Below are 54,671 nucleotides of genomic sequence, written 5' to 3'. Positions count from 1 at the left end.
TCACTTTAAATATATCGTGCCACTCCCTTCTGGCTTGTAGAGTTTCTGCTGAGAAATCAGCTGTTAACCTTATGGGAGTTCCCTTGTATGTTATTTGTCATTTTTCCCTTGTTGCTTTTAATGATTTTTCTTTGTCTTTAATTTTTGCAATCTGATTACTGTGTGTTTCAGCCTGTTTCTCCTTGGGTTTATCCTGGCTGGGACTCTTTGTGCTTCCTGGACTTGGGTGGCTATTTCCTTTCCCATGTTAGGGAAGTTTTCGACTATAATCTCTTCAAATATTTTCTCGGGTCTTTTCTCTCTCTCTTCTCCTTCTGGGACCCCTATCTCGGGTCCTTTCTCTCTCTCTTCTCCTTCTGGGACCCCTATAATATGAATGTTGTTGCGTTTAGTGTTGTCCCAGAGGTCTCTTAGGCTATCTTCATTTCTTTTCATTCTTTTTTCTTTATTCTGTTCTGTGGCAGTGAGTTCCACCATGTCTTCCAGGTCACTTATCTATTCTTCTGCCTCAGTTATTCTGCTATTGATTCATTCTAGTGTATTTTTCATTTCAGTTATTCTGTTGTTCATCTCTGTTTGTTTGTTCTTTAATTCTTCTAGGTGCTTGTTCTTTAATTCTTCTAGGTCTTTGTTAAACACTTCTTGCATCTTCTCAATCTTTGCCTCCATTCTTTTTCCGAGGTCCTGGATAATCTTCACTATCATTATTCTGAACTCTCTTTCTGGAAGGTTGCCTATCTCCACTTCATTTAGTTGTTTTTCTGGGGTTTTATCTTGTTCCTTTGTCTGGAACATGTTTCTCAGCCATCTCATTTTGTCTTTCTGTTTTTAAGACATTCATCATTTTGTGATATGCAGCAGAAGTGCTTTATGCATACTTCCTATTTTTGACACAGCATTTTTAAAAGATATGTTCTCAATGGTCAAGCTTTAATATAATTAATAATTTTTATTTCCTAATCAAGAACACTTTTAAGTGAAACTGAACTCCCTCCAAGTGTATGGCAGTGAGAAATACAAATGACCACTAGTACAGTTTGGTACTACTGCCTTGTTTCCTGTCAAGGTGTAAAGAGTTTACCCACCATTACTTCGGTACAAATGTCAACATGATGGTGAAAAAAGGCAAACAAAGGCTTAATATTATTATGAAACTCATTTTGGTCTCAAAGTTACCTTGAAAGCTTCTTGGGGGATCTTCAGGGGTTTATGTATGGATCACATGTTGAAAACCTCTCATTTAATGCCGCTCCCAAAGTCATGCATATAGTAAGGAGTGGACCACTTCTTGAAACTAGGGCCTATTGACTCCCCATCTAATAGTTTCTCCATTATATCACAGAATGCCAAAATGAGTGATACAGATATGAAGTATAATGTGCACTCATATTAAAACCAAATAATTAAATACATGCACCGAATGTTTATAGCAGCACTGTTTACAATAGCCAAGATATGGAAGCAATCAAAATGCCCATCAACAGATAATGGACAAAGAAGATATAGCATATATATATACAAAGGAATATTACTCAGACATAAAAAAGAATGAAATTCTGCCATTTGCAGTTACATGGATGTACCTAGAGAATATTATGCTTAGTGAAATAAGTCAGAGAAATACAAACACTGTATGATATCACTTATGTGTAATCTAAAAAATAATACTAATGAATTGTTAGAAACAGACTCACAGGTATAGAAAACAAACTAGTAGTTAGCAAAGGAGAAAGGGAAGGGGAGAGTGGAAAATTAGGGGTATGGGGTTAAGAGACACTAACTACTATGTATAAAATAGATAAACAACAAGGATATATTGTGTAGCACAGGGAATTACAGCAATTATCTTATAATAATTTTTTAAATAAATTGATTTATTTTTATTTATTTTTGGCTGCGTTGGGACTTTGCTGCTCCACACGGGCTTTTTCTAGTTGCAGCAAGCGGGGGCTACTCTTCATTGTGGTGCGCAGGCTTCTCATTGAGTTTGTCTTCTTTTGTTGTGGAGCATGGGCTGTAGGTGCGCGGGCTTCAGTAGTTGTGGCATGCGGGCTTAGTTGCTCCGCAGCATGAGAGATCTTCCCGGACCAGGGCTTGAACCTGTGTCCCCTGCATTGGCAGGTGGACTCTCAACCACAGCGCCACCAGGAAGCCCTATAATAACTTTTAATGGAGTATAATCTGTAAAAATACTGAATCACTATGCTGTACCCCTGAAACTAATGTAAGATTGTAAATCAACCATACTTCAATAAAACATCATCATCATCATCATAAATTTCTACCAGAGCCCTAGTTAGAAATGCAATTAGTGGTTAACAACCAGATATGATCATTTTAAGCTCATCTAGTCCAGGTCATAAAAATAGCTTAAATAGATGTGCTTGAAACCATGAAGAGATGGGATATAGGTAGATAATCATCAAAGAGACAAGGTGGACATCCATTCCACAGACTGAAAATAACAAAATTTAACCTCTGTCACCTTTGGAAAGGGCTTTCATGTACTCGAAATCGTAGAGTCTTAAAACTAAGTGGAACCTAAGAGGTAATCTCATCCATTACTGCACCCCATACAGAACCCTCCTCACAGCATCTCCAGAGTTTGGACGAATCTGGTGAGGAGTGGCTTACCCCTCTCAAGACCTTGTAACAGCTGTCCTTGGGTCTCATTTTTCTTATGGGGTCCTCATACATATGCAATTAAATTTGATTTTCTCCTGTTAATCTGTCTCATGTCAATTTAATTCTTAGACAAACAGAAGAACCTAGAAAGGGAAGAGGAAAAAGTTTTTCCTTCCTCCACGTTACCCTTTCTTTCTCCACTGATGGAGCCCTTCTTGTGTCCCAGGCACTATTCCATTTAATTCCCAGAATAACCCTATGAAGTAGATACCATCAACAGCCACCCCTCCTTTTTTTAAGGCATTATGGGTTGAGGATTTTTGGTAATCGTATATAGCTGTGTAACTACCACCCCAATAGTGATATAGAACAGTTCCCTCACACTAAATTTTCCCTCATGCCCTTTTGCAGTCACATATGTAATTTTTAAAAATAATTTTGTACAAAATAATAATAATAATAATAATTTTGTACATACTATTTTTTAATCTGAATGTTTCTCTTAACAAGATGTATTAAACATCTTTTGATGGTAATTAATATAGTTTTACAAGATAATCTTAATGTCTGCACAGCAGTCCATTAAATGAATGTTTCATAATTTATTTAACCAGTGTCCTTTTTTCAGATATCTATTTTTTACAATGTCCTACTCCCTCTTCCTGGAAATAACTTGTTACTTGTCTTATATTAGTCTAGTTTGCTTGTTTTTTTCATATCTCATACTCAGTCTAGGTTTTGCTAGTTTTGCTAACTCTGTGTCCTCTTTAAGGAGGACACAGTTAAGTGTTGGTACGTCCCAAGATTCTGTTGCTGAATCTTCTTACTCTGTAATCCTTTCCCAGGTGATCAATTTTCTCCCTAATTTTGAAACCGTGCACCTCATATTGGGACTTGAACCCATGTTCCGGGACTCAAACCCAGCCAAAACCCACAATCTTCCGACTGAGATCACACACCTGGTTTCAGGAGTTAAGGAAGCTCAGGTTCTTGATATCTCATCACAGAAAGAATTCAGTGAGAGACAGAGTGATAGGTAAGAAGTGGATTTATTTAGAGAGAAACACACTCCACAGACAGAGTGTGGGCCATCTCAGAAGGTGAGAAAGGCACCAGGGTACCGGGGTTGTCAGTTTTTATAGGGGTGGGTAATTTCGTAGGCTAATGAGTGGGAGGAGTGTTCCAACTATTTGGGGGGGAAGGGGCGGGGATTTCCAGAAATTGGGCCACCGCCCACTTTTTGATCCTTATGGATCTTTGGAACTGTCAGGGCGCCTGCGGGTGTGTCATTTAGCTTGTTGAGGTGTTACAATGAGTGTATACTGAGGCTCAAGGTTTAGTGGAAGTCTACTTGTCCGCCATCTTGGACCCATTTGGTTTAAATCAGTTTATGTCACGTCCTCAGGCTATGTTATTCTTTCAAAGGTTGTGCCCTGCCCCCTTCCCTCCTGTTTCAGTTTCACTATAAACCCTTTGGATCTCATCTTTATTTCTCTTCTAAACACCAAGATTCTTATTCCCTACCATCTACTAGGTATTTTTTCCACATGGGTATTCTTCTTGTAACTTAAACTCCACATGTTAAAAATTGAACTCCTATTCCCATTCCAAAATCTGCTTCTCTCTATTTTTAATAAACTATTTCAGTTAGTGCAGGTGCTTCCCTTCTAGTCACACAGGAGCGAAACCTCAAAGTCATTTCTGACTCCTCTCCCCGCTCATCTCACATATCCAATCAATTAAGTGCTACTGATTTGACTCCAAAATACCTCTCAACCCGTGCCCTTCCTTTCCATTTGACGGTTACTATCCTAGTTTTCAGGTCTCATGACCTCCTAACTGATCTTCCAGCCATAACCACGTCCTTCTTTGATCTGCTCCTTATGTTAACTTTCTGAAACATCAGAGTTAACTTTCTGAAAGACGGAGATTATTTTCCTCTCCCGCTTCACAGTAACTGACGGCTCCCTAGCGCTCACAAAAGCAAGTCTAAACTCTCCAGGCAGGCTTTCAAGGCTTCTCTCCACGTTGCGCTCCCACTCACCCACTCCTCCTGCAGGCTCCTCTTACCTCAGCCCTGGCCGCTCTGAACACGTTCCTGCTTCCGCTCTACCCTGTGACTATCCAGTCTTTAGTCTGTTTTGCTGATTCTTTGCTCGCTGCCTCTTACATGACAGGTGTTCGCTCTATTGCAGATGAGAATAAAAGTTAGCTCTGCCTACTGGCCTGTCGTGGTCAGCAAGGTCTCGCACTGCCTCGAAATCAGTCATGGATTAAGAAACCATATTGATAATCCTGAGTTAGGGAGGGGCTGGCAGTGAGGGAGGAGAAAGTCCCTCTACATTTTTTCGCAGCAGAGAAGCACTGGATTCTGTGTGGGGAAGGAAAGCACAGTGTTCTCCATTCCTATGTAAAACTCTCCTAGAATTCTATAGTGCAGATGTCTTCCCAGGGGAATGCTATTTCAGTATTTTCCCCATTCCGGTGAATGGCAAACTGAGGTCTAGGAGAGGCTGAACTCTGAGTCAGGCTCCCCTCCCCAAAAAGGGCGGCAGCCGTCCTGTGATTCAAAGAGAGAGAGGCTATAAGGATAGCACCTCCTGATTGGCGCAGACCGAGTCAGACAAGCTTAGGGGCTGCTGATTGGCTCCGGGTTGATCAGGCGCTGTTGGGCTGTTGTAAATGTAAATAGCTCTGTGACCGGCAGTAACCCCGATGAGAGCGGGTGGAGAGGGAGGCTCTTCCTCTCCATTCACGTCTGCGCCCTGACAGGCCCAGACAGGCAGGCCCTCTAGCAGGGGGGCTGGGCAGGACACGGCTAGGGCTTGTATCTTCGGAGATCTTAAGCTTGAGCTGAGAGTTAAAACACTCGCCTGCTGGTCTGAGCCAGGGCTGGCAGCTTCCATACAGAGCTGCTTCCTTTCTGCTCTCAGCTTTGACTGTTTAAGACAGGTTAATGGAATGTTCTGTGTGGGGACGAAGGTGTTGGAGGGCGCTAGGAGGGTTGTTTTATGGGGTAGCATAAATGGCTGTGGTGGTGTGCCACAGGGAGATGGAAGCCTGCCCTCCTCTCTTTCCTGGTCACAGAATACTGTTTGTTGAAAAGGCCAGAGCAGAGGCAGAGCATAAGGCCAGAGGGGATCCTGCTACCCAGGTTTGTGCGTTGATCGTCTTTCTACTAGAGGTGCAGCTTCTCCCACCCTCTACTCCGGGGGAAAGGGAAGTCTGTTGGGACTGGCTTTCTTGGAAGTAGGGAGCAGGAAAGAAACAAATGTGTACATGTTAAGAATAAAGGGTGAGGACTGCCCTGGTGGCGTCGTGGTTAAGAATCCACCTGCCAATGCAGGGGACACGGGTTCGAGCCCTGGTCCGGGAAGATCCTACATGCCGCGGAGCAACTAAGCTCGCGTGCCACAACTACTGAGCCCGCGTGCCACAACTACCGAATCCCGCGCACCTAGAACCCGTGCTCCGCAACAAGAGAAGCCACTGCAATGAGAAGCCCACGCACCGCAACGAAGAGTAGCCCCCGCTCACTGCAATTAGAGAAAGCCCGCACGCAGCAACAAAGACTCAACGCGGCCAAAATAAAATAAATAAATTTATTTTTAAAAAAATTTTTTTTAAAGAATAAAGGGTGACCGTCACACATTGCTGGTGGGGAATGCTGCAGCCACTGTGGAAAACAGTTTGGTGGTTCCACAAAGAGTTAAACGTGGAATTGCCGTATAACCTAGCAACTTCACTCTTAGGTATAAACCCAAATGAATTGAAAACAGGTACTCAATTACTTATACACAAGTGTTCATAGCAACACTATTCACAATAGTCAAAAGGTGGAAGCAACTCAAATATTCATCAACGATGAGTAGAGAAACCAATTGTAATATATTTATGCAATGGTCTATTATTTGGCAATAAAAAGAAATGAAGTAGTGATACATGCTACAGGGTGGATGACCCTCGAAAGCATTATGCTGAGAGGAGGAAGCCAGACACAGAAGGTCACGTATTGCAGGATTCCATTTATATGAAATGTCCTGAATAGGTAGATCCATAGAGACAGAAAGCAGACTGGTGGTTGCCAGGGCCTGGCGGGAGCAGGGAGTTGGCGAGTGGCTGTGGAACAAGTACAAAGTCTTCTTTTGGGGTGACAGAAAGTTTTCGGAACTGGATAGAGGTGGCGATTGCACAGCGTTGTAAATGGACTAAAATGTCACCGGATTGTTCACTTTAAAATGGCTAATTTTATGGTATGTGAATTTTACTTAAAACATATGTATATGAAACAAACAAATACAAAGACCGAAGGGTGAGTCCTTACTGCTGTTCAGAATTCTCTGAGGATCCCGACTGTGGTGAGGAGCAATCTGCCCTTTCACTTTCCCTTTCCTCTGGTTGGTCACAAAGTTCTAAAGCCTGGCCTGACCCTGGCTGATCCCTGCTCCTACGGGAGAGGGCCAGCAGGAGAGGGCCCCTCTGGCCCCTCGAGACAATCCTAGCTTGGAAGCAGAAGCGCCGCGTGAGTCAGCACAGCAGACACTTGGGCTTTGTGAGCTCTCTGTGGCCTGGGTGCAGCAGGCAGGGCAGGCCTGGGTTGGGGGAGGGGCAGGCCCGGGTCCCGAAAAGGGGAAGGCTGTGCCTCTAGCAACCCCAGTATAGAATCTCAGCGGCTTGGAACCTGCAATTAAGGCCTGTGGCATTTGCCCCAGAGTCAGCATGCAAGAATCAGCACTGTGCCCGCGGCTTAGTAAGTTACTATAGGTCACGGAATGCAACCCCACTCCCTGTGACACTTCACACAGTTTGTTGCAGAGACAGAATTCACAAGACACGAGATCTTTCAATAATTTTATCAAGCACTGATTGTTCAGGTGCAGGAGACATTTCTAAGAGAAGATGCCCTTAAGGATCTCAAAACGTGACAGCAGGGTGGAGTATGGTTTGCATAAGTATAGAGGAAATGTCAGCTATGCTTCGATGGTCTGAGAGCTTAAAACTCAGGGGTGGTTGAATGTTAAAACAGGTCACGAGGGGAGTGAGTGGGTTCTTCTGGACCAGAGGACGTGTCTGCAATTTGACTGAATAAATTAAGCTCCCTGCCATTGCAGCCAGGCTTTGCCTCTGAGTATAAGTGAATATCACTGGGCATCTACTTGCATATATGACATTTATGCACTCTGGGTTTATCTAATTTGTCATCTACTTCACACCCATACGGAGAGCAGTTAATGAGCAAAGTTCTGGAGCTGGATCACAGCATCGTTGCTCACTCCCTCACAGTGTATTTTCTCTCCCAGTGAATTCAGTTCCCTCATCAGTAAAACTGGGGTAATAATAGCACCTGCTTTCCATACCGTGAGATAATGCACTGTCCAGCACTCACTACAGTGCCTGGCTATCGTGAATGTTATCACTGCGTCCACGCGTCTGGTGGACTCAGAAGTTGGATTTCCTGCATCAGAAGGTTGTGGGGGTTCTGTTGATGCCTGGCCTCAATCCCTCTATCTAATGTAGAACACGGTACATATATGGATTTTTCCAAGCAATCTGGTATCGCAAGTGTATCATCTAGACTTGCTATGGTTTACAGCAGCTGTCCTTTCTCATGTGGCTGGTGTCTTTGTCTCCAAAGACAAGGGAGACTTGGAAAGAACAGTGCAATTATAGAACAACAGAAAAAATGGTCCAACCTGAACATTTTAAACAAGATAGAGGGAAAGGGGTGGAAGGTCAGATATTAAGCAAGTGCCACCGTCAGCTTATTAAGGTCTGGCAAGGCCTCAATGAATATAGACTTGATGTTGGATGCTCAGAATCACTCTGAGAGAATCTTGCTTCTTGTCCAAGGTGAGGGTAACCTTACATTAGAAAGTGAGGGGGGCTGGTTCTGTGGAATGCTTAGAAGCCCAGGCATTGTCCAGGTGGCTTCTGTTGGAAAATGGACCTTCTTCAAACTGTAAAAAGTCCTTCGCTTTTCCACATGAAGATTCTCAGATAAGGTAGTAAAAGCTAAAGCCTTTTCCACCTAATGATCATGAAGCCTTCTCTACCCCAAGAATTTACAAGCCTTCCCTGGGATTGTTTTTCCTGTCTTCCTGCTGTTGTTAATCAGCATTTTCAGGAAGCGACTCTATTAGCGGGAGGGACTACATTTCAGAGGAATGACCTGGATGGCCCAGCCTGGGTTGCCAGGTACAGGACTGCTTTCCAGAGTGTCTCCTGCTGCTCCCTTCCTCTCTTAGTATCTCTGTTTGGGGTCCATGTGACCATGGGACACACAGGAGTCCTGACATTTCCCCAGGCCCAAAGTGCCAGCTGGTGTTAATGTGTTTGATCTAATGGCAGCAGACTACTGGCTTCCTGTTGCCAAGGCTGAGTTTAACCTAAAGTTACCCCTAGGAAGAGCAGGAGGGCAGGGCGGGTTACTGGGGTATGAGTCAACCATTGTGGCTTCTTTTTTTTTTTTTTTTCTTCATTGTGGCTTCTTGTACTTCTTTTTTACGCTTAAAGATATAGGAACAGGACATAAACAGGGTGGTGAATAAGTCCCAAGAGACTGAATCACAGCCAAAAAAACTCTCAAACACAGGGTAATCAGATTCACTTCACTTTTATTAGGAACAAACACAATCCCAGATCAGTACAACTAGCTTCAGAGTTGATATTAATAGAAATTATTCCAAAATTATTCTTAGGTCACAAATAACTACTATCCCACATAAAAAGGGAAAAATCCCACCCAATCAAGGAAAAGGTATCCTGTGTATGTTTCCATGGCAATGAGTTTATGCATTCTCAGATTTTGTCTGGCTAGTTATCCACCACTTATCTAATGGGTTTATTCAATCTCTCAGAGAGAACCATATAGATCCATGATAGCATCCAGGACACGTGGTTCATGGTGGACACAGTTCACGGTGGATACTGCTACTATAAAAATACTCAGGACTTAAGAGAATTCCTCTGCTGAAGGATCCCAAAATGCTTTATAAAAAGCATTAGTCACGCCTCAAAACTGCCCTTTGAGGTAGGTCAGTATTATTATCTCATTTTAACAGAAGGAAAACCGAGGCACATTATAGTTAAATGACTTGCCCAGGGTCACACAGCAAGTCTGTGGCACAGTGGTAGGAGAGGCCCTGGCCTTAACCACCCGTGTAACCTTGACATCGTGCTTTCTTTAACTTTTCACGCTGACCCATTTGAGCTACACTTACAGAGAATACACTCAGGATACTAGCTAACTAGGAGAAAAAGTTTCCATTTTAGATGCTACAGCCATCTTTTAATATTAAAAAAAAATTATAAGTCAAATACATTCAAATTCCTTCCACCCTCCATCATATGTGGGCAATTAATAAAAACAGCCCAAAGGAAAGTTTCCAAAACAAAGCCCAGAAGGGAATCCTGCAAACAGCTATACTGATAATTCTCCAGCCAGGCCCCCTTTTCTACTAGCCACTTCTGCAGGCTCTCAGGTGCAAAAGAACTCCACAGAGGGAGCAGGGAGGAAGCAGAGCAGGCTCAGATGCAACACTGATTAAAAAAGATGTAAGGCACCCAGATAAGTTGTCAGCACGCCCACAAAGCAAGGACTGTTAGAAACTGGACCCCATCCAGCCTTGTGTAGGGTCATGGTATAGATCAGATCCATCGAACACAATTAGAATAGAAAGATAAAAGTTGGTTTTGATCATCAGGTGTAAAGCAGGCCTCTGATGACCTGTGGAATTAAAACTACCCCACAGGCATTTCCAAGGGGTAGGTACTTGGGTCAGTGGATCTAAACTACAGTGATCTTCCATTAGATTTTTTTCTACTGAGAGGAAGAGCTCAAAAGACAAGGATGCCTTTAGTCCAGCCCAACCCCTGTGGCCTCCACCTATTCAATTAATACAGAAAGAAATGCTCTCCTCCCTCCCATCCTTGGGGCTCAACAGTAGACAGAGCATTTGGTACTGTACATTTCCAATCTTAATAGAGTAAAGCCAGGCTTCTGCATTGATGACTGAGGTTACAGGGACAGGAGTGGCCCAAGGTTCTCAGACACTAATGTTTCTTCAGAACTCCTCTATACTATTGTCTGCCCTAGGCTGTGCTGTGGGGAATGCTGGTTAGTTTGCTGAACAGAGATGCTGTTCAACAAAGTTCATGGCATCTCACATCCCAAGTCTCAGCCAAAGCTTTGCTGTATACCCTGGCTCCAGGAGCCAGGGCCTCCTTTGGAGTGAGGCACTTTGGAACTTGCCCTTGCTTCTTGTGCTTCCCAGTGAAGACTTGGCTCCTCCTACTTCTGCAAGCATTGTACTGTCAGCTGGGAGCACTGACTCAGGCTGGGCAGGCTTACTGAGTAAGCAGGAGGCATCCAGCATCCTCTCTGGTTCTGACCAGACACTGGAGACTAAAAACAAACCCTCTTTTGCTCCATGGCTGGCTCACTGGCACAACATGAGCATTTGGCTTGGCTGTGCCTCATGAGAGAGAATGCCTGTTCCCAGGATGTCTCCAGCGGGGTTTGCTAGCCTTGTCTTGAGTCATCAGTGTGGTGAGGAAGCATAGGGGGGTAGGTGGAGACTCTGGAGGCCAAGTGAAAGTGGCAGCTCGCTCAACTTTTTAAAGAGAAACAGTGGTTCAGCTACCCTGAGCATACTGTCTGTAGGAGAGGGAGCTGCCTGGACCACAGTAGCCATCACTGCCTCTGAATACACACAAAGGAGGCTTGCCTATCCAGAGAAAGAAGAAAACATTGGGGAGGACATAGAACTGGCAGGAGAAAATGGACAGACAGGGCAGAGCCAGGAATCCATAGTCAGGGTAGTTAAGAGATTCCTACCCCACCCCCCAGGCAGTGCTATACTTTAGGCTAGAAGTTAACAGAGAAGGAATGAGTGAAAGGGTTCAACACTGTGGGGAGAAGCCTTCTAGTTCTTTCTCAGTCCAAGGAGAAATTGAAATTAATGAAATGAACCCAACATCTAACTTGTTTGTATAACCAGCTTCCATATTACGACACCCAATAACTACTCAGTGACCTTCCAAATCCCCCAGCAATGTGTTCTCAGAGCCCTTCTTTTGTAATGTTCCCTCTTAGGAACTGCCTACAGACCCTGCCCCTCAACCTCTCCATCTCCTGTCCAGCAGCGAGAGGAAAGGAGACAACCCGCCTAATTCTTCCTCTTCTTCAAGCCCCACTCTCCTTCAGAGGGAAATACTCTAAAAGGATTATTTTAATATTCCAAGCAAAGTACCCATGGACATATAGCTCTATGTTTGACCCAACTCCACCTCCTAAAATCCTTTCTTTTTTGGGAGGCAGCTATGCTCACCACTGTACCACCAACACATCTTTTTTGGATGTCTCAAAATGCTGAAGCCACCTTATTACTATGAGGGGAGCTGACCAATATACCAAAGATGGCACAGCAGAAAGATGAAAGAATTTTGACGATTCCATGAGCTGCTGGAATCACCAATTCTGGAAACAACCGACCTCAATATTTCTTGTTACCTGGAATAAGAAATCTTCCTGTTACGAAAGAAAGAAAAAAAATCCTTCCCCAGCGGAGACCACTTTTACCATAAACTAAATGCTTCTTCTTTATCCTCAGCCTAAAGTATATTGGGACATTGAGATTTGCTTTTGAGTTCTAGCATTGCCAACCTCCACGGCCATTCCCCAGTCAGAGTAAGGAGAGAAAGGAAGCATGCTGGGTGGTGGGCAGGCAGCTGGGTGTCCGATCACAGCAGGAGCTTCCTGCCTTGTTTCCCACTTCACAACTCATCCTTATTTATCAATCATATCATGCATGCTAACTCTCTCCCCTGAAAATTTACCTGCTTTCAAAGCTTTGTGCCAATAAAGTTATTTTTCCATTTCATATAGCAAAAGCCTAAGCTGAAGCTAACTGAGGGCCTTCCCAGAAGATTTTGTCATATCTCTAGCTTGAGCCACCCACCTTAAAGCTCAGGACAGCTCAAGGAAAGGGTTATCTGGGGCAAAGACCACTAGTTTTGGACTCTAGAAAGGTTGTCTAGGCTTTGGAAGCTGGAAACCCACCAATGACTGACCAGCTGCTTGCCTGGGGGGCATTGAGGGGGAAGAGAAAGGAAGGTGATAGGAACAAAACAAAGGGAAGGATAATGGGACTAGAAGAGAAAGAAGAAAAGAAAAGAAATAACATGAGCTTAGCATCATAAAGGCAGAGTTGTTGGCTTTCAATTTTAAAAGAAAATGTAAAAGAATACTGTACTGGAATGGGTTAACGTCATCATCTTTAGCATCCTGGTAGCATTATTCAGTAGTTAATAAACAGAACATTAAACCTCTGCCCAGCTGGCTTTTGGAAAAGGAAACCGAGGGACCCCAAATTCAGCCACTCTTGTAGCTTTCATCTCCAGTTCTTTTAATCCTGGCCAAGACGGCAGCCTTGGATACTTTCTTTCGGTCATAAGCCAGACCGATGGCAGCCATGCAATCGATGAAGAATGTGGTAAAGTTGATGTGCCAGCGGTATTCACTGGCAGAGTAGTCATAGGGAAAGGAGTGGTGGTAGTTGTGGAAGCCCTCACCTGGAACAAAGCAGAGAAAAGTTATGGAGCTACACTGGATTGCTGGCTTCTTGATCTCGGCACTCTGGTTACCTAGCGGAGTACCTCAAACCTAGTAGAAACCTGCCGCTGTTGAATGAATGGATGAATGAATCCAGTCTTTTAAACTCTGAACCAAACAGATTCCCTCAGAGGCATCTTAAGAAATGACTAGGGAGACCCTGGTCACCATGGCTCTCTGGAAGCCTTTGTGGGAGGAGGACGGGCAGTTTCTGAGAGGATAAGATGATTTAAGAGAAACTTCTATCACTGGGAGTGGATTTTAGACTGGAAAATTCCAGAGCTTCACTAAATATTGGTATGAGACCCGAAAGGCTCTGTGTGTATGTGCATGTGTTAGGGTGGGGAGAGGAGAGAGTCCAGAATGAAGAACCTTTGCTGTGTTTCTTACAAAGGTGAGCAAAGGAGTACACCTTTCCCCACTGCATGGGTACTCTCTCCAAGGGTGGAAGGTACCCACAGAATTGGGCAGCAACAGTCAAGTCAGAAGAAAGAAGGCCCAGCCCATGGGCCCAAGTTCCTCAGCCTCCACTGGTTCAGAGTAGACTGCTCTAGCTTCTAATTCTTTGAGCTTTGACCCTGGCGTGGGGGGTGAAGCTGATAAAACAGAAGCTCTCTGAGGGAATAAGAATCAAAAGGCTTAGGTAGTCCCTCTAAGCTCTAAGATTCTGAGATGAGCAGCTCACTTTGCTGGATAGAGGAAAATCAAAGAGATACTGGATTCACGATAATTTCTGTAATGCATCAAGCTGTGGAAACTCCACAGACAGAGAGTTATCTAATCCGCGGCAGGATCTTCTTTCTGAACCTCATTCAACAATAACAATACCGACCCTTATGAGGCTGGGGTAAAGCTGGGTAAAGTAGAGCTAATAGGGACTTCCCTGGTGACGCAGTGGTTAAGAATCTGCCTGCCAATGCAGGGGATATGGGTTCGAGCCCTGGTCCGGGAAGATCCCACATGCCACGGAGCAACTAAGCCCGTGCGCCACAACTACTGAGCCTGCGAGCCACAATTACTGAAGCCCAGTCGCCTAGAGCCCGCACTCCTCCGCAACAAGAGAAGCCACCACAATGAGAAGCCCGTGCACTGCAACAAAGAGTGGCCCCTGCTCGCTGCAATTAGAGAAAGCCTGTGTGCACTGACGAAGACCCAACACAGCCAAAAAAAAAAAAAAGGATAGCTAGTAAAAGAGTGTGCTGAGCCCTTTGAAGATGAAAGAGCCCCAGTAGAGTAATAATGGCATTAATAACTGAAAAGGAAGGAAGTCCGGCGATGGGAAAGACACCATCCAGGGCATCATTTCAAGGTACATCCTTTCTCTGACTCTCCACAGTGTGGATCATCAGTTTATCCAGTGTGAACTGAGTAGGAGGGTAGGAAAACACCAAGACTAAAGGTACTGATGGAGGATTACTAATTTCCATAAACGACTTTGCAGCTAGGCTCTGTATAAGCACTAGCCAGGCCCACACTTATCAGATTTAAACTGAATCAGACACACACACATTGCCAAGGGAGGAAAAAAAGAGGAGGAAGGTCAGTGGGCGAAAGAAGGACGAGACTTTGCAACTGGGGCAGCAAGATACAGCCCAAGAGAGGCTCGAGGGGTGAGGCCAGCTTTAGCAGAGAGAAGATGAGCATGTGACTGCGGGGGAGGTAATTCAAGAAGAAAAAGATTAGAACGGCAGGGCAGCAGGCTACTGGAGAACAAAGGGTGAGGTGATAAGCGGGGAGAGCAGGTATGGAGGCATGATAACCGAGACAAAGTAAGCTACTGGCAGCCACTTTGAATGGATGGTCATAAAGAGGCTGGGGCTGGGGAAGACAGATCTGTTTGCAGGACAGGACCGATCTCATTCCAGAAACTTCCATAATGTTCATTAATTTTCTATGAAAATAGCCTGTATGATTGATTTCAAACATGGTTCAGAGTAAGAACATGGACAACAGTACAAGGTGTCTGAAAGGAGGGGGAAGGTGCATGAAAGTTAAAAAGAGATGAAAAAATGTCTTTAGTGCAGATAGTAAAAAAAGATGGTCAGGGTTGAGAATGTAAAGGAAGGTTTTAAAGAGAACAAAGCGAAGGCTAGGCCGTGTTGTACGTAAATGTGTGGAGCAGGGAGGTTGCCTTGATATCCTGAATGACCAACAGCACTGATGACCGGTGCGGAAGAGGCCGTGGGGTCTGCTTAAGGAAATCTAATTCCAGGCCTTAGTCAAGGTCTATAGTTAGTTGAAAAGAGTGACGGACAAAAAAAAAAATGGAGACAGATTGTAGAACCCTGTTGTCTTAGACTCTGGCTACTGGAACTGGAATGGTATAAATAAATTCTTGAATAGTCAGCATTAGATCAGTGAGTAGGTACTTGTGATCAAACTAACTGCTTTACTGGGAGTTCCCTAAGCCACGTTGAGGGGAGGGAGTGTTCCCAGCACAGAAGAGGAGCAGAAGAGAGAAAAATAAAGGACAAGAGATGAGAATGGTAGGTGGTGATAAAGGGCCACCAACAGTTGCTTTGATGTCCTTCATACTGGCATCACCAAGCAATAAGGCATGAAATACACTTCAAGTATGGCCTCTCTGAAAATAGCAAGGTGACAAAAGAGAAGCTTATTGAATTAAATGACAACTATTTGTTCTACATGTTATATAGCACGTCTAAATATAAAACACTAGGCTTACCAGCCACCCAGATCAGAGATGACTGGAAAAAGTGCAACCCAAAGGGAATCATCATACATAGCATTTGGGGATTGTGCTGGAACCTGGAATCAAAGGCATTGTTATTTTTCACCCTTTTCTCATTTATTTATTTATTTTTGGCTGTGTTGGGTCTTCGTTGCTGTGTGCGGGCTTTCTCTAGTTGCGGCAAGCGGGGGCTACTCTTTGTTGCAGTGCACAGGCTTCTCATTGCAGTGGCTTCTCTTGTTGCAGAGCACAGGCTCTAGAGTGTAGGCTCAGTAGTTGTGGCGCATGGGCTTAGTTGCTCTGTGGCCTGTGGGATCTTCCCCGACCAGGGCTCTCACCCGTGTCCTCTGCATTGGCAGGCGGGTTCTTAACCACTGTGCCACCAGGGAAGTCCCTCACCCTGTTCTCTTTACATAGGACTTACTGCTTAATTCTCAAGGATTTTTAATATTGCCCCTCAGTTTTATAGTGTAAAGACAGAGAGGGGTCATAAAACAGGTGAATCTGGTTTTTCTGGCTCCTAGCCTAATACCCTAAGCTGCAGACCACTAGATGTGACTTACCTACTGCTCCCAGTGAGACCAGGAGATTCTCTCGGGGGTTAATGGTCTTGTCATAAGGGCGATATCCGTACAGGTGGGCAGCACTGTTCACCAGCCAGGTGGCATTGAGCACAACGGCGTAACGCAAGAAGGTGGCGACTAACAGGCTATGTGGAAAAGTTTCACCCCAGCAGTACCAGGGCACAAATGTGGGCAGGATAAAGCACATCAGCAGGACAGCGGGTTTGTAGTACCTACATTGAGAGATCACACGCCGGTCAGTGGAGAGATGACTCTGAGACCTACCTCATTTTCTATTCTCACACAGTTGGGCTGTCTCTTTCTTTCTACAGTGTGAGCACAATGTGGCAGGAAACAGAGCAAGAGAGAATGGGGTGGGAAATCTTCTGAGAATGTAGTGTTATTATCATACTTCTTAGATGAGGTAATGAGGGGTTAAATGACTTTTCTAGGGTCACACCACCAGGAACCGGTGCAGCAAGGATTGGAATGCTTTTTCTCCTGACTCTAAATCCATTCCTCTCTTTCACTACAGCATAATACCACTTTGGTAAAATAGGTGGGATCCAAATTACAGACTGAGTTCTCCTTCCCGGGTTTTTCCATTCTGCCTTTGGGCTTCCTTTGTCTTTATCAGTGCTCTTGGCAGAATCTATGTTTAGTATCTTGCCTCCATCTCCTGCTAGCCAGGAATCCTTCTCATCCTTCCTCTTCTTTTCCCTCAGAGAGGCACTCCGAATGTCCTAGCTGCCTGCAGGTCTGTCCCTCTGGAGGCCCCGTCCCATTCTTCATTCTCCCAAATGCACAGCAGGCCACTGACATTCTGAGGGAGCTGATTTCCTACACCCCTTCAGCAGTCAAGTCCGATCCTCTTGTATCATTAGTAACCCCTGCTTCCTACTCCTCTCCACTCCTACCACCACTTCCCTGCATGGATCCCCACTACCTCCCCACCTGTGGCCCTACTTCCCACCTCTTTAGCTCACCTATCCCGAGTGAGCTTTCTAAAGCACACCTCCAACCTGCCACATTCCGGCTCAAAAGCCTTTTCATGGTTTCCTATTGCCTGGGTTAAAGTAAACCTCATCTGCTTTTAAGACTCCACAAGAATGGCATCGGTTTCCCTTTCTAGCCTTATTTCCTACCACACCCTGTACTTCAAAGGACTCTGTTGCTGGAACACACTTCAGCTCATTCTTTCTGTTTGCACTGTCCCGGCCCTCCCCACCTGTGAAAATCTCTACCCATCAGTGGATTCCAAAGCTACTTTCTTCATAAGCCCTTCCCTGATGTTCCCCAATCTGCAACCTCCCTCCCCTTTGTGCCTCTCCTGGGTATGGAAAATATTTTGCCACGTATCATAGGTATTTGGACACTTGGCTTATCCCTCCACTCCCCAATAAGCTATGAACTCCTTGAAGGTAAGGACCACGACACATTCAGCTTTGTATCCATGACCGTCCTAGGTCAACAAACATTTGTTGAATTTAATTGGTTTAGATAGCTCAGAGAGAAAGAAACAACAACAGTCTATGGCTATGGGCCTGTGGGCTATTAAAAATTAGGGATTTAAATTATAATCTGGGATATGGAAACCCAGGAAATTTCTCAGCTCATGTTGACAAGTCCTAGGAGAAAAAAGTGGGTCACCAAATGCCAGGTCCCCAGCTCCATCAGCATGTCACTCACCTCCTCTGGAACACCAACAGCTTCTCAGCTTTTAGGTCAGATAAGTTTAGCAAACCACCCTTCTCTTTGACGTCTGGGTGTTTGCGCACAAGCAGCCAACCCACGTGAGAGAAGAAAAAGCCACGTCGGGAATTGTGGGGGTCAGCATGTGTTTCCGAAAACTTGTGGTGCGCACGGTGATCTCGGGCCCATTCGTAAACGTCATTCTGGAGGAACAGAGAAGAGGAATGAAGGCCCGAGGAGAGACACCCTCTCAGGGGAGTTCCAATGGCTGGGGAGTCTGCACAATCTCTTCCTTCTTTTGCCCCACAGGGACAACGTGGGGAGCCTTCAAGGCATTAAGTGCTACGGCAGAGATGATTATGTAACCGTGGGATATTGCCATGGAGAAGGGGATTAATTTGGTTTCCTTGTTTTTTCCTCTTACTCCAAGCTAAGCCTTGTACTACATGCTATCCTTTACCCACTGCTACTGCTTAATAACTATGAGTTCCCTTTCTCCAATTCCCTTCATTCTATCTCTGCTCTAAACTTCCTGCTTCAACAAACCTCAACCCTTGACTTAGGCAGCCTGGTAGCCCAACATAGGACCATAGCGTTGGTCTACCTAAACCCTCAGTGACACAATTTCCCCATCTGTGAAATGGGGATAACAATAGCAGCTACCTCCTAAGATCGTTGTGAGGGTTTAATGAGGTAATCTATGACAAGTGCTTAGAATAGTGCCAGGCATATTGTTAGCACTATAAAAGTGTTTGATCTTCTTACCTGAAAACAACAGAGTTCATGAATCTGCGAAACATTAACTTCAGCCCCATTGTGGTGGAATCCTAAGACATTAATGTAGTGAATGTCTTGTTCAATGTCTGCCAGGGAAACCAGGGTCAGTTCCTGCCTTCAGTTCCTGCCTTATGCACTTATGAAGGACCACAATGGCCAGACTTTGTGATAACAGAGGATCAAAAATGATCCTATACACTGAGAGTATTTCCTCTTTATCTCCTACTTCCGTTTTCCAGTCACTCAGAAGTAAACTTATGTTTTATGGACTTCAGGACTGAACTTGAACTTGACTATAAGGAGAAAGTGAAGTGGCTGTCCAGGTGCTGCTCCTCTCCAGGCACTGATCGCCTCCATTCTGCCCCCAGATCGTCAATAAAGAGTGAGGAAAAAAGAGGTGAGCACAGTTGGCTTCTCACCTGGAATGCCATCGTGTTGGCAATGATCAGGAAGACCCGCAGGGGCAGCCGAGCTTTGTAACTTCGGTGACTCCACAGGCGATGGGCTCCTGCTGTGACACCCAGGGCACTAATCAGATAGTAGAAAAACGCTGCCAGGAGAAGACAGGGCAGGGAGTCATTAATCTGGGAAAGCATTCACATGATGTTCTCCTCAGGTCAGAGTCTGTGTGTTCTTTAGCCTCCCATTGAGGATCTGCTTTTTCCTGAACTCCAGGGATACCTTGATCTCTTAGGCTCCTTTGATTTTATCACTTGAAAAATACCATCACCTCTCATCCTCTCAACCTAGGAGCTGGAATAAGCTTAGGAGTCCCAGGAACTTCAGAAAGGCAGGACAGAGAGGAGGGCTCTCACTCCCCAGCCACTTGGCATTCTCATTCGTGAAGGACACTCTCCCAGATCGCATCTCCTCTGACCTTCTGCTAACCTTCTCCAAGGTTTGAAGGAGCACAGACTACTCCTGCAGCGCTTAAGACACATAAGCAAGGATGGTATTAAAATATTTAACAGACAGTATGGTCTGGGCACTGACCAATTCAAGGGTCCCTGGGTTCTAGGGGACATTAAGGGGGCTCAGAACTAGGGCTATTTACCAGCTGGTACAAAAGCATTTCAATCTTTTAGCAGGTGGTGTGGCCATAGGAAGGGAAAATTCGCCCTGCATGTTAAGTCATAGCTGCACAGCGTCTTAAGCTTCGCCAAGGATTTTATATTCTCCGATTCACTGGATACCTTGAATGGGGTTTAATATCCTCACTTTGCAGTTGAAGAAATAGAAGCTCAGGGAAGTTAAGTGTTTATCTATCGTCACATGGCAATTAAGAAATGGAGCCAAGATTTGAAACTAGATTTTCTGTCAATAAGCAGTTTATGTTCGGAAGTCTGGCACAAGGATGTGTACCATCCACCTCCCCAAGATAGGCACAGGGTTCCTGTGTCTCGCCTTTGCCATGTCCCTCTGCCAGCCCACACTCCCTCTGGCAAGGCTAATTCTAGATAATAGCGGCATGGACTCAAAGCTGTGGGTGGAGCACCCCAATGCTGTCCTGCCTCACCTTCCTGGAGGCCTGCAGGCTCCGGGGGCGCCAGACAGAGTCTCTAACTGGGAGGCGGGTTGCTTGGCATACCTACCTTCCTCTGTTCAGTAACTCTAGGAGGCAGGGGCTGAGGCCTTGGTAGAGCAGTGACTGTTGACAATGTTTCATTCCTGGGGAAGCAGCTAGAAACAATGGATCCTCAGTGGCCACTGAACTTAGTTGCAGTTGGAGACACCACACATTGTAACAAATTGTCCTGTGTTCTTCTTCAGCCATAGATACCAGTTTCCTAAACAAGCTCCCACCCCACCCATCTTCCTCTACCCTATCCTAGTCCTCCTACAGGACGGGGCGGAGAGCCATGGAGCTAGAGTCTGTCCCAGTGAGAGTTCTACCCACAGTCCCTCTGGGCTGAATTAGGGCCCCCTATGATTTGCTGGTCTCCGGCCACGTGGTAATATCCTCCCAGATGCAGTATCTTGCCTGCACCTGCACCTGCATAAATGACAGTTGAGCCACACCCCGCCAATCACTAAGGGTGAAGAAAAATGTCTTTGGGCACAAAAGAAGAAGCACTCAGCTCAGAAGCAAGGAAGTTACTGGGGTTGTTTCATGCCCCCGAAGACCCTGGCAAGTTGACTCAGAAAGCACATAAGATCCTTGCATTAACAAAGGAATTGGGAAAAGCACCCAAGCCCTCTGGTGCCTTTTTCTCTAAGGCTTATCTAATAGAAGGCCTTGCGTCAGTTGGAAATTCATTCTCTATTAAAGTCCAAATTGATGGTTAAGCAAAACCTCATAGCTTTAGTCCTAAGAAAGAGACTGGAGAAGTTTTGCCCCATGGCCTCTCAGTGTAGCCAGAGATATCTCTTCAGCCCTTCCCTCAGGGCTCTTCTGAGACACGCTCAAAATTGCTCAGTCATGAGAAATGCTGGAATCACAACCATCTGCTAATTTAACACTGTCCTTAGGGATAAAACAAGAAAAGGTGAAGCCAAGCTCCTGAACTCCGAAGGACCCTCTGACCCTCCCCCCCAACCCCCTTTTGTTCCTTAAGAGTTCTGATATCCCCATACCAAATCGGTCATTCCGTCAGCTAAGCCATCCACCACAGGGCCCACGGACAGGAATAAAAAAGTCACAACTTATCCAGTCTTCGTGTGACACATTTCTCTGTCCAAAGGCACAGCACACACCCAGGGGCAGGGCACCAAAAAGGTAGCGGGCACAGCCCTGGTTTGGGGATAGCCTTCTGCCCCCTGCACCAGCGGCCAAGGAAGAGGAGTGAGCAGCAGTGGTCTGGCCAAACTCCGGACTTCACGAGAAGCTTATAGGGAGACCTGAGGCTGGGAGGGGCTTGCAAGGGACTAAACACCTGGTGAAGACTCCTCTACTGGGGAGAAGGGGTAGAAAGAGGGGTCCACCATCTCCCTGGGGAATCCTTGTCCCTGCTCTTGATTCCTCACGCTGAACTAAAGTTCTGCTGGGTTCTCAGAAGGGCTAGAGAACAGATGTCCCCCTCCCCTCACAAATATAAGAGCCCTTCCTGGTCTGCAGATGAACAGATTTCATCTGCATGTGGCCGGCCCCAGCAATGACACACGTGTAACTTAAGGCGCACTACCTTTCTAATCTCAAAAAAAGTACTGTTGTCCCCAGTATGTATCCGGAAAAATTGAGAGAGGGGATCTACCCAGTTGCATTTCTCTGTCTGTGGCACCAAGAGGATTCCCCAAGACAAAGCTCCGTGGACCTCTTTAGTCTAAATGCACCTTTAGACTAAAGAAGTCCTGGAGGACTCGGCTGAGACCTGCCCACTGTCCCTACATAACTCCCCTCCAAGAGTGCAGCTGTCTGCAAGTGCCCCACACCCCGGACTGCTCTGGAAATTCTACAGTTGCTTCCTGGAGAGGGAGTTCTGGCCCACCCCCCTCAGAGAGTGGCGATGTGGGTCCCCTGGGTCTTTAGGCTTCCCTGCTCTCCCCTTCCGAAGTCAGAATTACGGTGGCAGAGGTGGAAATGCCCTCAGAGCGCATGTGTGTGTGCAGGGGGCAGGGCCCTGCTCTCCGCCCAAGCCCATGGATTCCTGAAAGAGCTGAGCTAAGGGCAGGAAAGGGATGCACTGGGGACTGTCTCCCTCACTGCAGCAGCCTGAAGGCCAGGGCTGCCCAGGCTCAGGGGGCTGGAGCAGGATGAGTGGGGAATGGGACATGAAACACTTCTTTAACCTTATCTCATTCTAAGAACATTTTGTTGAGTGGCACGTGCAGTCCCCTGGAGACCTACATGGAGTCACAGAGCAGCAAATCTGTGTAACTTGGGTTACGCAGGAGACTTCTTCACCTGTCTATGTAACTAAGGAGGCTGACAGGGCCAAGGGTCGGGGCAAAATAATTTAGTGGATGACCACCGCTCTGTTCCTCCCTCTTCTACTAACTCTTCCTGAGTAGCTTCTCTCGCTATCCCATGACTGTGCTCAGCATATACCCTGTAAAGCCACTAGTCTAGTCCCATGTCCCCATGCCTCCCAGGTAGGGACCTTGACTCTTTCGTGGCTGGCAGGGCTGGGACAAGCAGTCAAGCAAAAGACTTGAAACAGAAAACCTCTTTCCGGGAAAGCTGACTGTCTGGCACTGTTTTGCTCACTTCAAAACCTGCGGCCCATGGTCTTAGGGGCCCCTCCCCAACACCCAAATTAAAGGACCCCCAGAACTGACACTCCTGCATCCCAAACCCCCTAGGCTCTGTTCCCAGCCCACCCAGCCTCTCAGGACACCAAAGAGAAATGGCTGGGAAAACCTCGGCCTGGAAGGGCTGGTGTTTCTGCTCTACGTAAGAACCTACTTTATTAAGAGGGGAGAGAACCTGGGGTACGGGGTCAGGAGGACAGGGGGAACTCTTACCCCAGAGCAAGGTGTACATTTTGCAGGTGGGGATCCATGTGATCCCATACAGGGCTCCCAAGTGTAGCAGAGACATGAGGATGATGTTTCTCCAAACGTACTCAAGCTTGGGATTTGGGCCCTCCTTATCCTGGTAGCTTGGGTCATAGATGTCATCTCTTATTTCAGGGCGGATGTCTTCTTCCAAGTATAGGGGAGTCTTCTCCAGCTTGCCCCCTCCATTCTGCAGGAGCCTGGAGGGAGGCGCTGTGATGGTGGTGGTGGTTGTGTAGGAGCTAGAGATCTGGAAGGGAGAGGAAGTGGAGGGTCAGGAGAGAGGAGAGGACACGTGGACGTAGTAGGGGCCACTTCACTCGCTAATCAAGCTGGGGGAAGGGCAGGGTATAGGCACAGACCTGGCCCCAATACCCATGTTACCTGAGGGCAAGGTCTATCCCAGATGGAAGAGAGGGAAGTCCCTAGGAACGGTGCAGAGAGATTGGGGAGGGGGGTGAAACCTCAAGGTGAAAGGGAAATAGGAAAGAGGAGTAAAACACTCGCACCCCAACGAACACACAAAGGCAAGTCCGCACGCCTACATACATAAGAGTACCGGCACGACCAGATTTTTCTTTAAAGCTTAAGAAACAAAAGTTGGGGACCTAAGTTCCCAAATTACAATCCCCATTCCCAACAAATTGAAGGCAGTAAAACTCGCAAAAGATGGCTGTGTGCAGAGATCTCAACTCTCTTCCCCCACTGAGTCACTTAGAAGCCCGACCAGCGCCGGCGAACCCGCGGTCTGGGGGCCATTACTTGGAAGCTCACCTCCTCCTGCAGCAAGTGGGCCGGCATCTGGGCTCTCGGACGCTGGGATCACTTTCCCAGGGCTGAGACTGCGGAGCGGAGTTCGGGGCAGCCCGAACTGAGGGTAGATTAGTTCCCGAGGCCGCTTTTGCGCGGCGCTGCGCGGCGCTGCGCTCGGAACCCTTTGCTGCACGGTGCGCGCTGGATCGCTGTCCGGACCCGACCTGCTGTGCGTGGATCTCCCCAGGCTGGTGATTTAAAGGCTAAAGCTGGCAGTGGGTGACCGGGTCCCGTATTTCCTCAGACCCTTTTATTCGTTGCCAACAAGGGGCAAAGTAAGCAGAGTTGACTCACCGTGGGAGATCCGCATGGGCGGGAGAGGGGAGGAGACGCAAAAATTGGATGCTGCAGACACACCGCGGCTTGGCCGCCGCAGTCCCTGCCTCTGGCCCTGCCCCTGGGGAAATTCTAATGGGCTTCTGTAGACTCTGGCGCGTCATTGGCCGAAGGGAATTTGGTGCCACCTCGTCCTGCCGTTGCCATTGGCTCGGCGCAATCTGCTGTTTCCTCTGCCGCGAGCTCCTCACTCCCCCTCCCTTCCCTTTCTCCTTCTAGGCTTCTCTTCCACCGGCCGCTGGGCCTCTGCCCGGCACCCCGTCGCCTCGGAGGCGCTCGGAAGGGTCCTCTCTGGAAGAGGGAGAGGATCCGATCGGGGAACTGGGGAACGGGGGGTGGGTGCCAGCCCAGGACTGGCCCCGGGCACTTCGCGAATGGATGGGCACTGGGGAAGTTTCCCGGGAAGGAGTGGGGAAGCCACACGAGCGACCACTACACACAACTGCACCCCCGCCTTCCCGCTCGCCGAGACGCGTAGGAGGGGAGACTTGCTTTCAAACCCGGGGTCGCGGGCCGCGGGCCCAGCGAAGCCCCGCCTTTCTCCGTGGCGAGCGCGCAGGGGGTGGGGGTGGGGGTCGGTCCGCGGCGGAACAATGGCTCTGCCCCGCCTACCAGCGGCGCGGCGCTAACCCCGTACTGCTGAACTCGCGGGTCTCCAGCCTCGCGCACGCATAGATGCACTGATGTGTAAACCTGCACGTGCGCACGATGTTCAGCCACTGGGCACGCCCAGCAGGGGCCGTTCACCGCCAGGCACCAGTGAGCTGTCCCATCCCTGTGCCCACGCCTCCAGAACGTGTGCGGGATGTTTTGGAGATTCTTCAGATTGCCGGGTTGTAGTTTTGGAATTGCCTTCATGGGGAAAGGCAGGAAGCGCCAGACGTGTGCTTTCACTCAGAAGCAAGAGAAAGTACTTGTAAGTGGAACAAGAATAGCTAACGTGTAGTGAATTATTACTGCAAGACAATCCACAAGAATCATTTCATTTAATCCTTATTTGTGACCCTGTGAGGTGGGTAGTCCTTTATTCCCTTTTAAAGATGAGAAAACTGAGCTATGGAGAGATTAAATAACTTGTCTAAGGTCACAGCAGCCAGTAAGTGATGGAGCTAGGAGTTGAGCCCAGAAATGTAATGATGGAGCCCAAGGTCGGAATCCCTGCTTAGAATCCTTGGCCCCTGAGATGTTCTGACTTCATCTGTCCCTCATGGCCCTGTCTTTTCTGGGCCTGTGGGAGCCTTACCATGGGAGTAAGCTGGGAACCAGGCAGGCTGTGCCTTCTCCCAGCCTCTGCCACACCCCTGCCTCCCCAAATACTATCCCAGGATCCTTCCTCTGGGAAGAGGAGAAAGTGAGGAGTTTTGTGCCCACCACTAGCTTCTCAGGAAGAGAGGCACCCGAGTGCCTGGGAGGAGGACTAAGGAGCTCCCTAGCGGGCCACTGGTCTTGGGGTCAGGCCAGCTCCCTGGCCCGTCACCATCCACCTCTATTCCAGTCCTGGCTCCCTGTCTAGTACAAAAGTTTTGAATGAGATTAGATGTCTTCAGGTATGGACAGCTATCTCGTCACGGCGCAGAAGCCCTCAGCAGGTGTGTGGGAGAGAAGTCTATGCATATGATGCTCCTCTCCAGGCTCTCCCTGCGGTGTCTGGTTTGCTTAATTCCTCTGCCATCTACAGGGTTATTCCTCAAGGGAGAAGATCCAGGGTTTCTTTGGGGGTGTACCCTCTATTGTGGCCAAAGGTGGCTCTACCATTGAGAGCAGCTTTCTTTCTCTTTAACTGCCTGTTTCCTCCAGACCCTGGACTTCAGCAGAGCACAAGCTGAAAAATCAGAGTGGCCTGGAAACTGCCCTCCTCCTCACTTAGACTCAGGTAGGTGTTACTGCTGTTATCACTTAATGCTGGCATTATTTTGTAAGCCAGGTGGTAGGTCATTCATTTTTCTGCCAGAGAAAGGAGGGGGAGGCCTGCCAAGACAAAAATGGAGAACAGGAATATTTTATTCCTCTCTGAAGACAAGATACTACCCTTGTCCCAAAGAGGGAACCTTTGGGAGTCTAGGGAAGGTCCGGATAAGGAGCAAGTTTGGGGGAGCCCATCTCACTGTTGATAACTATGATAGACAGGTGAATGGTTCCCTAGCTTGGGCTTCCTCCCTGAAGTTCATCTGGGGCATATCACGTGGCTATGAGTGTGTCATCCATTACTTTAAAGCCCTCAGTAGCTTGCTGCAGCCCATGAAACATGGCTGTGTGGTAGGAGAAATATTATGGGGAAAGCATGAGCTTTAACTTTTTTTTTTTTTTTTTAATATTTTGGCCACTCCGCGTGGCATGTGGGATCTTAGTTCCCTGACCAGGGATTGAACCCGCACCCCCTGTACTGGAAACTCAGAGTCTTAACCAGTGGACCACCAGGGAAGTCCCAGCATGAGCTTTTATATCAAGAAGTATTAGGTCAGGGGCTTCCCTGGTGGCGCAGTGGTTGAGAGTCCGCCTGCCGATGCAGGGGACACGGGTTCGTGCCCCGGTCCGGGAAGATCCCACATGCCGCGGAGCGGCTGGGCCCGTGAGCCATGGCCGCTGAGCCTGCGCGTCCGGAGCCTGTGCTCCGCAACGGGAGAGGCCACAACAGTGAGAGGCCCGCGTACCGCAAAAAAAAAAAAAAAAAAAAAGAAGTATTAGGTCAATGGCAAATTAGAAGTTATAAATAAGTATGTGATCAATATCCGTATCCAGTTGCATTTATACATTGATTAAGATGATAGCTATTTTAGCATATAATAGGAAAGTATAAAGTATGCTTGGGAGATGGAAATTGGACCTATAAATCTTGCTCTACGAAGAGGGGCACAGGGTACCATGGCAGTTTCTGAACTTTGTTTTGATTCTTCAACTCAAGGGATGAAGAAGAAACAGACCCTGTTTAGCTCTCTTAGGTAAATAAGATGTCATTAGCTAGAGGTCACAGATAAAAGTCTCTCTCTTCTTCAGCCCTTCTCAAGTGCTCCTGGATCTGGTCTTATAAGCCAAGAACATCTACAAAAAGGCTGCAGCTAATATTATACTTAATGGTGAAATATTTAAAAATTATTCCCCTAAAATAGGGGAACAGGCAAGCATATAATCTCTTACCACTTCTATTCAACATTGTACTAGAAATCCTACCTAGCATAATGGGCAAGAAAAAGAAATAAAAGGCATAAAGATAGGAAAAATAAAGTAAAACTAGGGGCTTCCCTGGTGGCGCAGTGGTTGCGCGTCCGCCTGCCGATGCAGGGGAACCGGGTTCGCGCCCCGGTCCGGGAGGATCCCACATGCCGCGGAGCGGCTGGGCCCGTGAGCCCATGAGCCATGGCCGCTGAGCCTGCGCGTCCGGAGCTTGTGCTCCGCAAGGGGAGAAGCCACAACAGTGAGAGGCCGCGTACCGCAAAAAAAAAAAAAAAAAAAAGTAAAACTGTTATTATTTGCAGAAGACGTAACTTGTGTGTGAAAAATGTACGGAATACACACACACACAAAGCCCAAATCGGTAAGTGACTTTAGAAAGGTCAAGGATAGAAAGTCAATATAAAAAATTATTCCATCCTATATTCTATTTTAAAACAATTGGAGAATGAAAATTGAAATATACTGTTTACAATAGCATCAAAAATATCACATACAAAGGATAAATCTAACTAAATATTTGTGGGATAGCTACACTGAAAATGACAAAACGTTGCTGAGAGAAACTTAAAAATTCTTAAAGAAATGGAGACAAAATAGAAATTGAGACATAGTGTGTTCATAGATGGTTAGACTCAATGTTGATCTATAGATTAATTTAATCCCTATAAAAATCCAACAGATTTCTTTGAGGAAATAGACAAGCTGATTCTAAAATTTAAGTGGAAATGCAAAAAGGGTCTAGAGTAGCCAAAAACAATCTTGGAGGAATTAAATTGGAGGAATTAAACTATTTTAATTAGGACTTACTATAAGGCTAGAGTATTCAAGGGAGTGTGGAGTTAGAAAAAGTAAAGACAAATAGATCAATGAAATAAATTAGAAAATTTGAAATCCACCAACACGTATATGGTTAACTGACTTTTTACAATGGTCCCAGGTCAATACAGTGTGGAGGGGAAAGTCTCTTTACAAGTATTGCTGGGACAACTGGATATCCATATAAAATAAACGAACCTCAACCTCTAGCTCACTCCACACACAAAAATTAATTTGAGAGGGGTCATAGAGCTAAATGTAAAACCCACAACCATAAAGTTTCTATTGGGTTGGCCAGAGAGTTCCTGCGGCTTTTAAGTAAAAATAAAGGACACATTTTTCATTTTCACCAAGAATTTTATCAAACAACGTATTCATCGTTTTGTTCCACTACCTTCTGCCATTTTCCAGGCAACTTCATAATTCCATCTTCCTAAAACTTTTTGTCTTTTTGAGCAAAGAACTGTTCCAGGTGCCTTTTACAGTCTTGAAGGGAATTGAAATTTTTTCCATTAAGAGAATTTTGTAAAGACTGAAATAAATGGAAATCCAAAGGTGCAATGTCTGGTGAATACGGCAGATGAATCAGAACTTCCCAGCCAAGCTGTAACAGTTTTTGCCTGGTCATCAAAGAAACGTGCGGTCTTGCATTATCCTGATGCAAGATTATGTGTTTTCTCTTGACTAACTCTGGATGCTTTTCATCGAGGGCCACTTTCAGTTGGTCTAACTGGGAGTAGTACTTGTTGGAATTAATCATTTGGTTTTCCGGAAGGAGCTCATAATAGAGGACTCCCTTCCAATCCCACCATATACACAACATCACCTTCTTTGGATGAAGACCGGCCTTTGGTGTGGTTGGTGGTGGTTCATTTCGCTTGCCCCATGATCTCTTCCTTTCCACATTATTGTACAGTATACACTTTTCATTGCCCGTCACAATTTGTTTTAAGAACAGAACGTTTTCATTATGTTTCAGTAGAGAATCGCATGCAGAAATACTGTCAAGAAGGTTTTTTTCTGCTTAACTTATGTGGAACCTAAACATCAAAGCGATTAACATAACCAAGCTGTGCAAATGATTTTCAACACTTGATTTGGATATTTTGAGTTTGTCGGCTATCTCCTGCTTGGTATAACGTTGATTGTTCACGATTAATGTCTCAATTTGATCGCTATCAACTGGTCTACCTGACCGTGGAGCATTGTCCAGAGAGAAATACCGAGACGAAACTTCACAAACCACTTTGACATGTTCGATCAGTCACTGCACCTTCTCCATACACTGCACAAATCTTTTTTTTTGCGTTTCAGTTGCGTTTTTTCTGCCTTTTTCACCTCCCGTGGTTGTGAGTGCTTGGCTACAACATCAGCTGCCATGTCTGTCAAGACGGTCCCTCTGCATGCTCCACATGGCGCGGAGCGGCTGGGCCCGTGAGCCATGGCCGCTGAGCCTGCGCCTCCGGAGCCTGTGCTCCGCAGGGGGAGAGGCCACAGCAGTGAGAGGCCCGTGTACCACCAAAAAAAAAAAAAAGATAAACAACTCAAAAATGGCAAAAGATTTAAGCATAACATTTCACAAAAGAAGGCATAAAAATGGCCAATAAGCACATGAAAAATTACTGAACAGCACTAGTCTTAGATATGACACCCAAAGCATAGGCAACAAAGGAAAAAATAGATAAGTGGGGCTTCATCAAAATTAAACCTTTTGTGCTTCAGAGGATATTATCAAGAAAGTGAAAAGACAACTCACAGAATGGGAGAAAATGTTTGCATATCATACATTGGGTAAGGAACTCATATCTAGAACATACAAATAACTCTTACAACTCGATAATAAAAAGACAACTAACCCAATGAAAAATTGAATAGATATTTCTTCAAAGAAGATTCACAAATGACCTATAAGCACATGAAAAGATGCTCAATATTGTTAGCCATCAGGGAAATGCAAGTCAAAACCAAAATGAGATACTTCATACCCATTAGGATGGCTATATTCAATACGACAAATAAAAAGTATTGGTGTGGATTTGGAGAAATTGAAATCCTGCTGCTGGGAATGGAAAATGGTGCAGCCTCTTTTGAAAACAGTTTGGCAGCTCCTCAGAAGTTTAAACACGGAGCTGCCATCTGATCCAGCAATTTCACTCCCAGGTATATCCCCAAGAGAAATGAAAACATATGTCCACACAAAAACTGGTACACAAATATTCATAGCAGCTTTATTCATAACAGCCCCAAAGTGGAAGCAACCTAAAATGTTCATGAACTGACTAATGGATAAATTAGATGTGGAATATTTTTACAGAGGAATGTTATTCAGCAGTAAAAAAGAATTCTGTACTGGTACATACCACAACATGAATGAACCTTGACAATATCATGCTAAGTGAAAGAACCCACTCAACAAAGAACCATATATGTATGACCCCACTTACATTAACTGTCCAGAATAACGAAATCTATAAAAACAGAAAGTAGGTTAGTGGTTGCCTAAGGCTTGGAGGGGGCAATGGGGAGGTTGTGTGTGTTGGGGTGGGGGTGATGGCTAAGGAGTGCAGGGTTTCTTTTCGGGGTAACAAACATGTTCTGAAATTGATTGTGGTATTGGACGTACAACTTTGTGAATATACTAAAAGCCACTGAGTTGTACAATTTAAATGGATAAATCGTATGGAATGTAAACTGTCTCTCAATAAAGCTATTTTTTAAAACTATAATGAGATACCACTAACACTAGAATGGCTAAGTGATAAGGACTGAGAACACTAAATGTTGGTGACCATGGGGAATCACTGAAACCCTCAAACATTGTTGGTGGAGGCATGAAACTTTACAACTACTTTGGAAACAGTTTGGCAGTTTCTTAAAATGTTGAACATTCATCCATCCTAAGATCCAGTAATTCCACTCCTAGGACTGTCCTCAAGTGAAATGAAAACATATGTCCACCAAAAGACTTGTACAAGGAAATTCATTATTAGCTTCATTCATTATAGCCTCAAATGGGAAACAACCCCAAAGTTTGGCAAGAGGAGAATGGATAAACAATTTGTGGAAAGAATGAACTACAAACACATGCAACCATGTGGATGATTCTAAAAAACATGCTAACCAAAAGCTAGACACTGAAAGTATATACTGACCGATTTCCTTTATATGAAATCTAGTAACAGGAAAAACTAATGTGTAGTATGAGAAGTTAGAGTGTGGTTGCCCAGGATAGGGGGATTTGACTTGGAAAGGGGCCCAAGGGAAGATTTTGATGATTGAAGTGTTCTATATCTTGTTTGCGGAGCTGGTTACCTGATTATATACAATCGTCAATATTCATCAAACAGAATACTTATGATCTGCATAGTTTATTATATGGTAATTTTATCTCAACTGAAGTAGGAAGGGTTGGGAACAAGCGTAGAGCCCAGGAAAGGGAGTCCGAAAATTTGCTTCATTCATTCTTTTATTCATTCATTTAAAATGCAATAATAAACAAACAAACAAAAATAATAAAATGCAATAAATATTCATTGAGCCTCTACTCTAGAGCAGGCACTGTTCTGGGAGATAGGGACACTGGTGAAAAAGCTCCATGTTCTTGTCTTCATGGAGTTTATATTCTGGTGGGAGAGATAATTTAAAAAATAAACATATATAACGTTGAATGCAGGAAAAAAGAAAGAATAAAGGAATTTAGAGTACATGGTTCTATGAAATGCAGGAACTTTGGAGATTCTGGGCATGGTCTGTGCTCAAGAGGAACCCAAAGCTCACATCTTTTTTCTTTTTTTTTAAATTGCTGTCCGCTGGCCCTAATAGTCTCTTGCTTCAAATTTGTGCCTATTTCTGGGCTGAGTTCCCACTTAGCTATGACTTTTCTGGCTCCTCTTTGGGACACAAATATGTACTCAGACTTGCTGTCCTGGATGTTCCTGGGCTGGACCCAGAGTAGACAGAATCTCCATCGGTGAGGCTGATTTCTAGGCTGCAGGTAGTTGCAGGGAACAGCCTGCAGGCAGAGCTTGCCAGAGAGACTGAGTCTCTTCACCTGGCCTCTCATCCCTTCCTGACCTCTGTTAGGGGTGAGGAGGTTTCTGAGGATTTCTGTGCCCTAGCTCTTATTTCATTTTGTTTCCCATCAGAGTCCGGCAGGTGAAATATCCCCAGTACTTGTGCTGTTGCATATACCTGACCTCTGGCTCACAGGGACACCTGAGAAAAGGGAGGTCAATTCAGAGGACTTTTCTACCTCTTCCCACTGCTGGGAGGGCAAAGATGTTGATTGTTCTGTCAAAATTTCCTCCCACCCACAAAGAAAGGACATGACCCCAAGCAGGCAAGCAGGTCACTGTCAAGAGAGAGAGAGAGAGAGCTGCCTCTGGGATATAGAGGCGCTTATCAGCATGGCATCAGCCCCCCCCCCACCCCGCCCCGTGTGAAGGCCTCTCTTTAATGACCTTGCTGCTCCAAGCATGGCTTTGGGTGTCCCACTCTAAGCAGCCCAGCGAAAGTGCAGTAGGCTTCCCTGGGAAGCCATGATCTGCCTGGAAGAGGAGTCCTCCGGGTGTGTGGGTAGGGAGGGTGGCCCACTCCCGGAGATTTCCCGGGCTTTCAGGAAGAAGCAGACTTGTGAGGCAAGGTTGCTTCTCCCTTTTTCACCTCCCGTGGTTGTGAGTGCTTGGCTACAACATCAGCTGCCATGTCTGTCAAGACAGTCCCTCTGTTGTCTCTGACATGGCTGGGGCAAGGGTTTTGAAATGTAGGGGCACACTCTGCATGCTGGTCATTCTGACGGTTTACTAGTGTCTGTCTGCTTCCTGGACTCAGGTTGAAGCCTCCAGAGTCCCTGTTCTGAAGACCCTGGCAGCCCAGGCATCATGATACTGGCTCTGCATTGCTTTGTGGCCAACCACATCATACCCTTGTAGGTTTCAGTTTCTTTGCCTGTGCGCAGTAGGCAAGGGGATGACACAGTAGATGACTGCTGGGCAAATAAGCTGACACTTAGGAGTATGGAAAAAAGCAAGATTCCAGAACCTGTTCCTTTCTCTTCCAACTCTAGTCCCAGCTTCATCTCTGACATTCTCTTTTAATGCTGTCCCTCAGTTTCTTGTCTGTGAAATGGGAACAAGCAGACTTAAATTATCATATACTTCCCTCGTAGGTGGGAGGTCAATAAATATCTAGCTCTGGTCTCCCAGGGGTTTGGGGAAAGGATGAGGGCCCCTGTGATAGGCTTTCTGCACATGTGTGACCTTTATCCCAAGAAATCTCGTGATTCTCATGAATACCTGCTTATGACATGGATAGGCCCCAGCACTGGACACAGTTTGGGCCTCCCTTTTCCCTTTCCTTGTTTAGGGAGAGGGAGCTTGGGGACACATGCCTGGGATCATGGCACATTAGGCTGCAGAAGGAAAGAGGAAGATGGAGTTGCAGCTTAGTGGTGGGGACTGGTGCCTGGGTAACACTTCCCTTGAGGATCTGTGACTGTCCCGAGTCAGATGTCAAACGGGACTGGAGGAGGAGTATGTTCACAGATCTTCATGCAACCTGGACAGCCCACTTGACAGTCCCTTCCTTTTGCCCTCTGGAATCCCTGTAAGGAGAGACCAGCAACATCCATAAGGTCTGAGCCTGGGGAGGTCAGGCTTTTAGAAGGACCAGCTGTGAGCCTCATAGGTGCTGAGGGACATCAGGCCTGTCTCCTACCCCAACTCCCCCCTGGTCTGTCCTTCCTTACCTCCTCCTTCCTCGCTCTTTTACGCAGATCTAAGCCAAACCTTAGATGTACATAAGTAAAGATAATACATTCCCTTCACCTAAGGTCCTACTCAGTGATGCCACAAACTTGGCCCATCTCTTCCCCCATGACTAACGAGTGCCCAAGCTTTCTCCCAGCTACTGTTGCTTCAGCCCCTCAGATCCTGAGGGCATCTCAGGACAAACAAGCACACTGAGACAAGGTATGACCCAACTAACCCCACAGTGCCATCCACACTGCCCATGGCATTGTGACATCAGGGCAAGAGGCCAGAGCTGTATAAACAGTCCTCACAACAGTGACTTCAGGCTTTCCCGTGGGATCTGGCAATGTGGGGGAGGGATGGAAGCCAATGCCCACATCTGGCCCAGGGTTTGCCCCAACCTGTCCTCTGTGCAGAGAGAAGGGGCAGGAGCCTCCTGGGCTGTGGGCTTTTCCCTGTCTCATGGTCCAAGCTGAGTCACAGGCAGCAGACAGCCAGGAGAGCTAGCATCAGTGGACTCCCTTCCTCCTGCCCGGAGGAGTGTGGACCAGGCTGCTCTGTCTTCTGGGTACCCGCTGGCTTCTGGGGGAGATCAAGTGAAACAAGGGATGGGGCCCCCACACCCACATAAATATATTGGTTCCCTCATTCAGTGAATGTGGAGCGCCACGCGGTCCCAGGCACAGTGGTAAGTGCTGAGGTCATAAGGAGGTCCTGCCCTTGGGCAGTTCACCATAGTGGAGGAGATCCTTGTAACTGGCTGATGGAGTTTAGCACAGGGTGCTATGGACTCCAGAGGAGAGGCACACGCCAGACAGCATGGGAGAATCAGGGAAGACTTCCTAGAGGAGATGGCAGTGCTAAGCCTCAAGGGGCCACTGGGATGGATGATGTGGAGAAGGGCAGTTCTAGGACAAGTTTAGAGGCTCAGAAGAGGGAGAGAGACTCAAAACTGACACTCTGCTGACTAGGACCTGGAACATGCTCCTCCAGGGCCCCAGGCCAGAGAGATGGTGCAAGGTCTTGTGCTCTGTGACCCTGGTTGTGGAAAGGACGGTGCACTTGTCCAGCCAACTCCCTGTATGACCACACGTCTGTGTATCTATACCATCCCTGGAGCTGTGACCTACCTCTCTGCAGCCCTTCTCCCCCAGATTCTGCCCGTCAGGCACAGAACAGCAGTGTTTGTGTGTGTGTGTGTGTGTGTGTGTGTGTGTGTGTGTACACGTGCATGTGCGTGGGCGCGCATGCCTGCGTGGGCACGCATGCCTGCGTGTACGCACATAGTTGCATGTGCTGCTGTGAGTGCTGGGGGAGGGGCCTCTACCAAGTAATTACTACCTGTCTCTGGGAACTGGGGCTATGTCTGCAGATCAGAGTGAGTGCTACTGGGAACAGTTCATGTCTCTGGGCAAGGTGTGACCCAGGGACTGACAGTCTGGGCAGGCGAGACCTGGGGACCAAGGTCTTAGGACCAGGGTCCAGGACCAGAGATTTCACTGACAACCCAGGTAGGTGAGGCCGGGGGACAGAGATCACGGGACCACGGCCAGGCCTGGCGATTTCTGTGGTGACCTGACCTTCTGCAGGGGATCTTCCCCCAGCCCGGGAAGGCATCCCACACCTGAGCATTTCATCTATGGTGGGCAGCAGAGAGGACAGGCACATACAGGCCCAGGGCCTCCAATAACAAATACGTGAGCTGAAAGGAAAGTCTTTCTTGCCCTGACTCTGTTCTGAGCTGAATGGGGAGGAGGTGGTTTGCCCCAGACTTGCTTTTGTGGTCAGAGAGAGGTGTACCCCCATTTGCTTCGTACAGTGGCTAAGTGCCCTAAAGGGAGTCTCACTGTCTTCCAGAATTCTGAACCAGTGTTCCCTCTCTCCTACAGGTGGAAGGTTTGGGGCCTTAGCCATTCCATGCCCTTTGCCCCCTCTCTTTGGCTTCTCTCCTCCCTCTCCCTCCCTCTTTGCTGCTCCCTGCAGGTCCCTGTCTGTACTCACCCCCCACAAGGCACCCTTTCCCCCGCCAGCTGATCCAGCCTGTAGCCTCATGCACCCAGGGAGCACAGACAGCCTGCTCTCCCCTGCCCTTCCCTTTGCCTGACAGTAACCTCTTCCACAGCTGATGTCACCCTGCTTTGCACTGACACAGCAGCTGAGCTGGGCACAGCAGGGCTGCAAGGTCCAGAGGGCAGCTGGCTGTATCCAGAGCCAAGCTTCCCTCTGTGCCCCCCTACCCCCAGCCTTTCCCAGCCAAGAGTCTGCTGCTCTCCCTCTGGACCAATTCCATCCTCGGAGCCAGTGTATCCACCTGGGGATTGTGTGTTGACTGAGGCTTCGCAGTGCCCAGTGGAAGGTCAATTCTCTGTTCGGAAGGGGACAGGAGTGGAGAATGGAGCCAGAGTTCTGGTCCTGCCCCTGGGGAGCTCGCAGCTTTCCAAGAGAAACAGGACAAAGCACAAGAGGTAACCAGGCAGGATCGTATCTGTTGACGGCAGGGTGTAAACATACCATACATATTAAGTGGCGTATGGGTTCAGGAAAGGGAGAGGGGCCCTTCCTAACCAAAGTGCCCCTAGAATCGATTAGAAGAAGAGGATGGGCCTGAGACAAACACATTTAGCATTTTTTTAAGTGTCTACTCCTGTGCACTGGCCTAGGTGCTCTGACAAACTACTAATATTTATTGACATATTTAACCTTCTTTTACAAGGCTCAGAAAAGCTGTGCCAGTCTGGGGCTATCGGGGTGGAGGATGATGTGGTGGGAATGTATCACCTACATCTGCTGGGTGTGTGGTAGATACTTCATAGATTTGTCTAGTAAGTAGTGCTTTGCCCAGCACAGAACAATCGTGCTAAGCAGAGAGTGGGAATGCGTTGTGCTGGTCCTGCTTCTCCCGACTGCTACCTGAAAAGGGAAAACCCCACGCTTGCCCCCAGCTTTACCTTTGATGTCTAGGTGTAAATAATGTAATCAGGGTGGATTTCCAGGCTATTTCTCTGCTGCTCCCATGCCAGGGGTTGGCTGGATGCCCTTTTAAAGCCCAGAGTTATTTCCTTCTATTTCCCTAAGGGACTCTGGGTTTGCAAAGTCATCTGGCCCAGACATGCTTTTGCAGAATCCTTGGTTTTCCCATGTGCTCCTTTCAGGCAGCAGCCCAGAGAGTCAGCTGTATTCATCCCATCCCTGCCAGGCCTATCTTTCAGCTGAGGACCAGCCAGGGGGAGGGAGGCGCCAAACCCAGAGTTCCACGCACAGCAGTCCCCTCAGCCCCAAGAGCACTCAGGGCGCCCGCAGAGGCTATTGACTCAGTCAGTCCCTGTCATGCCAAGCACCCAGCAGTCTTCTTTCCTAACACCCTTCTTACCAAACTTCTGCTTTCCATGGGCAAATGCCAACTTCTTCCTGACCCCCAAGAGCTACCTGGGCCTCTTGACCACGTGACAAAGCTATGGCTGCCCTGTTATATACTTGGCCTTGGCTGAGGCCAGAACCATACTGCCAACTCTGGGGACAGAGGAGGGTCACCCGGGACAGCAGGACCCCAGGAAAGGGATGGGGCCTGGTGCCGGCCAACCGCTTCCTGCCAGGGCAGGCTGGTACCTGGGCCTGTGAGTCAGGGCTGAAGCCAACACCCAGCTAATCCCATTACCTCCTTTACTTTTCAGGGCTTATAAGCAAGAAGGTGCCAAAGGCAGGGCCTGGAAAAAGTAGGGCTTTCTTGGGAGGGTGCATGTGCTTGGATCCATCCAGGAGAGCAGAGAGTCAGATGCAGGGAATGGGAGGAGTCTGTTCTCCGGTCTCTGGGGGTGGGGTTGGAAGGTGGGGAGAAAAGTCAGCACAGAGGTGTGAGGTGGGGATTGAATTGCCCCCCTCAGAGGTGGGGAATACAGCTGGCCCTTGGTGGAGACTCCTGAGGGCTGAGGCTACTCATTCTCCAAAGGAAGGTGTGGAGGCCATGAGAACAGGCCCTACAGACCTTCACTACTGGTGGAGTAGTTGACCAGGAGCCTCCACCTGGGCCACTTCTAGGTGTGCAGCCTGGGAACTTCCAATTCCTAGGAGCAGCCCAGCCAATAATTGAGCTTAGCAGGGATATTAAGGCAGCCCCTTTCCTGGGAGACACAGAATTCTCCTGGTGGTTTATTTGGGCTCCCTGAAGGTCTTGGCAAACCTTTCTTAGACTAATTATACTGCAGGAATCCACCCAACTTTCCTACCCTCTCTCCTTTATTCGGGGTCAGACTTACATTCTGGTCTGACAACTCTCCCAGCCTTCCTAGGCTCACTCCCTGTTTTCACTCACAGGTGTTTCCCCCACTAAAAACCTTTGCACCTTTATCCAGTCGTGGCTACTGCTTCTCAAAAGACCCAGATTAACTCAGAAATCTACTGTGTCTCCAGAATGATAAATCCCTGTGGGTTAGGACCGGTTAGCAGGGCCAGAACCTTTAGAGTTACCCAGAAGAAAAGAATAAGTAACAGGAAGGATCAGGGGAGAGAAACAGTCCCTAGGTTGGAGACCCTCTGAGCGCATAGCCTTCCAAACTGGTTTTGTCTGCACTTAAACTAACGAGAGACAGGGTGAGGGTCCTGCTGCCACCTGGTGGACATTTTAGTCAAAGCACCATTGCACCTTTCCACTGTTCTGTGATTCTGCTCAAGAGGGTGGGAGTGGAGAATTTATTCTGGGGTTTGGGTCCTCTCTCCCTCATTTACAGCATAAATTAGAGGAACTGAATTCCAAACTTTGCACTCAAACGTTTATCCTTTAAAATCAGCACCACAGTTGTACATGTCTGTGTAGATGCTAAAATTAATCGGCTGTACACTTTAAATGGGTGAACTGTATCGTCTGTGAATTATATCTCAATAAAGCTGTTTTTAAAATTCAGCACCATAAGAGGGGTTGGAATGAACTGAAACTTTTATTTTTTTTTAATTTTATTTTATATTGGAGTATAGTTGATCTACAATGTTGTATTAGTTGCAGGTGTATGAACTGAAGCTTTTCGAACATGAAGATGAGGATGGTGGGTTTCGGTTTCTTGGGACATCCCCAAACAGATATGCAAGAAGGTCACACAGCAGGTACTCAGTAAATACTTAGTAAATTACGTGTGCGGTTAAATGGAGCCACTTCTTTCATTGCCTTACCACCAGCCCTTTAACCTCTACACCCCGACTCCTCCAAATCAGGCGTCTCTAGCCTCCTCACTTTTCAAGGTCTCCTGAGAGATTCTAGTCTAAACATCCAAAAGCTTTTACCGGAACCCATGACCTTTTAGCACCATTTGATACTGTCCGTCAGCACCCCCTTCTTAAAACACCTCTCCTCTGGCTTGTGTGTCTTGAATATCCCTGTCCCTCCTACTGTCTCTAATGACTCTCTCTCCCTTTTGGCCCCTCTTCTTTCCTCCAGCTCCTTAAGCCCTTTTCTCTCTTTGTTCGATGCAATCCTTTTGCAATCTTGACTGTTCCTGTGGCTCCAATAAACACTTCTAGCCACACGATTCCCACATCGCTCTCCCCAGTCTTTTTTTTTTTTTTTATAAATTTATTTATTTATTTATTTGGCTGTGTTGGGTCTTCATTTCTGTGCGCGGGCTTTCTCTAGTTGCGGCGAGCGGGGGCCACTCTTCATTGCTGTGTGCGGGCCTCTCACTGTCGCGGCCTCTCTTGTTGCGGAGCACAGGCTCCAGTCGCGCAGGCTCAGTAGTTGTGGCTCACGGGCCCAGTTGCTCCGCGGCATGTGGGATCTTCCCAGACCAGGGCTCGAACCCGTGTCCCCTGCATCGGCAGGCAGATTCTCAACCACTGCGCCACCAGGGAAGCCCTCTCCCCAGTCTTTATTACCCTCTCAAACTCTAACCCAAATTGTTCAATGGCCTCTGAGATTTCATCATCTTAACACTTCAGACTCAAATATACCTAAAGCTGAATTCATCACCTTCCTACTGACACCCGCTGCTTTTGATCCTTCTCCTCACCCCCCTTTTAATAGCATCACCACCCTTCCAGTTGTCCAGGTTTCAGACCTTAGATGTACTTTTGATTTCTCTCCTCGCACCCCACATCCAACCAGGTGCGTTATAATCCCAACAGGTTCTGCCTATGAGATTTGTCATATATCTTTCCATTCCTTTCTATTCTTGTTTCACCGAAGGAAATTCAGGCTTTCGTTATCTGTCCCTGAACTAGCACAGCAACCTTCCAACTGATTTTCTTGCTTCCGATTTCTCCCCAAACCAACCCATCCTGTTGTCACACTATTTTTCATAAAATATAGCTTTAATTTCATTACTCTGTTCAGGTGCTTCCTTTGTCTTTCTGTTGCCTAATGAATTAAATGTCTGGCATCTGAGGCCTTCCATATTTTCTCCCAACTCTCTTTCCAGGCTGCCTATTCTCCAGCCAAATGGGACTGTTCTTCCAAAAGAGGCTTACTTCCAAGTTCCCCCCTGCCTCCCTTTGTACACTCTGCTGCCCCTGCATGATGACACACAGGAAGTCATCATCACTGTAGTCAGACCCAATTCGGAAGCCTAATGCCACCGTAAGTTCTCTCTCTGATCCTCAATTTCTTCCACCATAAAATGGAGATAATGAAAAGCTATTCCATAGGATTGTGTGAGAGTTAACTGAGATAATACACAGTAAAGTGTCTGGCATGTGGGTGGTTAATAAATGGTAACTATACTTTATTACTGTCTCTTAAAATATTATCCATCCTTCAAAATCCATCTCAATGCCATTTCGTTCAAAATTTCTTTCTTGACCTTCCCACTTCCAAACCCAGTCACCTCCCTTCCTCTGTTAGATGCTGGACTTCTCATTACATTACTTATCATTGTAGCTATTTTCATACCTGTCACACATTTCGCTCATATTCTTCCCCAGCTGTAATCTCCAAGGAAGTAGCAATTAGGCTTAGAGCAAGCAGGTGATAAGCAAATCTATTGCATGATGACTCCCATGTCAAGAAATGAACTGTACTGATATTTCGCTGACAGGGTGAGCTAGTGTGGTGAAGGCAACCAGCCAAGAGAGTCTCTGAGTCTCAAATGAAAATGAGCCTCAGGTCTCTATGAACATAACTACTGACAACTGGCTTTTTAAAAATTATTATTTTTTCCAAATATGAAAGTACTCATAATCATTGTAGAAAAAAATCAGCAAAATAAGAAGCATCTATAATCACACCATCCAGAGCTACTGCTACTAAATTTTTTATTCTTCAATATTACTCCTTTTTTTTCTGATGCATCTATCTAAGTATATACACAGGAAATTTGGATTCTGTAGATGTATATGCCAGAATTTTCATATAACATATATTGAGCATTTTCTATGACATTAACTATTATTCAAAAATGTCGTTAATTTCTGCACAAAAATCCATTATGTGAATGTGTCTTTATTTAATCTTTTCTTTTTTTCTATTGTTGGATATTTGGGCTTCCTCTTTTTCAGCTTTTTCTTTTTTTTTTAAACTGTTATCAATCATGCTGATAGAAATACCAAGATAGAGTTCTAGATTTGGGATTACAGGGCCAGTGGAATAAAAGAAAAGAAAGCTCTTGGTTCTGAATTCCTGTTCAGGAAATTTTAAAAAAATTTTGAAATACAATTGACCTTTATTGAGTTATGATTGCCATACAAAAAGCTGTACTTATTTAATGTGTACAACTTGGTGAGTTTGGCGATAAGTATACACCTTTAAAACCGTCACCTCAGGAAATTTTCAATCAATTTGTAGTTTCACCAGCGACTCTAGCTCTTTTACTCATTTGTCCGTTTTTCAGACTTTGAAGAGATAACCAATTTCAGGAGTGAAAAAGTGGTTGGATCTGTGTCTTTGGAAAGAACCTGAGGCTTGAGTAATTCAAGCTTAGCTCAACTCACATTCCAGTGACCATGCAGGGATAAAGATCACTGTACGTTTTAACATTTCTTGCAGTGTTGTAACTTTCTCCTTGTTTGCTCTTTTAACTCAGTCTGTTTCCTTGTGCGTAGTTTGCTGCAGGGACAAGAAGGGGGAAGAGAGATAGAAATCATCATTCCATTCCTCACTGGCCTCAGAAAGTTGGGTCTCCTGCCGTATAGCCGGACAGCACTTTTGCTTCTCCCTTGCAGCACTTTTTATGATTATCAATCATCAATTATTTGTGTATTTGTTTAATGTTTATCTTCTTCACCAGAATGTAAGTTTCATGAGACAGGGGCCCTGATGGTCTCATTTACTGCTTCATCCCCAAAGTGTAGCATAATCCCTACCTATATTCGGCACTCAATAAACATCTACAGAATGAATTACCATTGGAATGAGGACTCAGGATGGAAGAATATGAGTGTTCGAAATGGGGCTCTCAGAGGCGGGGACAAGGAGGTGTCTTGGGTGCTTGCCCTGAAACCCTAAGGTGATGCTGGAAGAGTGAGCCCTGGGGAATCTGCCCTGGTGCTTCAGTCTCCCCTCCTCACAGGCTTGGGACTTTCAGTCAATGGTGCCTCATTGTGAAATTTGGCGAGTGGATCCGAGGGGAAGAAGAATTGCGTTCTCTCATGTCCTCTTCCCTGAGCCTCTCTATCCTCCATCCCTTTTCCCTCTCATGCCTTACTTTCTCCTGGTATCTCCTCCCCTTTCTTCCTAGGCTGGTATCTCCAACTCACGTGGAGCTCTTTCCTTCCCCACTCCACCCCCTCCAGCAGGTGGCCTAACACTCCACACCAGCTACAGAACCCTGCCTGCCACAGCGGGAGCTCTGCCTAGAAGGGATAATGCTGATGGATTATGTCAGGACACGTGAGCTCTCCGGATGACCGGACTACACTCAGCAAGAGGACATGATCATGGCCTCAGACCCATTTCCCAGGGCTTAGTCAACTGGCAACTAACTTTCTTATTTTTGTTGATGATATCTGTCTCCTACCACCTGGGTTTGATTGCTTCCCTCCATCTGTCCAATCTTCTGTAGAAGGTATGGACAGATGGACATTGATGTCCAGGAGGGTCCTCTAGAAATGGGAGGAAAGCTGAGGGTCTCATTCAAAAGGGTTCTTTTTGGAGAGATGGAAGATGCAAAATGTATTCCGGAAGGACTTTGAAATCAGGGAGGTGGAAGGAAGGGAGAAAAAGGTTAAAGTGGGTCCTTTTGATGAGGAGATGGGTCACCTCCAGCCTCTCTGTGAGTCCCTGGTGAAATAGAACAAAGGCTATTTTCTTGCTGTCCTGGGCTGGGACAGCTGCAACAGGACTTCATATACCTGGACCTTCCAACAGATCTGGCTTGTTCATTCTGGTGTATGGAGAAGCTGGGACTTGTGGTGGCCCCTGGTGCAGTGCTGTGGTGTTTGTTACATGAAAACAGGCAGGGGAGGAGTCCCTTCTGCTTAGCCTACTCAGGTTGGTTTGCTTGGTCCACGATGTTTGTTGTTGAAGTCTTGTGCTACTCGAATTTCAGTATTTTTTAAAAAATAAATTTATTTATTTATTTGTTTGTTTTTGGCTGTGTTGGGTCTTTGTTGCCGCACACAGGCTTTCTCTAGTTGCGGCGAGCGGGGACTACTCTTTGTTGTGGTGCGTGGGTTTCTCATTGTGGTGGCTTCTCTTGTTGCGGAGCACAGGCTCTAGGCACCTGGGCTTCAGTAGCTGTGGCTCGTGGGCTCTAGAGCACAGGCTCAGTAGTTGTGGCACACAGGCTTAGTTGCTCCACGGCATGTGGGATCTTCCAGGACCAGGGCTCGAACCCATGTCTCCTGCATTGGCAGGCGGATTCTTAACCACTGCGCCACCGGGGGAGCCCCGAATTTTGGTATTTTTACCATGCAGATGACTCTGGTGGTGAAGGTTAAGCTCTTATACCCAGGGTTCTTTCTTATGGATAAGTGATTTCTAGGGTCTTCCACTGAGAATCATTGCCATAGTGAGCCATTGTTACTTATAAAGTGTTTCCTACTGTTTATGTCTATTGGGGTGAAAAAGGTTGAGTCACTATGTAAAATACAGAAGGTGGTTTGCAGCTTGCTTCTCCCTGTAGAACCTGGACTGTGAATCTCCCCAGATTTCCTTTCTCTAAAGTATGGAAAGTGTCTTATCCCAGAGGAAGTTCTATGGAAAACTTACAAGGAGATGGACCACAAGTTTCCATCTTATAGACTTTGATGTCTCTGGACTCTTTGTCAAGGCCTAGCAGATCCGGGTAGCACTGGAGAAGCTGGCTGGGATGGGGATGTTGTGAAAAGGGAGTGCACTGGTGGTGGGAATAGGATAACTCTCTTCCTGGTGTCTGCGTGAGGAGAGCACGTGACCAAAAAATTTATCCCACTGAAGCAATGGAACCAATTCACCAAGTGGTTAAGAGGCTTCATGACAAAGAGGTACTTTTGGTTTAGATGACTCACAAGGCTTATCATGTGGTTATAAAACTCTTCTAAGAGGTGCTTTCATTCAAAGGCTACTTGTATAATACTCTGCACCTGAAATGCTACCATTCCATTCTGTTGGTGTCATCTGAAATGAAATGGGTGTAAGCACAGAGAGTTCTGGGACCCTTGTCCTGCAGGGGCAACGACAACAGAGTCCTGGCTGAAGGTGTCTACCTTAACCATGAACTGCTGTGTGTGAGTGGAATGCACCAGGATGGATGCAATGGTATGATCATTAAATTTGTTGTGTGCTTTATAGTGTACAGAGTTTATAAAGACTTCTATATTCTATTTTAGTTTTAAAATAGTCCTTAAGGTCAACAGGGCTGGCCTTATTATCAACAATTTGCAGATAGGTAAAGAAAGTCTCAAAAGGGACTTGCCCAGAACCATCTGGTTAGTGTGTTGCTGAACAAAGTGTTAAACCCAGGAGTTCTGGTTTCAAGTTCAAGCCTCTTGGGTTTTGCTACAGGACTCCCCTGAAATGAGCTGCCCTTTTTAATAACAGAGTGAAGTCAAGTGCCAATAGAAGCTGGAGGGCATGGAGAACTGCTGGCCATTAAATCCTTAGGAGATCCCACTTTATTACCACATTTACAACTTCTTGAGTAAGACTAAACCTCCTAGGAACACAGAACATCTTTTGAGAACAATTTCTCAAGCTCTGTTGCCTAACCTGTGCCCCCTGGGGGCATTATAGGTTGATCCTTGGGGAGTGCTGAAGACGGAGCAGGGAAGAGCAATGTTGGCCAGGTAGGTGATCGTGACAGGCCACACACTGCTGGCCTTAAGCTCCCAGTGATACCGAGCAGTGCCCTGTGGGGCTCCTGGGTACAAAGCCTTTCTGTGTCCCCCATTTCTTTGATTATAGGATATAGTCTTCATTCAGCCTCCTTGACCTTCCCCAAGTTCCAATGGGCAGATTCCAGCAGTTACTAATTAGGGAAGGGAGGGGATGAGAGACCAGGGAGAAACAAACCGTCAAGAGAAACAGTAGTGCAGCCTCGGGGCAAGGTCCTGGTTCCCCATCAAGGATACACACAACAATATCTTGGAGCTGTTTTGCAGATACTGAAACCCCCTCCAGGTGGGAGAAGTTAATGATTAATGATGGTATGCTGCCCACAGGCCTGTAGACCCCAGACCAGTTGGAACCTGAAGGTTGATGATGCTGACTCCTACTTACCTCACCACCAACCCATCAGAAGAATGTCCACAAGCTGATCACGGCCTCTTTGAACCATTACTGTAAAACTTCTCACTATCCTCTCCAAGAGGGACACATAGTTTTCAAGGGCAGGAGCACACTGTGTCCCCCCTTGCCTGGCAAAGCAATAAGGCCGTCCTTTTCTACTTCACCCAAAACTCTGTCTCTAACATTTGATTCGGCACCAGTGTACAGAGAAGCTGAGCTTTCAGCATCATCAGGGGTCTGGGACCTGTCATGTGATGAACCTCCTTGGGTCCATCCAAACCCCTGCTATTCACAAGCCTCCCTTAGGATACAAAATTACCCCAATGGAATCAGAAACCATCTCCAGTTCCTTTCCCCACTTCTCTGGACTATACTGCTAGCTTCCTGTTCATCACCTCTGTCCCAGAGTTCAGTTTTGCAAGCCAGGGGTCCTTTTGCAACTGTTTGAAAAGTATGTGGGTGAGAGGTAGCAGCTCCCTTTCCTTCACTATCAGACGATTTCAGACAAAATGAGCAGTACAGGCCCAGTTCCTGATCCTTTGTCTTCCCAAAGAAAACAAACACCTTGGAATGTACGTCCCACTAACCAAAAAAATGGAAGGATGGGAACTCCTCCATCTAGGAAAGCTCACAGACTGGCCTTAGCTCCAGCCCAGACAGAGAGTTAATTCCCTTCATAATATCTGGGCCTGGGGCAGGAACTCCATGCAGCAGACCCAGGGGTAAGACAGGCGCTATCTCTGATGCTGAGGTACATTTATTTATCAAGGAGCTGACCCCAGCCCTGGGTTGTCTGGGATCAGGATCTCTTTATGGGGACACTTAAGACTGGTGACTTCCACCAGGCTGATGTTTTACTGAGCACAAAGGTGGGCTTCAGGCCACAGTATCAGTAGAGTAGCCCAGATGGGGAGCCAGGAGCTGGAGAGAGGGCAGCCCCCACTCCAGCCATCAGGGAGGAGGTAACCACCTGCACTTGTGGGACAAGCCCCATACTGAGCCTGTAGACGAACGAGCCAGGGCATGTGATCAGAGGCTGGATCCGGGCACAGGCAAGGATGTGCTCAAGGGTCCTTGCCAGGGTTTTGATTCAGAAACCAAGACCGGATAAAAAGCAGATCAGCCTGGATACCTCTTCTATGAGCATTTTGTGCTCCTGCTTTCAGTTCTAGGTCCAGTACTAAGCAGAGCCACAAGATAAGCTTGTCAACTGAGCTGGGTCCAGATATACCTTCCCCTTAAGGAGTCTCAGGTCACACAGTCCTTGCCCTTTGCTCTCTGATCCATCTTCCCAGGCAGTGCTTAGCCTTTTCCCTAGGCTGAGCCCTACACCTTCAAAGAAGGCCTTTCTAGCAGTATAGCTCACCCATAAGCTACAAGAGGGCAGATCTCGGAAAAAAGGATACAGATAATCTGGAACTCTGCAGGCTTTTCCCCTCCTCATCAGTGGCCGGAAAGCCTGTCCCTTAAGTATCTGATGCAGAGGGTCCTCCTGCCACTATCCTTCTCCCCCAGCTGTGGGGGTGGAATGAGGTAGGAGAGGGGGCAGCTCCAGGTGAGACAGTAAAAGAGCCTCAGACACCGTTGGCTGAGCCTGGGAGGGAGGCAACACTTTTCAGTCTCCTGTGCCTGCCCTTGGTCCCCACCCCATCCATGGCGGCCCTTTCAGGAGCTTTTAGTGGACATGAACTCAGACCTGCTGTGGAGTCGGCCAGCCTCCCTCTCCTCCCAGCCCCACCCATTGCTCTTTCATCACCTCTTTTGTCTGACTCAGGACCATCCTTCCCAGGCCCCATCTGCAAGCAGCCCTCCTCTCCCCACAGCATTCACCTCTCACCCCTCCTTCCTTCCAGCCCCAGTCTCCACACCCTCCTATTCCCCATCAAGCCCCTGGCTCCCAGCTCCCTCCCACTCCATTTCTTCTTGTCCCCGGCACTTGCAGCAAGACGGGGGGAGAGCCCCTGATAGGATTGATGGTCATTCCCACCCTTCTCTGCTCCCTCCCCTGAACAGGCACCGCTTTCCCCCTACAAAAGGCAGGAGACAGAGGCTGTGTGAGACCAGCTGCTCTCACGCTCCCTTTCCTTAGCCCTCTGCTGGCTAGGCTGGGCTGTGTCTTTGTTCTCTCTTTCTCCAGGTGAGAGTGGCTACCTGAAGTGCCAGGTCTCCTGCCTCATTCCCCATGAATGCTGTGCAATGTCCCGAGGGGCAGGAGCTACAAAAGCTGGGGAGCGGAGCCTGGGACAACCCCGCCTACAGTGGCGCCCCCTCCCCCCGTGGGACACTGAGGATCTGTACCATCTCCAGTGTGGTGCCTCCTCCATCCCAACCTAAGAAGCCTGAAGATGGACCCCAGGAGAAGGCACACAAGACCCTGGTGTCCAGTTGCTGCCTTCAGATCTGTCATGGCATCAGAGGTACCTGGTGGGGGAGGATTCTCCTGAGATACTGGAGTCAGGAGAAGGGGTCCACAGAAGCTGTTGGAAGGGAATACAGTCTGAAGAAGAGGTGGAATCTGTGTGTCTTTGGGGTTTGTGAATGGTCTGCATTAGAGCTGAATGCCCCAGAGTACAGAGGCTAGTCTAGTGGTCTCCCAGAGGGAGAGCCTGGCACAGTCATCTCTTGGGGACCCAGAAGGGTATGAGGGAGCTAGTTTGAGGGAAGACATGGATGTGATGATGCCTTAGACTGCCCCACCTGGGATAAGGTGACAGGTAAAAGGGCTGGGGTGGAAATGAGAATAAAGTCCAGGGACTGATAGGTAGGGTAACTGGAAGGAACCCTGCTGTTGGGAATCCTGGGCATCTTTCCAATGTCCCTCCCTTAGGACTTTGGGGAACAACCTTGACTGAGAACACAGCTGAGAACCAGGAACTTTATGTCAAGACCACCCTGCGGGAGCTTTTGGTGTACATCGTGTTCCTGGTGGACATTTGTTTCTGTGAGTAACATCTGTCTCTGTGCACATCTGTGTGTGAGAACATCTATGTGTACAACAACTGGGCACACACCTCTGTGGGCAACATCTGTGGGGACAGCCTCCATCTGTATGAGCAGGCTGTGCCCTGGGATCTTTATATCAATAATAACATTCTATTTTTTTTAAACCCCACATTTGTTTATTTATTTAGTTTTGGCTGTGTTGGGTCTTTGTTTCTGTGCGAGGGCTTTCTCTAGTTGTGGCAAGCGGGGGCCACTCTTCATCGCGGTGCTGGGGCCTCTCACTATTGTGGCCTCTCTTGTTGCGGAGCACAGGCTCCAGACGCGCAGGCTCAGTAGTTGTGGTTCACGGGCCTAGTTGCGCGGCGGCACGTGGGATCTTCCCAGACCAGGGCTCGAACCCATGTCCCCTGCATTAGCTTCATCGCGGTGCTGGGGCCTCTCACTATTGTGGCCTCTCTTGTTGCGGAGCACAGGCTCCAGACGCGCAGGCTCAGTAGTTGTGGCTCACGGGCCTAGTTGCTCCGCGGCATGTGGGATCCTCTCAGAACAGGGCTCGAACCCGTGTCCCCTGCACTAGCAGGCAGACTCTCAACCACTGCGCCACCAGGGAAGCCCTAACATTCTATTTTATACCTTTTCAGCTTAAGATTTTTTCATTAAAAAGAACTTGTCACTGAGTTCAGGAGAAAAAGGCAGACTATTGGAAAGCTTTTAATACAGGTTACTTCGTCAAGTGTTATAAGGGGAATCCACTTTTTAAGTTCAAGTTCCTGATATCTACTTAACAGCCACTGTTTTCTATTAGCAGGTGGAAGTTTTTACCCTTCTGTAAAGAGTGGAAGACACTCCTTTCTTTTTATTTATTTATTTGTTCATTTATTTGGTTGCACCAGGTTTTAGTTGTGGCAGGCAGGCTCCTTAGCTGCAGCTCCTGGGCTCCTCAGTTGTGGCATGTGAACTCTTAGCCATGGCATGCATGTGGGATCTAGTTCCCTGACCAGGGATTGAACCCGGACCCCCTGCATTGGAAGTGTGGACTCTTATCCACTGTGCCACCAGGGAAGTCCCAAGACACTCCTTTCTGTTCAGAAAAAATAGTTTGGTGGGTTTCACAGAGTTATTATACTAGGTCTGATCCACATTTCTTTGGATGCAGGAGGAAAAAGATTCAGCAGGCCTTAGAGCTCAGATCCTTAATAAAAGGATTAAAGATGCAAATGGTGTGGTAGTCAGTGCAGCTAAGGTTCTCCCATGTGAAAGAGCACCATGCCACAGGCTTTGAGGGAAGCTTATCTGAAGATCTATCTATAGATATAAGCTGGGAAGGTTTGGTCTCTAAGTTGAGAGAAGCAAGTGAATAGATAGATCAGTGAACCATGGAAGAATAGAGTCAAAGAATTGGAGATAATAATAAAGGTGGACCAAACAGATGCTATAAGGTCTACAGATAAACATGCTTTGCTTTCCTATTAATTGCTTCTTTAAATTTTTGCACAAGTGAATTTTGGCTCGTTTCATAGAGTTGTGTGTGTATGCGTGTGTTGAGTGAAGCTGCAGCTTGGACCTTACAACTAAGGTGCCTCCATTACTAGGTGACCTTATACCCCACAGAAGCCTCTGTTCTTTTTAGGATGCATGAATCATTTGCAAGTAGAATCTGAAGGTCTGATTATATAAGTTTTGGTTAAAAATTTCATCATCTTTGTGAGCTATCCACATGTGTATGAGCCCTCTAGGAAAGCTGAACACTTGTTTTGGTTGTACTCTGTTGGAACTCACCCTGTGGGGATAGACGGGACAGTTCTGCATGTTTACCACAGGCCATCAGCATGGAGTGAAAGGAGGCAGAGGATGTGGGGAACAACAGTCAACCCAGTGTACATTTTTGGGGGCCCATTTGATTCCTTTCAGCAATGACTCTCAGAAATTCATTTGTTGACATATTGACTTTTTGTCTCAACCATCTGCTAGGAAGGAGTGTTTCTCTCCTTTTTCAGATCCTGTGACAGCAGCTGTAACCTGCAGGCAGAGCCTTTCTCTATAAATGACTCGAGTATCTCCATTTCCAGGTTAGCCTTTGGAGCAAGATTGGGAGGTTTCTAGCTCCCCAGAGTTAGAGTGAACCATTCTGTCTTCAGGGTGGGAAGCTTAAGTTCTGGGAGCCCAGAAGTCCTATCCACTTGTGTTCTCTACTTTTTGAGATCTCAGTGCACTGACAAATACTAGATGGTCTGTAACTTGCCAAAGTCTGAGTCGTGGACTCAGTCCAATAATTACAGAATCCTTAAGTGGCCAGGAGCTTTAGAGGTTATCTAGTTCAAGGATGCAGAAATTCTTTCTCCAAGATCCCTCCTGTGGTTCTCTGTCAGGTGACCAAACAGCCCCATCGTGGGGAACATCCATGGGAGTTTCACTCTTTCATGGGGCAGCTCTTCTACTGTTGGGAAGCCCTATTTCCTTTCATCCACGGAGCTCCCCTTTCTGTGCCAGACCTTGGACTGAGATATACAGAGATGACTGATCCTTGAGCCTTTCAGGAGCTCTTCTTCTCCTTTTGAGAACTTCCTTCTATTGAGCCATCTACTGCCCTGTTACTCTCCAAAGTGACAGCCCTTCAACTGTGACTGAATATGGCTATCATGTTTCTCCTTGGTAATATGTTCTCTGGATCAGTTACCTTCTAGTTTCTCACTAAACCAGTCATTATAATATGGTTTCCAGAAGTGGAATTATGCAGAGATTGAAGGCATGGGCTCTGAATTTACACAGACTTGGGTTCAAACACCAGGTTCTACCATTTACCAGGTGAGGGACCTTGAGTAAGTTGCTTAACTTCTCTGAGTTTCAGTTTTCTCATCTGTACCTACCCAATCCAATAAGATTATTCCATAAGGTACATGAGGCAATATCCATGAAGTCATTACCTCAGTGCCTAGCATATAGTAAAAAATATTCCATAATGCTCACCATCCTGGTTGCCTGTCTCTAGGCCTGATCTATATGATGCCCAGTAATGGACAAAATACTCCATAGTCAGTCTGACCAGTTCAGAGTTCTGTGATGCTGTTACTTCAGTTGTATCCAGATTTGGGGAATATATGAGGACATGCAGAGGAAATAATTTCTAAACTAAAATCTGAAAAATGATGAGAATTTAGCTCCCTGAAAGAGAGGTAAAGACAAGGGAAGTTTCTGGGGAGAAAGAACAGCATGTGCCAAGCCCCAGAAGTGACAGAGGGCATGATTTAGTGAGAGTGCATCAGTGTGGCTGGAGCAGAGAGTTTGAAGAACAAAGTAGTAAAAGATGACAAGGCTGGTCATTTAAGCAGGGGCGGGTCATGAAGGGTCTTATAAGGTATGATATGGAGCTTATGGTAGTGATGGTAGTGAGAAACTTGTGATGGTAGTGATAAACTCAGCTATCCTGAGGACCCTGTGGGGAGCCATTGAAGAGTTATAAGCACAAACTGCCAGCCCCCTCAAGAACATTCTTACGAAAGAGAATTTGGAGGCCTTCACATTCCGATGGTTCCTACAACACATAATAAAATACTACTAAAACTAGTTTCCTAGGCCCCATGCTCTCCCAGCCCCTTCCTTCCTTCAGGCTAATCTTCAGGCAACATTGAGCCTTGGACATGGTCTCTGTAGGGCTTCTTTGGTGCTCTCCAGGGTCCTGACCTCACCTGTCTGGCATCTCAGCTTCCTCAGCCTCCCTGAGCTCTGGCCACCTGCAACTAGACTATATATTCTCAGTGGGGATGATATAGCCCCCAAAGGGGTGGAAGTAGTTCCTTTCAGGGCAAAAAAAAATCCCACTTAGATATTTCTATAGCTTTTTGGCTCTCCAAAGGGCCATGGTACATAAGCAAATGTAGAGAATATATGTGGTATTAAAATATAATTAGGGTGGAGGGTGATTAGGAATACAATGTCTAAAGAGGCTCCTGGGTTAGGGTACAATACAAAAAAATGTTAAGAAACACTAAACTAGACCCACCTAATTTTGCTAGGCAGTGTGCTGACTAAGATGTCCTGCCTAAGGACGGGGATGCAAGTCCTGGCCATAGAATCTGGTATAAAGCAGAGTGGCTGTTGTGTTGTTCTATCACGATGCTGTCTTCTAAGAGCTGCCATGACATGTGGTATGCTGCCATGATATGGATACGCACTGTACCAGTTTGCTTTTCCCTGTCAGTTCCTGAAACTAGATTCAGATGCTCCAGGACCCATATTGGCATTAAGATAAATACTGTGGCAAAATGGAAAGATAGAACATTGGAGTCAGACAAACTGGATTCAGATACCAGCTCTTCTGCTTATTGGTTTTGTGATGTTAGGCACTTCCTTGTTGGTAGAACAGGGTTAATAATACTTATCTTATGGAGATAACATATATAAAGAATCTAACACAATTATTGATAGTATTTATCTTTGTGTTATCTAGGGGAATTTCAAAATACTTGATCTTTTAGTCTGTTTGTAAAAAGTACCTTTCAAGAAAGAAGCAAATCTGAAAAGACTATATACTGTATGATTCTAACTACATGATATTCTGGAAAAGGCAAAACTATGGAGATAGTGAAAGGACAGGTGGTTGCCGGGGTCTTGGGGGAAGCTGAAATGAGTAGGTAAAGCACAGAGGATTTTAGGGCAGTGAAACTACTCTGTATGACATTATTATGGTAGATACATGTCATTATACATTTGTCTAAATGCATAGAATGTACAACACCAAGAGTGAACCCTAATGTAAAGTATGGACTTTGGGTAATGGTGATGTGTCAACATAGGTTCATCAGTTGTAACATGTACCACTCTGGCTGTGCGTATGTGGAGGTGAGGGGTGTATGGGAAATCTCTGCACCTTCCACTCAATTTTGCTTTGAACCTAAAACTGCTCTAAAAATTAAAGTCCTTTCTAAAAAGTCTATTTTTAAATTTATTTATTTATTTATTTATTTATTTATTTTTGGCTACGTTGGGTCTTAGTCATGGCTCGCAGGCTCTCTAGTTGCGGTGCGCAGGCTCAGTAGTTGCGGTGCTTGGACTTAGTTGCCCCGCGGCGTGTAGGATCTTAGTTCCCCGACCAGGGATTGAACCCACGTCTCCTGCATTGGAAGGTGGATTCTTAACCACTGGACCACGAGGGGAGTCCCTAGAATGTCTATTTTTAAAATACATTTCAAATTTGTAGTTGGCTCCACATTTAGGGATAGTATCATTTGAGCAGCATCCACTTCTGACATTAAACCTTTAGGTTAAGGCATTTTCTCCAGAAGACCCCAGTTTATCACTACCACCACCACCATCATCAGCGTCATTATCAACAGCACAAACAACAAAGCTTTATTGAATAATTTTTCAATGTGCCTGGCACAATGCCAGGTACATTATCTCATTGACTACTTCCAATAACTCTAAGAAATTGGTTTTGTTATCACTCCCATTTTACAAATCGGGAAAAGTTTAGATACGGCAAATAGCTTGCCCAAGGTCACACAGCAAATAAGTGGCAGAAGTAGGAATCCAACTGGGGACTAGCAGCCTGACTCACATTCTAAGCAGTCTTTTTGCATGCAAATTTGTTACACATTAATTTATTAACACCCATCAACGTCTTATCAAGGATAACTCCCTGCCCTACCCTAAAAGAAGCAGACTCTTGAGAGAATTCTACCAGCTGATTACTTTTCTTTCCTTTTATTGCTGTATTTATTTATTTATTTATTTATTTAATTTTTTTTTTTTTTTTTTTTTTTTTTTTTGCGGTACGCGGGCCTCTCACTGTTGTGGTCTCTCCCGTTGCGGAGCACAGGCTCCG

General features: G+C 46.6%; 2 protein-coding genes and 1 pseudogene across 3 annotated transcripts in view; 1 reads left to right on the top strand and 2 right to left on the bottom strand.

Moving 5' to 3' along the window:
* Positions 1–9,228: 9,228 nt before the first annotated feature.
* LOC102979070 (uncharacterized) lies at positions 9,229–11,631 on the bottom strand (annotated as a pseudogene). The gene is made up of 2 exons (XR_002891410.2): positions 11,609–11,631; positions 9,229–11,300 (listed from the first exon to the last, which is right to left on the bottom strand). The product of XR_002891410.2 is annotated as an uncharacterized protein (transcript).
* SCD (stearoyl-CoA desaturase) lies at positions 11,325–24,592 on the bottom strand. The gene is made up of 6 exons (XM_007117622.4): positions 24,170–24,592; positions 23,363–23,645; positions 19,381–19,511; positions 18,182–18,387; positions 16,493–16,725; positions 11,325–13,197 (listed from the first exon to the last, which is right to left on the bottom strand). The coding sequence occupies exons 1-6, from the start codon at positions 24,194–24,196 to the stop codon at positions 12,998–13,000; spliced, it is 1,080 nt and encodes a 359-aa protein (XP_007117684.1). The 5' UTR covers positions 24,197–24,592; the 3' UTR covers positions 11,325–12,997.
* A 23,330-nt stretch (positions 24,593–47,922) lies between these two features.
* The window catches only part of PKD2L1 (polycystin 2 like 1, transient receptor potential cation channel), a 40,543-nt gene continuing 33,794 nt past the window's right edge, over positions 47,923–54,671 (top strand). Inside the window, 2 exon segments of the mRNA XM_055081434.1 lie at positions 47,923–48,321; positions 48,732–48,845. Coding sequence (XP_054937409.1) covers positions 48,087–48,321; positions 48,732–48,845 — 349 coding nt within the window. The 5' untranslated portion in view covers positions 47,923–48,086.

This window comes from Physeter macrocephalus, chromosome 20 (genome assembly GCF_002837175.3).
Source record: "Physeter macrocephalus isolate SW-GA chromosome 20, ASM283717v5, whole genome shotgun sequence".
NCBI classification, from domain to species: domain Eukaryota; kingdom Metazoa; phylum Chordata; class Mammalia; order Artiodactyla; family Physeteridae; genus Physeter; species Physeter macrocephalus.
This window is presented reverse-complemented; position numbering and strand designations above follow the sequence as displayed.

Excerpts from the sequence above, each read along its gene's own strand:
- SCD (XM_007117622.4), bottom strand. The coding sequence starts at position 24,196 with ATGCCGGCCCACTTGCTGCAGGAGGAG. Across the intron at positions 23,646-24,169 it reads CCCACTTGCTGCAGGAGGAG|ATCTCTAGCTCCTACACAAC; the intron begins GTGAGCTTCCAA and ends TCTCCCTTCCAG. Across the intron at positions 18,388-19,380 it reads CCAACACGATGGCATTCCAG|AATGACGTTTACGAATGGGC; the intron begins GTGAGAAGCCAA and ends CTGTTCCTCCAG.